This window comes from Chiloscyllium punctatum, chromosome 3 (assembly GCF_047496795.1).
Source record: "Chiloscyllium punctatum isolate Juve2018m chromosome 3, sChiPun1.3, whole genome shotgun sequence".
NCBI lineage: Eukaryota > Metazoa > Chordata > Chondrichthyes > Orectolobiformes > Hemiscylliidae > Chiloscyllium > Chiloscyllium punctatum.
In genome coordinates this window covers 118,219,907-118,291,589 of record NC_092741.1, presented here as the reverse complement: position 1 = coordinate 118,291,589, position 71,683 = coordinate 118,219,907, and the positions used below count along the sequence as shown (strand labels likewise).

The following is a 71,683-nucleotide window of genomic DNA, read 5'->3' as shown; positions in this document are numbered from 1 at the left end:
AGGGGGGAGGAGAGGGGGCAGGAAATAAAGGGTGCAGGAGAGAGGGGGCAGGAATGAGGGGGAGACAGGAGAGGGGGGAGGAAATAAAGGGTGCAGGAGAGAGGGGGTAGGAGAGAGGGGGAGCAGGAGACAGGGAGTAGGAGAGAGGGAGAGAGGAGATAGAGGGAGCAGGGAAGAGGGGTAAAGATAGAGAGAGGCAGGAGAGAGGGGGTCAGGAGAGTGGGGGGGCAGGTGAGAGGAGGGAGAGGAGAGTGGGAGGAGAGAGTGGGGAGCAGGAGAGAGAGTGGCAGGAGAGAGCGGGGAGGAGAGAAGGGGCAGGAGAGAGAGGGGGACAGGAGAGAGAGGGGGACAGGAGAGAGAGGGGGACAGGCGAGAGGGGGGCAGGAGAGAGATGGGGAGGAGAGAGGGGGTGCAGGAGAGGGGAGGAGGAGAGAGAGGGGGCAGGAGAGAGGGGGAGCAGGAGATGGGGGAGGAGAGAGGGGAAGAGAGAGAGGGGAAGAAGAGAGGGAGAGCGGGGGGGAAGGAGAGAGGGAGAGGAGAGAGAGGGCAGGAGAGAGAAGGGAGTAGGAGAGAGGGGGAGCAGGAGACAGGGAGTAGGAGAGAGGGAGAGAGGAGATAGAGGGAGCAGGGAAGAGGGGTAAAGATAGAGAGAGGCAGGAGAGAGGGGGTCAGGAGAGTGGGGTGGCAGGTGAGAGGAGGGAGAGGAGAGTGGGAGGAGAGAGTGGGGAGCAGGAGAGAGAGTGGCAGGAGAGAGGGGGGAGGAGAGAAGGGGCAGGAGAGAGAGGGGGACAGGAGAGAGGGGGGCAGGAGAGAGATGGGGAGGAGAGAGGGGGTGCAGGAGAGGGGAGGAGGAGAGAGAGGGGGCAGGAGAGAGGGGAAGAGAGAGAGGGGAAGAAGAGAGGGAGAGCAGGGGGGAAGGAGAGAGGGAGAGGAGAGAGAGGGCAGGAGAGAGAAGGGAGCAGGAGAGAAGGGGTGCAGGAGACAGGGTGCAGGAGAGAGGGAGGGAGGGGATAGAGGGAGCAGGAGAGAGGGGGCAGGAGAGAGGGAGCGAGGGGATAGAGGGGGCAGGAGAGAGCGGGAGGAGGGGGGGGAGAGAGGGGAGTCAGGAGAGGGGGGAGGAGATAGGGGGGCGGGAGAGAGGGGGGCAGGAGAGAGGGGGAGGAGAGAGAGGGGGAGCAGGAGACAGGGAGAAGGAGACAGAGGGGGCATGGGAGAGGGGGCAGGAAAAAGAGGGGGCAGGCGAGAGAAGGGGAGGAGAGAGGTCGGCAGGAGAGAGAGGTCGGCAGGGGAGAGGGGAGGAGATAGGGGGCGGGAGAGAGGGGTAGCAGGAGACTGGGTGCAGGAGAGAGGGAGGGAGGAGATGGGGGTGGGGAGAGGGAGCAGGAGAGAGAGAGGGCAGGAGAGAGAAGGGGAGGAGAGAGGTCAGCAGGAGAGAGAGGGGGCAGGAGAGAGATGGGGGAGGAGAGAGAAGGGGAGGAGAGAGAAGGGGAGGAGAGAGAGGGGGAGGAGAGAGGTGGACAGGAGATAGAGGAGGGCAGGAGAGAGATGGGGCAGGAGAGGGGGGGGAGAGAGGGCACAGGAGATAGAGGGGACAAGAGAGGGGGGGCAGGAGAGAGAGGGGGAGGAGAGAGAGGGGGAGCAGGAGACAGGGAAAAGGAGATAGAGGGAGCAGGGGTGAGGGGGCAGGAAAAAGAGGAGGCAGGAGAGAGAAGGGGAGGAGAGAGAAGGGGAGGAGAGAGGGGGGCAGGAGAGAGGGGGGAGGAGAGAGAAGGGGAGGAGAGAGGGGGGCAGGAGAGAGATGGGGGAGGAGAGAGAAGGGGAGGAGAGAGAAGGGGAGGAGAGAGGGGGGCAGGAGAGAGGGGGGCAGGAGAGAGGGGGGCAGGAGAGAGATGGGGAGCAGAGAGGGGGAGCAAGAGAGATAAGGGGCAGGAGAAAGAGGGGGGAGGAGAAAGAGGGGGGAGGATAGAGAAGGGGAGGAGAGAGAGGGGGCAGGAGAGAGGGGGGCAGGAGAGGGGGGGCAGGAGAGAGGGAGAGCAGGAGAGGGGGGGAGGAGAGAGGGGGAGGAGAGATGGGGGCAGGAGAGAGAGGGGTCATGAGAAAGAGGGGGGCAGGAGGGGGGGCAGGATAGAAAGGGGGGGCAGGAGAGTGGGGGGAGGAGAGAGACGGCAGGAGAGAGACGGAAGGAGAGAGGGGGCAGGAGAAAGGGGGGGCAGGAGAGGGGGTGAGGGGAGAGGGGTTGAGGAGAGAAGGGGCAAGATAGAGAGGGGTAGGAGAGAGGGGGTCAGGAGAGTGGGGGAGGCAGAGGAGAGGGGAGGAGAGAGCGGGGGCAGGAGAGAGAGGGGGCAGGAGAGAGGGGGCAGGAGAAAGGGGTGGGCAGGAGAGAGGGGGGAGAAGAGAGAGGGGGAGGAGATAGAGGGGCAGGAGAGAGGGGGGCAGGAGAGGGGGGGCAGGAGAGAGGGAGAGCAGGAGAGGGGGGGAGGAGAGAGGGGGAGGAGAGATGGGGGCAGGAGAGAGAGGGGTCATGAGAAAGAGGGGGGCAGGAGGGGGGGCAGGATAGAAAGGGGGGCAGGAGAGTGGGGGGAGGAGAGAGACGGCAGGAGAGAGACGGAAGGAGAGAGGGGGCAGGAGAAAGGGGTGGGCAGGAGAGAGGGGGGAGAAGAGAGAGGGGGAGGAGATAGAGGGGCAGGAGAGAGAGGGGAGGAGAGAGAGAGGCAGGAGAGAGAGAGGAGGAGAGAGAGAGGGGCAGGAGAGAGAAGGGGAGGAGAGGTGTGGCTGGAGAGGGGATGAGGAGAGAAAGGGGGCAGGAGGGGGATGGGGAGGAAAGTGGTGGGGCATCAGACAGAGGGGGCAGGAGAGAGAGAGGCAGGAGAGTGAGGGGGGCAGGAGAGTGGGGGAGGCAGAGGAGAGGGGGAGGAGAGAGGGGGCAGGAGAGAGGGGGTCAGGAGAGAGGGGTGGGCAGGAGAGAGGGGGAGGAGAGAGAGGGGCAGGAGAGAGAGGGGAGGAGAGAGGGGGCAGGAGAAAGAGGGGGACAGGAGAGACAGGGGGCAGGAGAGAGGGGTGGGCAGGAGAGAGGGGGAGGAGAGAGAGGGGCAGGAGAGATGGGGGAGGAGAGAGAGGGGCAGGAGAGGGAGGGGCAGGAGAAAGGGGGGAGGAGAGAAACGGGGCAGGAGAGAGATGGGGAGAGAAGTGGTGGGGCATCAGACAGAGGGGGCAGGAGAGAGAGAGGCAGGAGAGTGAGGGGTCAGGAGAGTGGGGGAGGCAGAGGAGAGGGGGAGGAGAGAGCGAGAGGGGCAAGAGAGAGGGGTTCAGGAGAGGGGAGGAGGTGTGAGAGAGGGCAGGAGAGAGAGGGGGAGGAGAGAGAGGGGGAGTAGAGAGGGGGTGTAGGAGAGGGGAGGACGAGAGAGAGGGGGCAGGAGAGAGAGGGGGAGCAGGAGAGAGGGGGAGCAGGAGACGGGGGAGAAGAGAGGGGAGGAGAGAGAGGGGAAGGAGAGAGGGAGAGCGGGGGGGAAGGGAGAGAGAGGGGAGGAGAGAGAGGGAGCAGGAGAAAGAGGGGGAGCAGGAGAGAGGGGGAGCAGGAGAGAGGGGGAGCAGGAGACGGGGGAGGAGAGAGGGGAGGAGAGAGAGGGGAAGGAGAGAGGGAGAGCGGGGGGGAAGAGAGAGGGAGAGGAGAGAGGGGGCAGGAGAGAGAGGGGGCAGGAGAGAGAGGGGAAGGAGAGAGGGGGCAGGAGAGAGGGGAGATAGGAGAGGGGGAGGAGAGGGGGGAGGAGATAGAGGGGGCAGGGGATAGGGGGCAGGAAAAAGAGGGGGCAGGAGAGAGAAGGGGAGGAGAGAGGTGGGCAGGAGAGAGGGGGGGGGCAGGAGAGAGAGGGCGAGGAGAGAGAAGGGGAGGAGAGAAAGGGGCAGGAGAGGGACGGGACAGAGGGAGCGGCACGAGGGAGAGGGGCAGGAGAGAGAGAGGGGGCAGGAGAGCGGGGGGAAGGAGAGAGGGGGGCAGGAGAGAGGGGGCAGGAGAGAGGGGGCAGGAGAGGGGGGGGCAGGAGAGAGGGGTGGGCAGGACAGGGTTGAGGGAGGAGAGAAGGGGGGAGGGGAGAGGGGGCAAGAGGGGGAGGAGGAGAGAGAGGGGGCAGGAGTGAGGGGGAGGAGATAGGTGGGGCAGCAGAGAGGGGGGAGGAGAGAGGGGGCAGGAGAGATAGGGGGCAGAAGAGGGGGATAGGAGAGAGAGGGGGCTGGAGGGGGGAGGAGAGAGAGGGGCAGGAGAGGGGGCAGTAGAGAGGGGGCAGGAGAATGGGGCAGGAGGAGGGGAGACAGGAGAGAGGGGGACAGGAGAGTGGGGTGGGCAGGAGAGAGGGGTGGGCAGGAGAGAGGGGTCTGGAGAGAGAGTGGGGAAGGAGGGAGAGGGGCAGGAGAGGGAGGGGCAGGAGAGGGAAGGGAAGGAGGGTGAGTGGGGCAGGAGTGAGAGCGGCAGGAGAGATGGGAGGAGGAGAGAGGGGGCAGGAGAGAGGGGAGGAGAGAGATGGGCAGGAGAGAGAGGGGTGGAGGGTGGGAGGAGGAGAGAGGGGCAGGAGAGAGAGGGGAGGATGGGGGCAAAAGAGGGGGTGTGAGGGGGGGAGTAGGGGGCAGGAGAGAGAGGGGCAGGAGAGAGGGGGTGGCAGGAGAGAGAGGGGCAGGAGAGAGGGGGTGGCAGGAGGGAGGTGGCAGGAGAGAGATCAAGGCAGGAGAGAGGTGGGGCAGGAAAGAGTCAGGGTAGGTGAGAGAGGGGGAGGAGAGAGGGTGGGCAGCAGAAGGGGGCAGGAGAGAGAGAGGGTGGCAGGAGAGAGAGGGGGCAGGAGGGAGGTGGCAGGAGAGAGAGAGGGGTAGGTGAGAAAGGGGGCAGTAGAGAGAGGGGGCAGCAGAAGGGGGCAGGAGGGTGGGGGGCAGGAGAGAGAGAGGGGCAGGAGAAGGAGGGGTCGGGAGAGAGAGGGGCAGGAGAGATGGGGGCAGGAGAGGGGGCAGGAGACGGGGTGCAGGAGAGATAGGGGGCAGGAGAGAGAGGGAGCAGGAGTGAGGGGGTGGAGGGTGGAGGCGTTGAGAAGGGTGCAGGAGAGAGGGGGGCAGGAGAGAGGGGCAGAAGAGAGGGGAAAGGAGAGAGGGGGAGGAGAGAGGGGAGGAGAGAGATGGGCAGGAGAGAGCGCGGGCAGGAGAGAGAGGGGAGGAGGGAGAGAGGGGAGGAGAGAGAGAGGGGAGGAGAGAGAGGAGAGGATGGGGGCAGGAGAGAGGGGGGCAGGAGAGAGACGGGCAGGAGAGGGGTGTAGGAGAGAGAGCGCAGCAGGAGAGAGAGGGGCAAGAGAGAGAGAGGGGAAGAAGAGAGAGGGGCAGGAGAGGGAAGTGCAGGAGAGAGAGGGGAAGGAGAGAGAGGGGCAGAAGAGAGAGGGGAAGGGGAGGCAGGTCAGAGAGGGTCAGGAGAGAGGGGGGCAGGAGAGAGAGGGGAAGGAGAGAGTGGGGGGCAGGAGAGAGGGGGCAGGAAAGAGTCGGGGTAGGAGAGAGAGGGGGAGGAGAGAGGGGGCAGGAGAAAGGGGGTGGCAGGAGAGAGAGGGGGCAGAAGCGAGGTGGCAGGAGAGAGATCAGGGCAGGAGAGAGGGGGCACAGGAGGGAGAGAGGGGGCAGGAGAGAGAGGGGCAGGAGTGAGAGGGGGCAGGAGAGAGGGGGGCAAGAGAGAGAGGGGGCAAGAGAGAGAGGGGGCAGGAAGGAGGGGGGCAGGAGAGAGAGGGGATGGAGAGGGAGGGCAGGAGAATGAGAGAGGGGCAGGAGAGAGGGGGCAGGAGAGGGGGAGACTGGAGAGAAAGGGGGCAGGAGAGAGAGGGGTCAGGAGGGGGCAGGAGAGAGGGGGGAGTAGAGAGGGGGCAGGAGAGAGATGGGGGCAGGAGAGGGGGCAGGACAAAGAGAGGGTGGAGCAGGAGAGGGGGGGGCAGGAGAGAGAGAGCGAGGGTGGAGGAGAGAGATGGGGGCAGGAGAGAGAGAGGGACAGGAGAGAGAGGGGGCAGAGGGAGGTGGCAGGAGAGAGAGAAAGAGATAGGGGCAGGAGAGAGAGGGGGCAGGAGAGAGAGGGGGTAGGAGAGAGAGGGGGCAGGAGAGGATGATAGGGGCAGGAGAGAGGGGGGCAGGAGAGAGAGGGGGCTGGAGAGAGAGAGAGGGGGCAGAGGGAGGTGGCAGGAGAGGATGATAGGGGCAGGAGAGAGGGGGGCAGGAGAGAGAGGGGGCAGGAGAGAGAGAGAGGGGCAGGAGAGAGAGGGGGCCGGAGAGAGAGGGGGCTGGAGAGGATAATAGGGGCAGGAGAGAGGGGGGCAGGAGAGAGAGGGGGTAGGAGAGAGTGGGGGCAGGAGGGAGGTGGCAGGAGAGAGAGAAAGAGAGAGAGGCAGGAGAGAGAGGGGGTAGGAGAGAGAAGGGCAGGAGAGAGAGGGGCAGCAGAGAGAGAGAGGCAGGAGAGAGGGGGCAGGAGAGAGGGGTTCAGGAGAGTGAGGGGCAGGAGAGATGGGGGCAGGAGAGAGGGTGCAGGAGAGAAAGGTGGCTGGAGAAAGAGGGGGCAGGAGAAAGAGAGGGGCAGGCAAGAGAGCAGGTGAGAGAGTGGGGCCGAAGAGAGAGGGGGGCAGGAGAGAGAGGGGGGCAGGAGTGAAAGGGGGCAGGAGAGAGAGAAGGGCAGGAGAGAGAGGGGCAGGAGAGAGAGGGGGCAGGAGGGAGGTGGCAGGAGAGAGAGAAAGAGAGAGGGGCAGGAGAGAGAGGGGGCAGGAGGGAGGTGGCAGGAGAGGGAGAGAGAGAGGGGCAGGAGAGAGAGGGGGCAGGAGAGAGAGGGGTCAGGAGGGAGGTGGCAGGGGGAGAGAGAGAGAGAGGGGCAGGAGAGAGAGGGGTAGGAGAGATGGGGGCAGGAGAGAAAGGTGGCAGGAGAGAGAGCGGGGAGAGAGGGGAAGCAGAGTGAGAGAGAGGGGCAGGAGAGAGAGGAGCAGGAGAGAGAGGGGGCAGGAGATGGTGGGGGGGCAAGAGAGAGGGGGCAGGAGGGAGGTGGCAGGAGAGAGAGAGGGGCAGGAGAGGGGGGACAGGTGAGAGAGGGGGCAGGAGAAAGAGAAAGGGGCAGGCGAGGGAGTGGGGCAGGAGAGAGTGTGGGGCAGGAGAGAGGGGCTGGAGAGTGAGAGAGAGTGGCAAGAGAGAGAGGAGCAGGAGAGTGGGGGGGCAGGAGAGAGAGAGGGTCAGGAGAGAGAGAGAGAGGAGCAAGAGAGAGGGGCAGGAGAGAGGAGCAGGAGAGAGAGGGGGCAGGAGAGAGAGGGGCAGGAGAGAGAGGGGGCAGGAGAGAGGGGGCAGGAGAGAGGGGGGGCAGGACAGAGAGAGAGGGGCAGGTGAGGGAGTGGGGCAGGAGAGAGAGGGACAAGAGAGAGAGGGGGGCAGGAGAGAGAGGGGGCAGGAGAGAGGTGGCAGGAGAGAGAGAGGGGCAGGAGAGAGGGGGGGCAGAAGGGTAGGTGGCAGTAGAGAGAGAGGGTCAGGAGAGAGAGAGGGGCAGGAGAGAGAGGGGACAGGAGAGAGAGAGGGGGCAGGAGAGAGAGAGGGGGCAGGAGAGAGAGAGAGAGGGGGGCAGGAGAGAGAGAGGGGGCAGGAGAGAGAGAGAGAGGGGGGCAGGAGAGAGAGGGGCAGGAGAGGGAAGGGGGCAGGAGAGCGAGAGAGAGGGGGGCAGGAGAGAGAGAGGGGCAGGAGAGAGAGAGGGGCAGCAGAGGGAAGGGGGCAGGAGAGGGAGAGGGGCAGGAGAGAGAGAGGGGCAGGAGAGAGAGAGAGAGGGGGGCAGGAGACAGAGGGGGGCAGGAGAGAGAGGGGGGCAGGAGAGGGAGGGGGGCAGGAGAGAGAGAGGGGCAGGAGAGAGAGAGAGAGGGGGGCAGGAGACGGAGGGGGGCAGGAGAGAGAGGGGGGCAGGAGAGGGAGGGGGGCAGGAGAGAGAGAGGGGCAGGAGAGAGAGAGGGGCAGGAGAGAGAGGGGACAGGAGAGAGAGAGAGAGGGGGGCAGGAGAGAGAGAGGGGCAGGAGAGAGAAGGGGGCAGGAGAGCGAGAGGGGATAAGATGGCTGGGGAGGGGGGAAGAGAGGGGGCTGGGGCAGGAGAGAGGAGGCATCCTTGTGTCTGACTCCAGGTTTGATCAGGAGGCTTTCTGAATCGTTCCCAAAGTTTACCCACTGAGAATAGCTGGAGCGATGAGGATTTCTCCTGAGGGCTGTACACTAACAGCTGGTCCCTACAGAAGAAAAGCAGGAAATCGATGTAGCGTACAAGGAAAAGGCTTCAGGGAAAATAATGAGTCAAACTGAGTATAGAATCATGGTGTTATAGAGGCATAGAGCACAGAAACCACACCTTCAGTCCAACCTGTCCATGCCGACCATAATCCTGAAGTAAACCTGTCTCACCTGTGCTTGGCCTATACTCCCCCCAAACATTTCTTATCCATAAACTTATCTGAGTGTCTTCTAAATGTGCTGAAAATGTGTTGCTGGAGAAGCGCAGCAGGTCAGGCAGCATCCAAGGAACAGGCGAATCGACGTTTCGGGCATCAGCCCTTCTTCAGGAATGTAACTGCACTTCCTCTGAAAGGCCATTCCACACATGAACCACTGTCTGTGTAAGAAAATTGCCCCTCGCGTCTTTTTAAAATCTTTCTCCTCTCACCTTAAAAATATGCCCCGTCGTCCTTAAATTGCCCCACCCGAGGGAAAAGACACCTGCCGCTCACCTTCACTGAACCCCCCCATGGTTTCATAAACATCAATAATGTCACCCCTCAACCTCCTCCACTCCAGTGAGAAAAGTCCAGGTCTCTCCTTATTCCCAGCAAAGTGCTCGTCAATCTCTTCTGAACTCTCTGCAGAGTAATAATATCCTCCTTATAACAGGGTGACCAGAACGCGACACAGTGCCCAAGAACAGGCCTCACCAACATCCCAACTCCGATACTCAATGGTCTAAGCAGGGAAGGCAAATGTGCAAATACCTCCTTAACCATCCTGATGCAGCTTCCAAGGAATTGTTACCTGAACCCCTTTGGTCTTAAGTACATAACTTATATACTTACAACTAATAGTGTGAAGAATCCTGTTTTATTCTTTTACACTGTGATACTGTAAACTTCAAAACTTTAATAACTGTTCTGGGATTAAATGAATCAACAATAACTCTTTCTGGGATGTACAAAGTTAAAAATCACACAACACCAGGTTATAGTCCAACAGGTTTATTTGGAAGCACTAGCTTTCAGAGCGCTGCTCCTTCATCAGGTGGTTGTCACAAAGCTAGTGTTTCCAATTAAACCTGTTGGACTATAACTTGGTATTGTGCGATTTTTAACTTTGTACACCGCAGTCCAACACCGGCATCTCCACATCTTTCTGGAATAAACTGTTTCCTAAGATGAAAGCAACAAGGAGAAACTCTTACAGAGAAATTAAAAGCAACATGCTAATTAATCATCAGTGGGAAGAAAGACTTGAGTACCAGAAACAAGCTGTTCCCTGGGAGAGAGGAGATAACCTGCTGCCCTGTGCCAAATGGGCAAATAAGCTTGCCCACAGAAGGAAAGTCCTCAAGTAAAGGGGTTAATTGCAGGAAAGTCGTGTTTTGAATGGACCCTTAATGTTGAATGTAACGAGGAACAGGGAAGCTACTCCTGATAAGAAAGCAAACTACTGTAATCACTGTTGTGGATGAACAGATGTAAAAGATCATCAATAATGTCAAAGTAGAAACCTCACAAGACACAAAATCCTTTAAGAATTCAACTTCAGGATTATTCTGTAGCAGAATTTCGAAGAATAACACAATATAATGATCGAACCCTAAATATCCAGAGACCAACACAATTGGTAGCTAAATTCCCAGGGGTGGCTTTGATAAGAAGTGACCATAAGTTGTTCTGAAGTCAAACCCATCAGCCTTGTACCCTCAAAGCTCTAGCCTGAGCCTGATTTAAGAAGGCAGATGATCAGGATTACGGTTGGTAAATGAGGATGGAAACAATCAAATCTTTTGAGATTTGGTCAGATCATTTAAATTTTTGTATTATTGAACCGTGCATTGAAACTATGCTGCAAAATCTTGGCACACAACCAACCTGAATGGGAGAACTTGGTTAAGGAATGTTTGATTAAGAATCTGCCAAAGTGGACAGAATATCAGGAAGCTTATGGCGTTCCTCTGAAGAGTAACCCACCCAGACCCATTTCCCTCTGGCTAATGCACCTAACACTATGGGGCAATTTAGCATGGCCAATTCACCCGACCTGCACATCTTTGGACTGTGGGAGGAAACTGGAGCACCCGGAGGAAACCCACACAGACACGGGGGGAATGTTGTTCCGAGGCTCATGCATCGGGTCATTTGTTAGAATCAGTTAGGGCGTCTTTGGGAGAGTATGCGCCCATAGCGTCGACAGGAATTTGTTGTCTTCATGTGGAGACTTGGTACATGAAGCATGCTTTAAAACAGAGAGATGATGAGATCAGAGAGTTGAAGTCAGAAAACGCAGTGACTCAGTGGTTAGCACTGCTGCCTCACAGCACAAGGGTCCCAGGTTCGATTCCAGCCTCGGGTGACTGACTGTGTGGAGTTTGCACATTCTCCCCGTGTCTGTGTGGGTTTCCTCCGGGTGCTCCGGTTTCCTCCCACAGTCCAAAGATGTGCAGGTCAGGTGAATTGGCCATGCTAAATTACCCCGTAGTGTTAGGTGCATTAGTCAGAGGGAAATGGGTCTGGGTGGGTTACTCTTTGGAGGGTCGGTGTGGACTTGTTGGGCCGAAGGGCCTGTTTCCACACTGTGGGGAATCTAAAAAACAATACGCAGAGTTACAACAGAAATTCAAGACCCCAGGTCTTGCCAGTCAGGAAAGGGCAGTTTTCCAATGGGAAAAGACAGAATTAAAGGGAAAGGTTAAATGCCTGGAGATAACCAATCAGGAGGAGAGAGTTTACTCCTCAAATGATCAGGGTCAGTTTGAGACAGTGAACTGAAATACTGAGAAGGGACAGAGGCAGGAGGTAAAACTCTCGACTGCATCACGGGCTGTTTGAGCAATAAGTGCAGAATGCAGACCATTCTAAACGCTGACAAGAGATTAATGCCTTGAGCTCACAGTTTTCCAGGCAGACAGGGTTTCACTGTACTTTGGGACTGGGGATCAGTCAAGGATGAGGTAATACATTCTTCAGATCAAGGCAGGGATTGTGATAATAATCCAACCACTGTGGACCTTGAGCGGGCCCAGCGCAGAGGAGAGTCAGCCCGTAATTACTTTCCCAGAGCTAGCACAGGAGCTGGAACAGGCAGCCGCTACTTTGGCAGAGGCGAGAGATGCACTCTGACCTTGGGTTGCTCTGGTTTAGGCAGAGCTGAGGCGATGGTGGAGTCGTATCGACCCAGCAGCAAAGATGGCGCTGGAAGATCGGTGTCTTCGATGGTGGCTGGGTCCGGTGTAGATGGCGGGCAGCTGTGGTGAAGGGAAGGTGGCACAGGGGTCATTGACAGTGGTGAGCTGGCCCAGGACATACAAACTCTCCCCAAGATATATCTTTCATTTCCTTATTCTTAAACTATTCGAAATGGTGCTGCTTCATGGTGCCAAATAAAGGCCTTTAGCTGTATTTTATTTTATTCTGAAATAACTGCACAGAGGCTGGTATCTTGTCACTAAGTCACCCGTTATTTACATGTGCACAGTACATTGGCTGTGACCAGCCAGATCAGAGTCAGTCCCTGAAATCAGGAGATTCTCTGAATCCCCTGTATGTATCTGTCAGCCAGAGCTCCCTGATTGACCCGATTAATAGTCATCATCAAGGATCTCACAGTCAATGAGATCCACCCTGTTTCAGTCACTGCATATTCTTACTGTAAAATACAGGTGACTGTAAAATCAGCATACTTGGAACGTTGTATGGGGGTGATGACTTGGACAATACCACTGGTATAACTGGATACAGGGAATCTACATCCAAATGTGGGGTGGTGTGGCCAGGATTATTATCACATTCCCTGCCTTGATCTGAAGAATGTATTACCTCATCCTTGACTGATCCCCAGTCCCAAAGTACAGTGAAACCCTGTCTGCCTGGAAAACTGTGAGCTCAAGGCATTAATCTCTTGTCAGCGTTTAGAATGGTCTGCATTCTGCACTTATTGCTCAAACAGCCCCTGATGCAGTAGAGAGTTTTACCTCGACCTTCAAGTTCCTGAGTTTTCATTTCTGATGCTGACCTTGCCTCTGTCCCTTCTCAGCATTTCAGTTCACTGTCTCAAATTGACCCAAGCCTATGGTTCAATTCCAGAGGCAGCTCAGCACTAAGGCAACCTCCTTCAGTAAATCCCAACAATCCCTTCCGGCAGCCTGAACAGGATTGCAAAATGGGAATGTGGCCCTAATCCCATCACACAATTCTGGGGATACTGCTAAAGACATGCCAATTTTCCACTAGGCCTCATGAACTGCTTGTCATCACTCATCATCAGAGAAGGTTGTGAAACGGAGGTGGGTGAAGCTTTTGCTTGCCTGCTGTAAATACTTTGATTTGAGATACCCTTGCTGATCCACAGAGCACTGGGAGACAGGAGAGGGAGGGGATCCCCAGGAGATGTGGAGAAGGTAATACTGTCAGCAGCAGGATGTAATCGAAGGGATTTTGGAGACAGACTGAATAAATGTGGACAAAGGGAAAGAGGAAATCCCCGACGGCGTTTGCTTCCTGCCTGTGGGCCCAGTTTATAACTGTTGGTGGGATCCAGCAAAGAAACAATCTTGATGATAGACAGCAGTGTTTGGTTGTGAACCCTAATAGCTGAGGATAACACAGACTGGCATGGTGCAGTCACAGGTTAGTAAAGAAAGCGTTTGATATGCTTACCTTTATTAGTCATTGTATTGAGAATGGGAGATGGAAGGTCATGTTGCAGCTGTACAGAATAGTGTTTTGGCCAATTTTGGAATATTAAGAATGGGGAAAACACAAAGAAAATGCCCCCTGTTAGAACACAAAGGCCTCCAAGTGATTTAACTGTCCTGAGGTATTCCTGATGAAGGGCTTTTGCCCGAAACGTCGACTTTACTGCTCCTCGGATGCTGCCTGAACTGCTGTGCTCTTCCAGCACCACTAATCCAGAATCTGGTTTCCAGCATCTGCAGTCATTGTTTTTACCTGAGGAATGAAGGACATGGTTTTGATCAAGGCAAAGGTCACTCTGCCCCCTGGGGGAAGGGGCAGAATTGTGTTTTAATTGTGAGGGAAGAGGACATTTTGTCAATGATTGTCCCCTCTGCCTAGTTATCCGATCGACATAACTGGCCATTACGTCTGGAAGGACCCATTCACATGTGTCCAATCATGGAGCAGGGGAGAGAGTGCCCCCTAGTGACAGGGTTGGGCCTCTTCACAATGAGTGTGTAGTGTCAAATGGGATTGAGTGGGAATAGCTCTCTTTGAGGGTGAGGTCGGAGGTCACCTTGATGAAATCCTACAAGATATAAACTGTCCTTAATGCAGTCAATGGGTTTGCCATTAAATGGGCACAGTGCAAAGACAATTATTTTAAACGTATTTATAGGTCACACACAGAAAGCATCAAGGACCACCTGCTTCACATTCAAATTGGTCAGATACAGTGAGAACATCTGGTAGAATTTGACTGGGATGCAGAACATATTCTGAGTTCAGATGTTATGACCAAATGTGATCAGGCCTGCATCTGACAGATGCTCTGGCCTGGGGGGGGCAGGGACCCCTTGAGATTCAATCGCCAAATCTGTAAAGTACAAGAATTACAGATTAACCCTCTGACCTGGCCTTTGGCCATGCTGCTCAGAGTCTTATTTATCGTATAGAATGCATTCACCACCCACAAACATGATTGTGGATGCATGATAGGGGAAATGGTGATATATATATATAAAAAAAATATAGCCCAGATCCTAAACCCCAGTGACAATATTCTTTCTGAAAACAAGCAGGAGAGGTAGCCAAAGTAATTGACAGTCCGCTTCGGCAGGACATTTTGTGCACAATAACCTCTACTCGCCTAATTCCTCTATTTGCTGAAAATGTATTGCTGGAAAAGCGCAGCAGGTCAGGCAGCATCCAAGGAGCAGGAGAATCGACGTTTCGGGCATCAGCCCTTCTTCAGGAATGAGGAAAGTGTGTCCAGCAGGCTAAGATAAAAGGTAGGGAGGAGGGACTTGGGGGAGGGGTGTTGGAAATGCGATAGGTGGAGGGAGGTCAAGGTGAGGATGATAGGCCGGAGTGGGGTGGGGGCAGAGAGGTCAGGAAGAAGGTTGCAGGTTAGGAAGGCGATGCTGAGTTCGAGGGATTTGACTGAGACAAGGTGGGGGGAGGAGAAATGAGGAAACTGGAGAAATCTGAGTTCATCCCTTGTGGTTGGAGGGTTCCTAGGCGGAAGATGAGGCGCTCTTCCTCCAGCCGTCGTGTTGCCATGGTCTGGCGATGGAGGAGTCCAAGGACCTGCATGTCCTTGGTGGAGTGGGAGGGGGAGTTGAAGTGTTGAGCTACGGGGTGGTTGGGTTGGTTGGTCCGGGTGTCCCAGAGGTGTTCTCTGAAACGTTCCGCAAGTAGGCGGCCTGTCTCCCCAATATAGAGGAGGCCACATCAGGTGAAGCCAGATGGCTCCTGGTGAGTGACAATTGATTATAGTGCATTGACTAAAGCCACTCGTTGCATCGTATCTCCCGTAGATGAGAGTTCTCAGACTAGGATGAAACAGGCACCTCGGGCAAGGTACTTGACTGACCTGTAATTAGTAATAAACCTGAAGTAATGGTCCATTCCTTTAAAGCAGAAAGTCAGGATAAATTTGCATTTACCTTTCAAAGACAACAGTACATTCAGACTTGTTTGCCATAATTCCCCAGCCATATTCCATCAAAGATTAGCAAAGCAATTCGAACACCTTTTTCAATCCTAACTACCTCGTCCAGTATGTAGATGATTTGTTGCTATAGATGGGGACCAAACATAAACACCTGCTTCTGCTACATGAGCTTTCAACTCTCTTCACAGATCGATCATTGAGAATTAACTCTAAGAAAGCACAGGTCATCAAACAGAAACTCTGTTATATGGGGTGCAGTGATGTTGGAGACAGACAGGAAACGGATTGATGCTGTCTGTAATCTGCCTATACAACCATTCTTCATATTAGTGGGTCACTGTGGGAATCACATTGGCACCTTTGCTATGAAAGCAGCTCTATTGTCAGACCTGTTGAAAAAGGCAGTTCTGTGGGAATGTCTGGGACAATATACACAAGCCAGTAGAACAAGGTTTCTCATTTTGTGAAAAACATTTGTGTGCTTTTTCTGGGCAGTCCAACATTTTGCATACAGAATTGGCCTTAATCCTCTTACCATTCGAACAGAACACCCCCCTATTTAGTTACTGCTGGATGGATGTCTTAAAGATAGTAATATTCAAACAGAATAGCTTAATCATTACATATGTTACAAGACTTGTGTATTACAGTTGAAAATCTATGTAAAACCATTTTTAGCTGACAATTTACTGAAACGACATTGCACACCCCTATGCTCAGTTGAAACAAATGACCCTGAAGGACCATATGGAGGGGGAGAGGGAGGGCCAATTTAAAATTGTTATCGATGGCTCCTCCATGGCAGAAGATAGAACCAGGAATAGAAAGTGGAAACTGTGACTGAGTTAGCACATGATGCTCTCTTTTTAAAATTACCAAGCAGCAAACTGCAGAACTATCAGTGGTGACGGACATAGTGAATCACCCTGAAGAACTGCCGATCCCATCAGACCTTCACTCTGATAGCATTTACCTTTGTAATAGCCTGACCGATTTTCTTCTGAGAAGTGAGAGGTTCTGTGTCAGCAGATGTGCTTTTGGTACAGGACAGAAATATATCTCAGAACAGGAAAGAGATAGAGGTCATTAAAGTTAAATCCCAACATAGATCATCTCCAGAAGGATACGTCAATGCAGATGAGCGAGGGGTCCAAGAGGGCAAGCCTTTGGCAAGGCCCAGTAGCGACTGAGAGTTCAAAACAATGTCTATCATCAACACCATGTGCTCCTTCACAGCAGGGAAAATGATGCTGGAAATGTATTTCAATACCAGAAGGCTGCTGGAGGAATTGACAATATATACTGTGACCTCACCTAATCCCAGAACTCCAACTGTTACCAACATTGATAACTCCTGATAACAAAGGTACAGTTGATATTGTAGACCCCACACCAGTGCCACAAGAGCAAACAATATGTGGGGCATGGTGGTTCAGTGGTCAGCACTGCTGCCTCACAGAGCCAGGGACCCGGGTTCGATTCCAGCCTTGCGACTGTCTGTGTGGAGTTTGCACACTCTCCCTGTGTCTGTGTGGGTTTCTTCCCACAGTCCAAAGATGTGTAGGTTAGGGTGGATTGGCCATACTAAATTGTCCACAGTATCCATGGATGTGTAGGTTAGGTGGATTAGCCATAGAAAATATAGGGTACAGGGTTAGGAGAGTGGGTCTTGGAGGGTTGCTGTTCAGACTCGATGGGCCGAACGGCCTGCTTCCACACTGTAGGGATTCAATGAATCAGTTAGATCCAAACAACAATTATCATCATCTCAACCATATTGGGAACTAAACATAATAAGGATAAGATTAAGGTGAAATCTTAATGGAACAGAAACAAATCAAACAAACAGGGTGGTTAGCAGGGATATAATGGACCACCTCACTGGGGACTATAGCGATTTATTTGTATAAACTATAAATAAGAGCAGAAATCACCTTGATCTTTTGGTTTTGAACAGTCAGTGTGATCTTTTGTGATCCCGATCTGCAGTCAGTGTAATTTTCAGTGATCTGATCCTCTGTGATCCAATCCTCAGTCAGTACGATCCTCAGCTTGATCTTCAATCATCCTGATCCTTAGTCATTTCAATCCTCAGTCATTCTGATCCCTGAGTATCTCAATCTTCAGTCATCCCAATTTTCAATTACCTTAATCTTCAGCCATCTCAATCCTCAGTCACTTCGACCTTCTGTCATCCCATTCTTCAGTCTTCCCAATCCTCAGAAATGAGTCTTTCAGCATCAAGATCCTCAACCATTGAAAGAATTTAACCAGGATTTAATTTGTTAGACCAGTTAGTTTAATACCTGTCATTGGGAAGCTGTTAGAATCCATTATTAAGGTGTTAGTAATGGGATATTTGGAATGTCAAACTGAAATCCATCAGAGCTAGTGTGGTTTTAACAAAGGGCAAATTGTGTTTGACTAATTTGCTAGATTTCTTTGTAGATGTAACAAGCAAAGTGGATGATGGTGGTTCTGTAGATGAAGTATATTTGTCGAGTCATAGACTCTGACATCACGGAGGCAGACTCTTCACTGCAGTTCGTCCATGCTGACCAAGTTTCCCAAAGTAAAGTTGCCTCACTTGCCTGCATTTGGCTCTTATCCCTCTCAACCTTTCCTATTCATGTGCCTGTCCAAATGTTGTAACTACCTGCGTCCAGTACTTCCTCTGGGAGTTCATTCCACATACAAACCATACTCTATGCGAAGAGTTACCCCTCAGCTGCCTTTTAAATCTTTCTCCTCTCGCCTTAAAAATATGCCCCCCCAGCTTTGAACTTTCCCACCCTAGAGAAAAGACCAATGCCATGCATCTTATCGATACCCCTCATGATTTTATAAGCCTCTATTGAGGTCACCTGTCGGCCTCCAACACTCCAGTTGGTGGACGATGGTGGATGCTGGGACATCGAGTGAATTTAAGGAGGACATGAACAGATTTTTAATTAATAATGGGTTAAAAGATTATGGAGAGTTATTTTGATTTGATTTATTATTGTCACAGCTGCCGAGATACAGTGAAAAGTATTGTTTTGCGTGCTAACTAGATAAACTCATACCATACCTAAGTACATCAGAGTAATAGAACAGAATGCAGAATATGGTGTTACAGCTACAGAGAAACTGCAGAGAAGGATCAACTGTAATGTATGAGAGGTCTGTTCCAAAGGATAGACCGGATCTAAGATTTGAAGTTCTAAATTGGAGGAAGGCTAATTTTGACGGTGTTAGGCAAGATCTTTCAAAAGCTGATTGGGCACAGATGTTCGCAGGTAAAGGGACGGCTGGAAAATAGGAAGCCTTCAGAAATGAGATAACAAGAATCCAGAGATAATCTATTCCTGTTACGGTGAAAGGAAAGGCTGGTAGGTTTAGGGAATGCTGGAAGACTAAAGAAATTGAGGGTTTGGTTAAGAAATAGAAGGAAGCACATGTCAGGTAGAGACAGCAGAGATCGAGTGCATCCTTAGTCTTGGTCAGAGCAGTTGCCATACCACGCTGTGACATATGTAGTTAGGATACTTTCTATGGTGCATCTTTAAAAACTGGTATGAGTCAATGCGGACATGCCGAATTTCCACAGCCTTCTTTTGGCATTGAGTTTTTCTTGCGTGTAACATCAATGTGGATGGACCAGGATTGATCTTTGGTGATATTTACACCCAGGAACTTGAAGCTCTCGACCACCTCCACCTCAGCACCATTAATACAGACAGAGCAGATCATCCACTCCACTTCCTTAAGTTAACAACCAGTTCCTTTGTTTTGCTGACATTGAGGGAAAGAATGTTATCTTGACACCATGCCACTAACCTGTCTATCTCTTTCCTGGAATCTGGCTCATTGTTATTTGAGAACTGACCACTATGGTGGTGTCATCAGCAAATTTGTAAATGGAGTTAGAGCAGAATTTGGCCACACAGTCATGAGTGTATAAGGAGTGTAGTAAAGGGCAGAGCCTTGTGGGGCAATGGTGTGGAGGATTATTATGGAGGAAGGGTTGACCTAACTCTACCCTTACCAATTGTGGTGTGCGGGTCAGGAAGTTGGGGATCCAGTTGCAGGGAGAGGAGCAGAGTCCTCCGAATTGGAGTTTTGTTGGAGATTATGGTGTTAAAGGAGGAGCTAAATTTGATTAACAGGGATCTGACAAATTTGTGCCTGTTATCCAGGTGTTCCAGGGATGAGGGTAAGGCCAGGGAGGTGGCAGCTGCTGTGGACCTGTTGTGACGGTAGGCGAATTGTAACAGATTAAGGCAGGTCAGGAAATTGGAGTCGAGGCCAAGCTGAGATCAGCCATGATCACATCAAATGGCAGAGTAGGCTGGAGGGGCTGAATTACCTACACTTGCTTCTCGATCTTATGTTCTAGGATTTGGACAAGTATTAATTAACAAAATTATCTTCCGTGTCCTGGCGATTGATCAGTTATTGTGTAAAGATAGTAAACGCTTCATTAGGATTTCCAAATTGATTAGAGTCACCATCAGGCCTGATGAATTATATTGAATGTTCAAACGCTCTTCCCCAGGACCCACACAGAAAGGCTCCAAGTTACTTTTCTGACAGATAATAAATCACTCGCTCTGATTCCCGAGCCAGACTGGCAGAGTGTGCTTTCAAACACTTCCTGAGAAATTAACAGCAAAATGCTTCCATGTGAGAAAGAGCTTGCATTTATCCAGCTGCTTTCACAAAGTTTACAAGCAACAAAGTATTTTTTGAAGTCAGCTGACTAATGTCGGAAGTGCGGCTGTGGGCTGCAGTAGAATGCAGGCTACAAACAGCAATCTTATCAGATGTTAAGCACTTTGATGTGCAATATGAGATTGTGACTACTTGTAAGGAGTCCAAACCTGGGGCTTGGGAATGTAGGTAGTCATCGAGAAATCCAATAGGAAACTCAATAACAACTTGTCTTGATATAGCACCTTTAACATAGTAAAGCATTCCAAAATGATTCATGGGAAAATTATCAATCAAGATTTGACACCAAAGCACATAAAGATATATTAGGACAGATTTTGATTTAATTTGATTTATTATTGTCACATGTACCTGAGTACAGTGAAACGTTTTGTTTTGTGTGCAGTACCGGCAGATCATACCGTACAAAGTGTATTGGGGTAATGGAACAGAGTGAAAAATACAATGTTTCAGCTGCAGAGGAGGTGCACAGAGAGCAAGAACAACACTGAATGTAAAATTTGAGAGATCCATTTAGAAATCTCATAACACTGGGGAAGAAGCTGTTCTTGAACTGATGTGTGTTTAAGCTTTTATATCTTCTGCCCTGATGGAAGAGGTTGGCAGAGATTATAACAGGGGTGGGAGGGGTCTTTGATGATGTTGGCTGTCTTTCTGAGGCAGGGAGAAGTGTAGATGGAGTCAGTGGATGGCAGGTTGGCTTGTGTGATGGACTGGGCTGTGTTCACAACTCTCTGTATGGTCCTGGGCAGAGCAGTTACCAAACCAAGTCGTGATGCACCCGGATAGATGGCCCAATGATTGATCAAATGTTTTAAGGAACAAGTTCAAGAAGAAAAGTGAAGGTAGAGAGGCAGAGAGGTTTACAGAGGTAATTCCAGAGGCAGGCGCCTGCCTCAGCAACTAATGGCCCGCCTTCCAATGGTGGAGGGATTAAGATCAGAAACAGTCGAGAGGCCAGAACTGAAGGAGCACAGAGTGCTCAGAGTGTTACAGGACTGGAGGAGATCACAGAGATGGTGGTGGGAATGTTAGACAAGATCAGAATGTCAGGAGAAACATCTTTATCCAGAGAGTGGACAATTCACTAACAATTGGAGCGGTTGAGGCAAATAATATTGAATAATTTAAGGAGCAGTTGAAAAAAGTCATAACAATAAAAGCTCAGAAGAGCGTAGTGATAGCATGAGGTAAATAGAACATAGAACATAGAACAATACAGTGCAGAACAGGCCCTTCGGCCCTCGATGTTGCGCTGACCTGTGAACTATTTTCAGCTCGTCCCCCTACACTATCCCATCATCATCCATGTGCTTATCCAAGGATTGTTTAAGTCTCCCTAATGTGGCTGAGTTGGCAGGCAGGGTATTCCACACCCTTATCACTCTCTGAGTAAATAACCTGCCTCTGACATTTGTCTTAAATCTATCACCCCTCAATTTGTAGCTATGCCCCCTTGTACAAACTGATGTCATCATCCTAGGAAAAAGACTTTCACTGTCTACCCTATCTTATCCTCTGATCATCTTGAATATCTCTATCATATCCCCTCTTAGCCTTCTTCTTTCCAATGAGAACAGACCCAAGTCTCTCAGCCTTTCCTCATAAGACCTTCCCTCCAGACCAGGCAACATCCTGGTAAATCTCCTCTACACCTTTTCCAATGCTTCCACATCCTTCCCAAAATATGGGGACTAGAACTGTACACAATATTCCAAGTGTGGCCACACCAGCGTTTTGTATAGTTGCAGCATGATATTGCGGCTCCGGAACTCAATCCCTCTATCAGTGAAACCCAACACACCATATGCCTTCTTAACAGCACTATCCACCTGGGTGGCAACTTTCAGGGATCTATGTACATGGACTCCAAGATCCCTCTGCACATCCACACTACCAAGAATCTTTCCATTGACCCAGTACTCTGCCTTCCTATTATTCTTCCCAAAGTGCATCACCTCACATTTGCTGCCTCTCAGCCCAATTCTGCAGTTTATCCAAGTTCCCCTGCAACCTGTAACATTCTTCCAAACTGCCCACTACTCCACCGATTTTAGTGTCGTCTGCAAATTTACTAATCCATCCACCTATGCCTGCATCCAAGTAATTTATAAAATGACAAACAGCAGTGGTCCCAAAACAGATCCTGTGGCAGACCTCTAGTAACCATACTCCAGGCTGAATATTTTCCATCAACCATCACTCACTGCCTTCTTTCAGAAAGCCAGTTTCTAATCCAAACTGCTAAATCACCCTCAATTCCATGCCTCTGCATTTTCTCCAACAGCCTGCCATGTGGGACCTTATCAAAGGCTTTACTGAAGTCCATGTACACCATGACAACTGTCCTACCCTCATCTACATCCTTGGTCACCTTCTCAAAAAAATCCAATGAAGTTTGAGAGACATGACCTGCCCTTGACCGAACCATGTTGACTATCTGCAATCAAATTGTTGCTTGCTAGATGATTACAAATCCTCTCTCATAATCCTTTCCAAAACCTTTCCTACAACAGACGTAAGGCTCACTGGTCTATAATTACCTGGGTCATCTCTACTGCCCTTCTTGACCAAGGGCACAACATATGTAATCCTCCAGTCCTCTGGTACTAAACCTGTAGACAATGATGACTCAAATATCAAAGCCAAAGACTTTGATATCTCCTCTCTAGCTTCCCAGAGAATCCTCGGAGAAATCCCATCCAGCCCAGGGGACTTGTCTACTTTCACTCCTTCGAGAATTGATAACACCTGTTCGTAACTAACCTCGATCCTTTCTAGTCTAATATCTTGCACCTCATTCTTCTCCTCTACAATATTCTCCTTTTCCTGAGTGAAAACCGATGAGAAATGTTCGTTTAGCACCTCTCCGATCTCCACAGGGTCCACATTCAACTTCCCACTTCTGTCTCTGACTGGCCCTATTCCTACCCTAGTCATCCTTTTATTCCTCACATACCTATAGAAAGCTTTAGGGTTCTCCTTTATTCTATTTGCTAAAGACTGCTCGTGTCCTCTCTTTGCTCTTCTTAACTCTCTCTTTAAATCCTTCCTAGCTGATCTGTAACTCTCCATTGCCTCATTTGAACCATCTTGCCTCATCAACACATAAGCCTCCTCCTTCTTCATAACAAGTGATGCAATTTCTATAGTAAACCACGGTTCCCTTACCGTATCACTTCCTCCCTGCCTGACAGGGACATACCTCTCAAGGACACGCAATATCTGTTCCTTAAACCAGCTCCACATTTCCGTTGTCTGCATCCCCTGCATTTTGCTACCCCATTCTATGCATCCTAATTCTTGCCTAATCACATTATAATTGCCCTTGCCCCATCGATAACCCTTGACCTGTGGCACATACCTGTCCCTTTCCATCACTAAACTAAACCTAACTGAATTATGGTCGCTCTCTCCAAAGCCCTCACCCACCACTAACTCAAACAGCTGGCCTGGTGGATGTACATAAAGAGGGCAGCAAGTGGGTCATGTGGACTATTAGGGTCAAATGGTTTGTTTTTGTGCTGTGACATCCATATTGTTCTGTGTAAGATGCTATGGGAACTCTCTGCTCCTCTTCAAAGCAAGAACAAGAGGTTGGCGCCTCCATTCAAGCTGCCTGTGTGAAGCAGCACCCCCAACCCCAATACTGACACTGGGAGTGTCTGCTCAGTGATGAGCACTGGAGTGATGGTTTGTCGTTCTCTAGCATCAGGTCTGGCAGAGATCTGAAAGCAGACTCCTCCACCTAACCTGTCGGGCTGGCATTAGTACAATATTGTTGAGATCTAAAGAGATCAGGAGAAACCAAGAATGTTGAAGAAGGAACAAAGATTGAAACTTTGAAATAAAAACAGAAAGTGCTGGAGAAACTCAGCAGATCCGGCTGCATCTGTGGAAACAGAAACAGAGTTAACTTTTTGAGTCCAGTATAACTCTTCTTCGGGAGGTTGAAGCTTGTTACTTAACATCAAAGGACACAAATCTACAAATCCAACTTTCTGAATGCAGTGGACAATTAATCCAACTCCAGGCTGCATTTCTCTGCACCAGGATATCGGATTCCTAAAACTTACCTTTAGCTGCGCAAAATGCTGTCTGGATCATGGCAGACTGGATAGAGAGTTGTGGTTTAACCCGACCCATAGACTGATCTGGGTTAACATTACATTCTTCTTGGTTCCCTGGCCAGTATTTATCCCTCAACATCGAGTTACACAGACCGTCCAGTACAGATGTAGGTCTGTGTTGGGGTTTGTGCTTCATTAGCCATCACAAACCATCTCACCCTGTCATCAATCCTATCAAACCTTTTCTCTGTGCTATGTTTAGGGAGCTTCTCCTTAATCACATCTTCATAGCTCACTCCCACCACACTGCCCCGTAACCGTTCTCCTAGGAAAGAGGCTTCTCTTGATTTCCTCCATTGGTTTTATCAGTGACAATCATATATGCATACCGTCTAATATCCCTAAAACACATAATCTGCTCATTTCATCCATTACTATCTGTTACAGCTTGGTCTACCCAAACTGGCTTCTTACATGATAACAGGTAGAAATTGGCTATAAGGTGCTTTGGGACACCCTGAGGCAATGAAACATCGAATCCTTCTTCACTGTTTCATAGAATCCCTACAGTGTGAAAGCAGGCCATTTGGCCCATCAAGTCCACATTAACCCTCCAAAGAGCATTCCACCCAGGCCCAACCCCCCCTACCCTATCCCTATAACTCTGCATTTTCCCATGGCTAATCCACCCCTAGACACTATGGTAATTTAGCATGGCCACTCCACCTACTTTGTCCATCTTTGGATTATGGGAGGAAACTGGAGCACGTGGCGAGAATGTGCAAACTCCACACGGACCGTCACCCGAGGGTGGAATCGAACCCGGGTCTCTGGCGCCGTGAGGCAGCAGTGCTAACCACTGAGCCTCTGTGCTGCCCCGTGTTGTATAAATTATCCTGAATCTCCTGGACATCCAAAGAAATGTGACACGTGATTCCTCTTTTGCTTTCCTTTATTGGTCAGAGTAATGAGTACAGGAGTTGGGAGGTCACATTGCAGCTGTACAGGACAGTGATTAGGCCACTGTTGGAATATTGCGTGCAATTCTGGTCTCCTTCTTATTGGAAAGATGTTGTGAAGCTTGAAAGGGTTCAGAAAAGACTTACAAGGATGTTGCCAGGGTTGGAGGATTTGAGCTACAGGGAGAGGCTGAACAGGCTGGGGCCGTTTTCCCCGGAGTGTCGGAGGCTGAGGGGTGACCTTATAGAGATTTATAAAATTATGAGGGGCACGGAGAGGATAAATAGGCAAAGTCTTTTCCCTGGAGTGGGGGAGTCCAGAACTAGAGGGCATAGGTTTAGGGTGAGAGGGGAAAGATATAAATGAAACCTAAGGGGCAACTTTTTCACACAGAGGATGGTACGTGTATGGAATGAGCTGCCAGAGGAAGTGGTGGAGGCTGGTAAAATTGCAACATTTAAGAGGCATTTGGATGGGTATATGAATAGGAAGGGTTTGGAGGGATATGGGCCAGGTGCTGGCAGGTGGGACTAGATTGGGTTGGGATATCTGGTCGGCATGGACGGGTTGGACCGAAGGGTCTGTTTCTGTGCTGTACATTTCTATGACTCTATGACTCTATAAGTCAGACCGATGCGATTGAAATGTTTTGATTTTCCTTCTGGTCACATGAGCCCATTCCCTTTCACTGTCATTTCCAAATCCTAGCCCTTCACTTCCTAACACTTCACCTGTCTCTCTCTTCAGCCTCACTGAGGCTTTCCAATGAGTTCAGGGTGTGTGTTTTGACCTTGCTTGAAGTCTGTAGGAACGTCAATCTATCAATTCCAGCTGCAAACCACTCCCATCCAGTGATTCCAATGAAAAGCAACATAGGGCAGGTTATATGAAGAGGTCCTGGTGGGTCATTATCACATTACCATCTCAATGAGATCTGTGCAAGCACATAAACATTTTGAGTATCTCAATAAAATTAGGTACTAAATACAAAAGAACAAAGGAAATTTATAGCCCTGGAACAGGCCCTCCAAGCCTGAGCCGATCCAAATCTACTGTCTCAACCTGTTACCCAATTCCTAAGCATCTGGATCCCTCTGCTCCCCACCTACTCTTGCATCTGTCCAGACACATCTTAAATGAATCTACCATGCCTGCCTCGACTACGTCTGCTGGCAACGTGTTCCAGCCACCTACCACCTTCTGTGTAAAGGTGTAAGTTAGGAACGGATGGGTGGAACCTTGTTCTGTTACAGCTAGCCAAGATGCAGAGCAGTCCATGCAGCGGCACAGTGAAAAACTCTCCTCCTGTTCTCACTGGCAGAACTGTAGCTGACTTACAAACACTCTCAGATGGTAGGGTCCGATTGGCCAGAGTGAAAAGTCATATAAGTATCTAATCCTTTCAGATGCAGACACTCAGCGCTGGATGTTGTTGTGATCTGTGTTAATCCGCCTGTGAAGCAGTCGACTGGCTTAGAATTGAGTCCCACTCTTGGTCTCTTGGTCCCACTCATCATTAAGGAGAAAAGTATCGAGTGCAGTATATCAGGCCCTATGATTGTGCTTGATGTCAACAGACTGTTCAGGATGAGCCAGCTTTGGCCTGATTTAAACTATCAATTGACGTGTTATGTAAACAGTGATCCTGTTAGCAATGACCAAGAAACCAGTCCTCACCAACACGTGTATCCTTTCCAAAGTCATATTAAAAAAAACAGTTTCTGTGAAAAAGTCACTTGGCAGATTGCATTAAATCACCAGAACTTGGTAGCCAGCAGCAAGACGGAGCTCTGATGGTGAGTCAGTCTTGCCCTGTCAGATCCTTGCAGGGTCTGTCACTCTCCACAATGGTGAACCTTTATTACTGAACACTGGTTTGGCCTCGCCTAAAGTACTGCATCCAGGGTGGGCGCCACTTTCTAGGAACGATGTGAAGGTGTATTGTGTGGCACTATCACCGTGACAGACCACAAACAGATCAAACAATTCAAACCTCGGCATCCACAAACCACCATAGTCCATCAGGAGCACCCGAATTGTACTCCAACCGTGTTCTGTAACCTCATAGCCTGACATATCACTCACTCTCCCATTACCAGTAGGCCAGGAGATCAACCTGGTACAATGAAGAATGCAGAAAAAATATGCCAGGACCACACCAGGCATTTCTAAACGTCAGGTGTCGACCTGGTGAAGCTACCAAACGGGACTATTTGGTGTGCCAAACAGCATTAGTAGCAAGTGATAGTCAGAGTCAAGCAATCCCAGAACCAATGGATCAGATCTAAGCTCTTCAGTCCTGCCATATCCAGTCGTAAATGGTGGAGAACAATTAAACAAATCACTGGAGGAAGAGGCTCCACAAACATCCCCATCCTCAATGACGGTGGAGCCCAACACATCAGCGTAAAAGACGAGACTGAACCATTCCCAACAATCTTCAGCCAGAAGTGCTAAGTAGATGATCCATCTCAGCCTCCTCCAGTGGTCCCCAGCATTAGCAGATACCAGTCTTCAGCCCATTCACTTCACTCCACATGATAACAAGAAACTGTTGGAGGCACTGAATACTGCAAAGGCTGTGGGCCCTGATAACATTCTGGCAATAGCACTGAGGACTTGTGCTCCAGAACTTGCCAATCCACCAGCCAGGAGAAAGTGAGGACTGCAGATGCTGGAGATCAGAGCTTAAAAATGTGTTGCTGGAAAAGCGCGGCAGGTCAGGCAGCATCAAAGGAGCAGGAGAATCGATGTTTCGGGCATGATTCCTGAAGAAGGGCTTATGCCCGAAACGTCGATTCTCCTTCTCCTTTGATGCTGCCTGACCTGCTGCGCTTTTCCAGCAACACATTTTTAAAATCCACCAGCCAGACTGATTCAGTAGTTACAGCACTGCCATCTACCCCAACAATGTGGAAAATTGCCCAGCTATGTCCTACATGCATAAAAAGCAGGACAAATCCAACCTTGGCAATTACCGCACCATCAGTCTACTCTCGATAATCAGTGAAGTGATGAAAGGTCTCATTAACACTGCTATCAAGCAATACCTGCTCAGCGACACCCAGTTTGGGTTCCACCAGGGTCACTCAGCTCCTGACCTCATTACAGCCTTGGTCCAAACATGGAGAAAAGAGCTCAGAGGGTAGGGGAGAGTGACAGCCCTTGACATCAAGGCTGCATTCGACCGAGTGTGGCATCAAGGAGCCCCAGCAAAACTGGAATCAATGGGAATCCGGGGGTTAACTCGCTGCTGGTTAGAGTCATACCTGGTACATGGGAAGATGGTTGTGGTTGTAGGAGGTCAGTCATCTCAGCTCCAGGACACCTCTGCAGGAGCTCCTCAGGGTAATGTCCCCAGGCCCAACCAGCTTCAGCTGCTTCCTCAGTGACCCTCCTTCCATTGTGAGGTCAGAAGCACACATATCCAGCACCACTTGTGGCTCCTCAGGACATTGATCTCTCCACCTCCTGATGCAACCTGGCTTGCTGTGTTCTTCCAGCCTCCTGCTTGTCATCCTCGGATATTGGAGCAGTCCATGTTCAAATGCAATAAGATCTTTACAATACCTAGATTTCAGCTGACAAGTGGCAAGTAACATTTGCACTACACAATGACCATTTCCACTAATCTAACAATCACCCCAATGTTGTTATCATCATTGCGTCTTCTACTATCAACATCCTAAGGGTTAACATTGATCTGAAACTGAAATAGATTTGACTCATGATCACAGTGGCTACAAAGGGCAAGTCAGATCCTAGGAATACTGTGGTGGATAAATCATCTCCTGACACCCCCGCCCCAAAAGCCTGCCCATTATCTACAAGCCATAAGCTAGGAATGTGATGGAATACTCCCCACTCACCTGGATGGGTGCAGCTCCAACAACACTCAAGAAACTTGACACCATCCAGGACAAAGCCGTCCATTTGATTGGCACCATATCCACTCCCTCCACCCCTGATGTTCAGTTGTAGCAGTGTGTACCATCTACAAGATACGCTGCAGAAATTCACCAAGGATCCTTAGACAGCACTTTCCAAACCCACAACCGCTTCCATCTAGAAAGGCAAGAGTATGGGAATACCACCAGTCCCTCACCAAGCCATTCGACATACTGATTTGGAAATATATCACTGTTCCTTCAGTGCCACCAGGCCAGCATCCTGAACTGCCCTTTTAAACAGCACTGTGGGTCTCCCTACAGCACATGGACTGAATCATAGAACATACAGATGTACAGCACGGAAACAGACCCTTCGGTCCAACTCGTCATTACCAACCAGATATCCCAACCCAATCTAGTCCCACCCACCAGCACCCGGCCCATATCCCTCCAAACCCTTCCTATTCATATACCCATCCAAATGCCTCCTAAATGTTATAATTGTACCAACTTCTACCACTTCCTCTGGCAGCTCATTCCATACACGTACCACCTTCTGCGTGAAAAAGTTGCCCCGTAGGTCTCTTTTATATCTTTCCCCTCTCACCCTAAAACCTATGCCCTCTAGTTCTGGACTCCCGACCACAGGGAAAAGACTTTGCTTATTTACCCTATCCATACCCCTCATAATTTTGTAAACCTCTATAAGGTCACCCCTCAGCCTCCGACGCTCCAGGGAAAACAGCCCCAGCCTGTTCAGCCTCTCCCTGTAGCTCAAATCCTCCAACCTTGGCAACATCCTTGTAAATCTTTTCTGAACCCTTTCAAGTTTCACAACATCTTTCCGATAGGAAGGAGACCAGAATTGCACGCAATATTCCAACAGTGACCTAACCAATGTCCTGTACAGCCGCAACATGACCTCCCAATTCCTGTACTCATTACTTTGATCAATAAAGGAAAGCATACCAAATGCTGCCTTCACTATCCTATCTACCTGCAACTCCACTTTCAAGGAGCTATGAACCTGCACTCCAAGGTCTCTTTGTTCAGCAACACTGCAAAGGACTTTACCATTAAGTGTATGAGTCCTGCTAAGATTTGCTTTCCCAAAATGCAGCACCTCACATTTATGTGAATTAAACTCCATCTGCCACTTCTCAGCCCATTGGCCCATCTGGTCCAGATCCTGTTGTAATCTGAGGTAACCCTCTTCGCTGTCCACTACACCTCCAATTTTGGTGTCATCTGCAAACTTACTAACTGTACCTCTTATGCTCACATCCAATTAATTTATATAAATGACAAAAAGTAGAGGGCCCAGCACCGATCCTTGTGGCACTCCACTGGTCACAGACCTCCAGTCTGAAAAACAACCCTCCACCACCACCCTCTGTCTTCTACCTCTGAGCCAGTTCTGTATCCAAATGGCTAGTTTTCCCTATATTCCGTGAGATCTAACCTTGCAAATCAGTCTCTCATGGGAAACCTTGTCGAACGCCTTACTGAAGTCCATATAGATCACATCTACCACTCTGCCCTCATCAATCCTCTTTGGTACTTCTTCAAAAAACCCAATCAAGTTTGTGAGACATGATTTCCCACACACAAAGCCATGTTGACTATCCCCAATCAGTCCTTGCCTTTCCAAATACATGTACATCCTGTCCCTCAGGATTCCCTCCAACAACTTGCCCACCACCGAGGTCAGGCTGACTGGTCTCTTGCCTGACTGCAGCAGTTTCAGAAGCCAGCTCACTACCATCCAGGGATGGACGATAAATACTGGTCCAGCCAGTGACACCCTCCTCCCGCCAATGAATAAGGAAGTCATGAGAGGGTGTGCAGAAAGCATGCAGGAGCATGAGTCCAGATACATGTCCAGACGAGATGCAATGTGGCCTCCTGAGATGACTGGTGTGCTGGTCTATACAGAGCAGTGTCAAGTCACACAGCACTCAGCCAGAGCCTGAATCAGAAGCAGCAACAACTGCATTGTGACCATTACTTTCAACTCCGTGCTGCCCAGAGCAGCACTAAAGACAAACCAAAGTAGGTTAATGTTTACTCCATGTGTGGCTCAAACCTCGAATGAGAAACAGAGGGGGTGCTTTTTTGTGAAAGTGTGCTGTCAGGATCATAAGGTATGTGTGTGTGAGAGTAAGAGAGAGAGATGTCTGTGTGTGTCATAGAGAGTAAGAGAGAGAGATGTCTGTGTGTGTCATAGAGAGTAAGAGAGATGTCTGTGTGTGTCATAGAGAGTAAGAGAGAGAGATGTCTGTGTGTGTCATAGAGAGTAAGAGAGAGAGATGTCTGTGTGTGTCATAGAGAGTAAGAGAGAGAGATGTGTGTGTAAGAGAGAATGTGTGTGTGAGAGAGAGAAGTGTGTTTGAGTGACAGAGAAAGAGAGTGCGTGTGAGTGACAGAGAGAGAGTGTGTGGGTGACAGAGTGTGTGTGAGTAAGACAGAATGTGTGTGTGTGAGTGACAGAGTGTGTGTGTCAGAGAGTGTGTGAGCGAGAGGTGTGTGTGAGAGAGGTGTGTATGTCAGAGAGTGGGTGTGAGTAAGAGAGAATGTGTGTGAGAGAGGTATGTGTGAGTGACAGAGAGAGAGTGTGTGTGAGTGACAGAGGGAGTGTGTGTGAGTGACAGAGTGTGTGTGAGTGACAGAGAGAGTGCGTGAGTGACAGAGAGAGAGTGTGTGTGAGTGACAGAGGGAGTGTGTGTGAGTGACAGAGTGTGTGTGAGTGACAGAGTGCGTGAGTGACAGAGAGAGTGTGTGTGAGTAAGAGAGAATGTGTGTGTGTGAGTGACAAGAGTGTGTGTGAGTAAGAGAATGTGTGTGTGAGAGAGTGTGTGTGAGTGACAGTGTGTGTGAGTGAGTAAGAGAATGTGTGTGTGTGTGAGTGACAGAGAGAGAGAATGTGTGTGTGAGTGACAGTGTGTGTGAGTGAGTAAGAGAATGTGTGTGTGTGTGAGTGACAGAGAGAGAATGTGTGTGTGTGTGAGTGAGTAAGAGAATGTGTGAGTGAGTGAGTGTGTGTATTTTTAACCATTTCAGCCTACTCCCTAAAGAGCAGTAGCACAGCGAGTAAACCTGACTGAGAATCCCAACCTGGAGCCAGCCAGGGGACACCAATTCCCTGACTGTTCAGACAGAGCCCTCTCAGCGCCGGCGGCTGGGTCACAGATGCCATGAAGGGGGGGGGAGGCTGCAGTGGCTGGTGTCTTTCCAGTTTATTGGCTTTGACAGACTCGTGGTTTCTACTTACCTGAAGACGTCAGGAGCTGCTGCCACATCCTCGCCTCTGCCTGCTCTCTGATGCGGAAGGAACAAGCTGACTTTTATTATAGGCCAGAGTCAGCAAGCGATAGCTCCGGAGAACAGAGTGCAGTGAAACCGGCCACTCCGGACAATACAGCCCCCAACTCCAGAAAACAAACAGGGGAGCCCAGAGACTTCCAGAGAACGGACTGTCATTAACACCGGCTTCTCAGAGAACTACACCGCCACTCCGGTGAACACTCACAGCGACAGCGACAACTCTACAGAGCACACTGAATGACTTCGGGAACTCTCCCAGCCTGGGGTAATTGGGGACTGCATCCCAGCCTGGGGTAATTGGGGACTGTATCCCAGCCTGGGGTAATTGGGGACTGTATCCCAGCCTGGGGTAATTGGGGACTGCATCCCAGCCTGGGGTAATTGGGGACTGTATCCCAGCCTGGGGTAATTGGGGACTGCATCCCAGCCTGGGGTAATTGGGGACTGTATCCCAGCCTGGGGTAATTGGGGACTGCATCCCAGCCTGGGATAATTGGGGACTGTATCCCAGCCTGGGGTAATTGGGGACTGCATCCCAGCCTGGGATAATTGGGGACTGTATCCCAGCCTGGGGTAATTGGGGACTGCATCCCAGCCTGGGATAATTGGGGACTGCATCCCAGCCTGGGGTAATTGGGGACTGTATCCCAGCCTAGACTAACATAGGGGACTGTATCCCAGCCTGGGGTAATATCGGGGACTGTATCCCAGCCTGGGGTAATTGGGGACTGTATCCCAGCCTAGACTAACATAGGGGACTGAATCCCAGCCTGGGGTAATTGGGGACTGTATCCCAGCCTAGACTAACATAGGGGACTGTATCCCAGCCTGGGGTAATTGGGGACTGTATCCCAGCCTGGGGTAACATAGAGGACTGTATCCCAGCCTGGGGTAACATAGAGGACTGTATCCCAGCCTGGGGTAATTGAGGACTGTATCCCAGCCTGGGGTAATTGAGGACTGTATCCCAGCCTGGGATAATTGGGGACTGTATCCCAGCCTGGGGTAATATCAGGGACTGTATCCCAGCCTGGGGTAACATAGGGGACTGTATCACAGCCTGGGGTAATTGGGGACTGTATCACAGCCTAGACTAACATAGGGGACTGTATCCCAGCCTGGGGTAACATTGGGTTGTACACCTGTTACAATAACATTGGGGACTGTAGCCTAGCCTACGGTAACATTGGGTGTACATACCACCCTAGAGTAACAGTGGGGACTGTAGGCCAGCCTAGCTCTGTGCTACCACAAAGCCAGCCGCTCAGTTCCTGCCCTGTGTTTCTAGTTGTCAGCCGGGGAGATGTTCCAAGCTCTAGGCAGTTCTAACCGTTGCCTCCGCTTGATGCACAGCAACAAGTCCAGCTGTTACTTTGCTCTGCTGGCTCTCGCCTACCTGCTGTACCTGAGCTTCGGTGCCCTGATCTTCTCCTCAGTTGAGTTGCCTTACGAGGACCGCCTCCGGCGGGAACTGAGGGAGCTGAAGGACCAGTTTCTGCAGGATAACCCATGTCTGACCCCGGACAGCCTGGAGCATTTCCTGGACCAGGTCCTAGAAGCCAACAATTACGGGGTGTCTGTGTTAAACAACAGCACTGGCAAGTGGAACTGGGACTTCACCTCTTCCCTCTTCTTCGCTGCCACTGTCCTCACAACTACAGGTAAAGCAGGGGCAGGTCCCAACTCCTCATTGCTTTGTTCAGCTCTCGTACACTGCACTTAAAATTAAACCTAACTTTGTTTGCTGTTTACCTACCTTGTCAAATCAATAGGATTTGATGATGGCATTGTATATGTTCTGTGTGTATCTCTATAGAATATACATGTGCAATGTGTCTATAATGAGTGCATGTCTGTATGTGCCTGCACCAAATTCAAGGTTGACAGTGCATTACTAAATGGGTAGGAAGTGCTGTCCTACAAGCACGGATGTTAGAATCTGTTGTGTGCTGTCCTCTGATATGGGTGCAACAATTCCTGACATGCCACAACAGAGTTTAGATTAGATTAGATTCCCCTACAGTGTGGAAACAGGCCCTTCGGCCCAACCAGTCCACACCGACCCCCCCCCCCCCCCAAAGAGTAACCCAGCCAGTCCCATTTCCCTCTGACTAATGCACCTAACACTATGGGCAATTTAGCACGGCCAATTCACCTGACCTGCACATCTTTGGACTGTGGGAGAAAACTGGAGCACTCGGAGGAAACCCACATAGTCACGGGGAGAATGTGCAAACTCCACACAGACAGTCGCCTGAGACTGGAATCAAACCCGGGTCCTTGGCGCTGTAAGGCAGCAGTGCTAACCACTGAGTCACTGTGAATTAGTTGAATCTGGTGTGGAAGCTTTCAAAGATGATGGTTTGAGGTCCAATGGACTGTCATGTGGGTGAGTGTGGGCTCACAATGGAAAAAAAATCAACATGCATTTGTTAAATGTAGATCACATTGATCAAACTCACTGGAGTCTTTTGATAAGGTTGCAGGAAGAGTTGACGAAATGGCATGTTTGACGTGAGGTACGTGGACTCTCACAAGATATTTCAGAAACCACCACAGAACAGCCTCGTCAGCAAAGCTGAAGGCGCTGTCAAGTATAATGTTATCAGAGTGACAGGAAGCAGAGGCATGGTGAATGGTTGTTTGTCAGACTTGGTTGGTTTCTAGTGGGGTTCCCCTGGGGATGGTGTGAACCACTGCCTTTCTCAATCTATAATCATGAGCCAGGCTTGAGCACAAGGGGCACCATTTCAAAGTATATAATGGCACTAAACTTGGGAAGCACTGTGAATTACAAGCAGAAGAATAATCCACTGGTGACAGAGAGGAGGCTGTGGGTTACTGGTGGGATGGCGAGATGAAATTTACTCCAGGGGGCTGTGATTACCTCTTCTCAAATGTTCTCCTGAAATCAATGTAAAACATCAGGTACAATTCTGAAGGGGGCTACAGGAACAGGTGGATAAAACAAAGAAGTGTGAATGCTGGGGATCTGAGACAAAAAGCAGAAATTGTTGGTGAATCTCAGCAGCTGTGGAGAGAAGATCTGTACTGTACCCTTGGCTGAGGGAGTGGTCAAGTGAGACCTCCACCCGGGCATTCTGCAGCGGAAATTTAGTGACAGAACAGTTCACTTTACAGAGCTAGGGAGCTCATAGAGGAGCCTGTTCCTCATTCATTCATTCATAGGAGTTGCTGGCTCGCCAAAAGCTCAGCTAATCCATCCTGGATCAACTGCACAAGGTGGGAGGCAGCTGCTGCTCTGAACTACCATAGTCTATGACTGACCTCCAGCAACCCAAATCAGCTTCTTTTGTGCATTGTTTACAGTCATACCCCACAAAAAAGACAATAGTTATGGTTGCTGGAGAACTAAAATGAGAGAACATTTAGAATCATAGACTTGCACATCACAGAAACAGACCCTTCGTCCAAGTTGTCAATGCCGACCAGATATCCTAAACTAATCTAGTCCCATTTGTCAGCACTTGGCCCATATCCCTCTAAACCTTTCCTATTCATATATCTATCCAGATGCCTTTTAAATGCTGTAATTGTACCAGCCTTTATCACTTCCTCTGGCAGCTCTTTCCATACTCTCCCCATCCTCCGCATAAAAAAAGATCCATTTTAAAATTTCTCCCCTCTCACCTTAAACCTATGCCCTCTCGTTTTGGTCTTACCTATCCTGGGAAAAAGACCCTGGCTATTCACCCTATCCATGCCCCTCGTGATTTTAAAAACTTGTATCAGATCACCCTTCAGCCTCTGAGGCTCCAGGGAAAACAGCCCCAGCCTATTCAACTTCTCCCTGCAGCTCAAACCCTCTGGTCCCGGCAATATCCTTGTAAAGTTCTGCTGCACCTTTTCAAGTTTAACAATATCTTTCCAATAGCAGAGGGACCAGAAATAAATTCGAAGAAAACATGTATTTCTTTAGGTCCAAAGAACATCTTAAGGTGCTTTGCAGTCAGTGAATTAGTTTTGAAGTGCAGTCACTATTATAATGTACAAAAAGTGACAGCCAATTTGTACGCAGCAAGCTCCCACAAACAGCAATGTGATTCATGACGAGATAATCTTCATTAGTGGGGTTGATTGGAGGTTAAGTATTGATCCCCAAAGACACCAGAGTTAACTCCCCTGCTCTTCTTTGAAGCAGTGCTGCGGTATCTCTTACACCGACCTGTGAGGGCAAAATGGCACCTTGGGTTAACACGCAATCCAAAAGACAACGTCTCTGAGAGTTCAGCGATAGTTCACACTGTACGGGAGGGGAGGTGACACTGAGACACCCAGAAACCTTTTATCCAACATAAAACTGAAAGTATCAACCCCCTCCCTTGCCACCCCTCTTGCTGAATAGATGAGACCATCAGTTTTTCACCTCAGCGACCTGTCATTGTGTGGGGGCCTCAGTAAGGAGGCTGCTGTTCACCCAGTATCTCCTCCCAGCTCACCACACGACTATGTAATCAATGCAATGAGCTAAGGATATCCACGTCTTGTTATTCTCAAAGCTATGGAAAAAAAACAGCAACTTGCATTTATATAGTACTTTCCTGTAACAATATCAGACCAGGATTAGATGTCGTGTCACACAAGGAGATATTAGAATTAGGGATGGGAAGCTTAGTTTAGACTCGAGGTAGGTTTTAAAGAACCCTCTTCAAGGGCAAAAGAGAGTTGTTGAGAGTTAGACTGGGCTAGACCCTTGGCTGCTGAATACACAGTTGCCAATATCGTAAAGCAATGACATTTGGGGTTATAGAGTGCAGCTATCTCAGAGGATAAGGGGGCTGGAGGAGATCATTGATAACCATGTTGAAAATTGTAAAATGTAGCTGTTGTCAGAACAAGACCGAATGTAGGTCAGCGATGGTGGATATAGGCAGCTGAGCTTTGAATGAGCCAAAGTTTACAGGGTCGGGAGTGCAGTGCTGGAAAAGCACAGCAGGTCAGGCAGCAGCCGAGGAGCGGGAGAATCGACGTTTCAGGCATAAGCCCTTCAGGACAATCCTGATGAAGGGCTTATGCCCGAACATTGATTGTGCAGCTTCTTGGATACCGCCTGACCTGCTGTGCTTTTCCAGCATCACCCTGTTCGACTCTGACATTTCATCATCTGCAGTCCTCCCTTTCTCTGTATAAAGGATTGGGATTGGTGATGGTCAGGTTTGCTCATGGAAATGTGCCGCATTGAAATAAGCCAAAAGCTCCACGTAGTACAGAAGATGACTCAGCAGTTTGTGGGTGAGGCCAGGAATTTTGGTTCAGACTCTTCCCTCTCTCCCTTTTGAGTGATGTCACCAGGATGGTTTCACCTTCCTAGAAAATCCCGGACAGCCCCCAATTGTGAGAAACAAAGCTCACACACTTCAATAATTTCAGTCCGAGACAAGATCTGAATCAATAGTGTCATTTATTTTACACTTGCAAGTGGGTGTGATGTCCCGTGTCTAAGAGGCAGAAGACATACACACACTAGGTTCAATTCATACATAATATTTATATGATTTAATGTCCATTGTTTTACATTGCTCCCTCCCCTGCTTACATCATCCACTTCCCTAAGACCGGCCTCCATTACCCCTGTTTGCCTCTTGCCTTATCCGGCCTTGTCTGTGATAAAATGCTTATTTCTGGTCTCACAAGGCTGTTTGACCTTACCCTGTTATAGGTCATTGTTAGGCATATCCCTTCTTCATCATTATCTACCCCCTTCATCTGTGCCTTTCCCGAGGCCGTTCTGATCCCTATGACCCTTTTAATTGGGGTTTGTTCCTGTGTTTTCATAAAAGTGGGAAGCAGATGTTTATACCTACTGTTTGTACAGGCGTATCTTGCTTAACTTCATCCTCTCACAACATCTTATCTATTTGCCCACCATACCTACTATTGTTCATTGGCACATTTCATTCTGACATACAATTTTAGCTAATACAAAAACAATTCTACATTTCCTCTACATCGTTTCCATTCTTGTTGACTCAGCTCTTGACTAAAACAATTACCCACTGGTGTGAGTTCACCTCCTTTGTAAAATGGAATTGCAGAAGTAACACTAATCCACCTATATCCCACACTCCCCAGACCCTGGCCTGACTCTGCACTCTCGCTCACTGCTGGCCTGGTCACTGCAGGTTTTACACAGCGTGAAGCCAAACCAGACTGTGCAGAGACTGAGTGATGTCAGTGACAGTGACCCAAAGGGATCGGGATGATCAAAGGAAGCTGGAGCACTTCACAGGTTTCAGCTCGACTCCTCCCCAATCACTAGAGTAAAAATGAATCTGCTTATTTGCAGCATCTTCCACTTTAAGAACTTCAATAACATCTTTGGATGTGAAATGCTTTCGGACATCCCAAATATAAAGATTTCCTTGCACTCCAATTTCAGGGCATCGTTAAAGCTGACCCTGTCAAACTTAATGAATAGTTGGATTGTTTAAATTAGTAAATACCACCAGGAAAATTGGTATGTGTATTCAGTGTTAAATAAATACCTGCTGTATTAAATAACCAAACACAGATAAAGAGGCAGATAGCCCACTTAGTGGGGCATGAACATGTAACATGAGGGAGGTCTTTGTCCAAGTGGAGGACCCAGCCCTAATCCTGAGATTGTAGTTGGGGCGGCACGGTGGCACGGTGGCTCAGTGGCTAGCACTGCTGCCTCACAGCGCCAGGGTCCAAGGTTCAATTCTAGCCTCGGATGGCTGTCTGTGTGGAGTTTGCACATTCTCCCCGTGTATGTGTGGGTTTCCTCTAGTGAATTAGCCAAGCTAAATTGTCCCATATTAGTCAGAGGGAAATGGGTCTGGTTGGGTTACTCTTCGGAGGGTCAGTGTGGACTTGTTGGGCCGAAGGGCCTGTTTCCACACTGGAGGGAATCTAAACCTTGTCACTATCTCATTCTGATAAAGACTGTTTCCCTTTGCAGGCACACCCCACTGAATCTCAGCATTTGCCTATCTTTATTGCTGTTTAAAGCACATTTGTTTAAAGGTTGGATACATACATTTTAAGGTTTCTATACAGAGATTACTGATAAGAGTTCCACAGGCTTCTTAAGCTTTGATATATCTTTGCCCAGGACAATTCAGATAAAGTGATATTGCTTCTTCAGGTAGGTACAGGTGAGGCAGTTGGATTTCTGTACAAACAGCAAGGTTTTCAGTGATCAGACAATCAGTAGACCCTCACCTACCATACCAGCAACTGCTGTTTCCAGCCTTGGCTCATCTAAACCTGCTGCTGACTCCTTCCTACTAGAGAGCTGATAGCCAATCAGAGGCTGACAGCTCCTCATTTGGGTAGTTGTCATGGGTGGGGTCACCGGTGCAGGCACTGAGTCACTTTGACTAAGAGCCTCCCTCAATCAGATGTTTGGACATTCTGCATAGTGACTGCTGCTGCATGCTAGCAACTGTGGGATGAGGCGTTGAGATAGAGGTTTCACAGAGAGGGAGGGCTGTAGGGACTGGAGGGGATTAGAGAGAAAGGGAGAGTTGTAGGGACTGGAGGAGGTTACAGAGAGAGGGAGGGTCGTAGGGACTGGAGGAGGTTACAGAGAGAGGGAGGGTCGTAGGGACTGGAGGAGGTTAGAGGGAGGGTTGCAGGGACTGGAGGAGGTTACAGAGAGAGGGAGGGTCACAGGGACTAGAGGAGGGTACAGAGAGAGGGAGGGTCGCAGGGACTAGAGGAGGGTACAGAGAGAGGGAGGGTCACAGGGACTAGAGGAGGGTACAGAGAGAGGGAGGGTCGCAGGGACTAGAGGAGGGTACAGAGAGAGGGAGGGCCACAGGGACTAGAGGAGGTTACAGAGAGAGGGAGGGTCACAGGGACTAGAGGAGGGCATAGAGAGAGGGAGGGCCGCAGGGACTAGAGGAGGGTACAGAGAGAGGGAGGGCCGCAGGGACTAGAGGAGGGTACAGAGAGAGGGAGGGTCACAGGGACTAGAGGAGGGTACAGAGAGAGGGAGGGTCACAGGGACTAGAGGAGGGTACAGAGAGAGGGAGGGCCGCAGGGACTAGAGGAGGTTACAGAGAGAGGGAGGGTCACAGGGACTAGAGGAGGGTACAGAGAGAGGGAGGGTCACAGGGACTAGAGGAGGGTACAGAAAGAGGGAGGGCCGCAGGGACTAGAGGAGGTTACAGAGAGAGAGGGCTGTAAGGGCTGGAGGAGGTTAGAGGGAGGGTTGTAGGGGCTGGAGGACGTTACAGAGGGTCAGTACTGAGGAGTGCCATACTGTCGGAGGGTCAGTACTGAGGGAGTGCGGCACTGTCAGAGGGTCAGTACGGAGGGAGTGATGCACTGTCGGAGGGTCAGTACTGAGGAGTGCCATACTGTCGGAGGGTCAGTACTGAGGGACTGCCGTAATGTTGGAGGTTACAGAGGGAGAGAGGGTTGTAGGGCCTGGAGGAGTTTACAGAGAGGGGAGGGGATTTAGGCACTGAAGGAGGTTATAGAGATGGGGAGGGATTTAGAGGCTGCAGGAGGTTACCGAGAGAGGGAGGGTGGGGAAATGTGGCGATGCTGTGAGGAGGTATTCTGAGTTCTGTTAGAGCAGGAAGCCTGATCTTTGAACTTGCTCAGAGCTCCACTGAGCCCATTGTTGTCTGAGAATCTGGGAGCCCAGAGCTCCAAACTTTGTGTGGTCCCAGAGCCCACGGTGGAAAATCTTTTTGTAGAAAAGGGGAGCGACAAGATTCACCAGGGAAACAAGGATGAGCCCTTGTCAGTGTGGAAGCAGTGGAGCGATGTTGGCGGGGAACAGGTTGTGAATTAGAATTGAAGGGACAGTGTGTCAGGGGAGCTGAGGTCTGAGGATTGCAATGTGAGTGGCAGAGTGCTTGGCTGTTCTCGATAGTTTCTGTGGAATTATCAAAGAGCAGGGTTGAGGGAGGACGAACAGACTGCGCCCTTCAGCCTGTGAACTGAATATTACTGTCTGTCCTCCATCCTGCTCACAGAAACCAGAAACAAACTCCCAAGGGACATCTACAATATTGTTTGGAAACCATTTTGAAATGGAGCTGTTTGTGTTTCTCTCAGGTCAAGCTGCCCTTTCAGTGACCCTGTAAGTGCCCCGGCTGTCTGCCTGCCTCACGCTCTCTTCTGTTAATCTCTCCCGCTCACCTTCACTCTGGCCCTCACTCTCCATCTGACTCTTGGGTGCTGCCAGCCAGTCCCATCCTCATGGGAAGGTGGGGAACACTGCTGATCCATTCTCCGGCACCTCTCTCCCCTCTCCACCCTTTCTGGAGGGAAATTGGGATCCTGCTCTGCGGACCCTCTGGTCATGCCACGATGGCCCTGACACAGTGTGACACTGGGCCAAAGGCCGTGGTATGTGACAATAGGAGGTGTGTGTGTGTGTGTAGATGTGCAATTCGGAGCACAGAAATAGTTGATGGCAGTTCGCTGCTGAATGTGAGACAGAGACAGAGAGAGCAGGATTATTCAAGACAGGCTCATGGGCAAAAGAAAAGAAACATGAAACCCAGACAGTATGGGTCGAAACTGCTTTACATGTCACACCCTAAATCTTCACCATTCCACTGACGACAGCTTTTCAATCTCAGTTTTAAAAAAAACCAATTCTGACGTTCACAGGATACCTGTGTCACTTTCCAAATACCTGAGTATCTTGAGTCAGAATGGTGTAGGTTCAAATCCCTCTCCAAAGATTGGATCACAAATACCATGATGACTTCAGTGCTGTGGGAGTGCCGCACTGTCGGAGGGTTAGTATTGAGGGAGTGCCGCACTGTCAGAGGGTCAGTACTGAGGGAGTGCCGCACTGTCAGAGGGTCAGTATTGAGGGAGTGCCGCACTGTTGGAGGGTCAGTACTAACTGTACTGTCAGCAGTTCCCTCTTTTCTGTGAGATTAGATTACTTACAGTGTGGAAACAGGCTCTTCGGCCCAACAAGTCCACACCGACCCTGCTGAAGCACAACCCACCCAGACCCGTTCCCCTACATTTACCCCTTCACCTAACACTACGGGCAATTTAGCATGGCCAATTCACCTGACCTGCACATTTTTGGACTGAGGGGGGAAACCGGAGCACCCGGAGGAAACCCACGCAGACACTGGGAGAATGTGAAAACTCCACACAGACAGTCACCCGAGGCTGGAATCGAACCTAGGACCCTGGTGTTGTGAGGTAGCAGTGCTAACCACTGAGCCACCGTGCTGCCCACATGTTACATCAGAGGCTCCGTCAGCCCCTTCAAGTGGATGAAAAAGATCACATGGCCATTGTTTGGTGCGGGGCAATTCACCTTGGTGTCCTGACTAATATTTATCCTTCAATACAAATCTGTAAAGAACCACATTATCGTTGCTTTTGTCAGAGCTTGTGGTGTGTAAATTGGGTTCCACATTTTCTTCCTCACTGCAGGGACTACGTTTTGTTTTTAAATTACTTCGTTGGCTGTCATGACTTGGAGGTGTTGGTGTTGGACTGAGATGGACAAAGTTAAAAAGCACACAACACCAGGTTATAGTCCGACAAGTTTATTTGAAAGTATTGGTGCTTCCAAATAAACGTGTTGTTCTATAACCTGGTGTTGTGTGCTTTTTAACTTCATTGGCTGTGATGTGCCTTAGGATGTTCTGAGGTGGGATCAGGCACTACTTTATCAATGCAAGTTCTGCAGTCCTGCTTGTTCAATTTAGAAATCTGTTTAGGTGAACTTAATCCCAAAAGGGGGGTGCTGGGCCCAAGTCAGTGATTTGTTTCAGTTTGACAGCAGCCTGTGGTATTGACCTATTTTCAGCAACACCCCTGCCGGGGGAGAACTATTCATTCATTCACATCTTGTTGGAGCTGCTGCAGTCATTCCTCCTGTGAGAGCAATGGGGGGGCATCCGCGAATTAATAACCTCGACAGCACTACATGACAGGTTGTCAGAATGAGAAGCATTGGGCTGAGAGGATACTGATTGAAAGAGGTCCTTATATCTTCAGAGACAGGGAATTAGTTTTAACCTTGTTTGGCAGCAACTCTCTCCCCTCCCCCGTCCCCTAGTTCTTCAACCCTGTTATGTTCCAAACAGAGAGAAAGGGACAGACACTGCTCAGAATTTCCTTCCAATCCTCCAGTAGGGAGCTTCACTTGATGAGTGCTGGACACCCCACAGAGGAGCAGAGCCAAGATACCTTTCCCAGCTCTCAGGACTGACTGAGTTCAAGCGGCAGCCATATTGAATTGAATTTAATTCTGTTCCAATCTCAGAGACTGGGGAAAGTTTGCTTTTATTTAACATGCTAATATGTCCAAGGGGTTTGGGGAGGCGGGGGGGGGGGGGGGGGGGGGGCGGGGTGGATCCAGAATGATTCCTTACTAAACTCTCTGCTTTTTCTAACTGAGTCAAATGGCTCTCGCCATTTTGTGCACGACAGCCTGCAGACCTGAGTGACCCAGTGAAGTGGGTAAAGGGATAAATATTGGTCAAAATGCAAGGACAAACTGTCCAACCTTTGTTGAATGGTGTCAGGGAGGTTTCAACATGTCATCCAGGCTGACTGTCCTCTTGCAGTACCAAGGGAGCACCGCGCTGTCAGAGGTGCCGTGTTTTGGGGTAAGATGCTAAACTGAGGCCCTGTTTGCTACCACGGGATGGAAATGATCCCACAGCCACTATTTTGAGGAAGAGCAGAGGAGTCCTTGCTGTGTCCTGAATTCTGAACACAAAGAAGGTTATCTATTCATTGTCTCAGTGCAATTGGTGGGATCTCACTGTGGCCAAATTGGCTGCTGGCTTTCCTATTCCAGTAGTTCACTGGCTGCAGGTTACTCTGTGACACTGTTCTGTGAGGTACAAGTCCTAAATTGTTTTGGAACACACAGGGCCCTCTATTCCAATGAAAACAACAGAATGAACATTATTTTTGAACTAAGTATTAACTGAGCACTAAATCCCAGCTCCAAACAGATCAACAGCCCATGTCACAGTAATATAACACAGTAGAGTCTAAAATAATTCATTCTTAACAGAAAACCAAATAACTGCGGCTGCAGGAAGTCAGAAACAAAATCAGAAATTGCAGGAAAAACTCAGCAGGTCAGGCAGCATCTGTGGAGAGAAAGCAGAGTTAATGTTTCGCTTGCAGTGACCCTTCTTCAGAATTAATTCTTATTAATTAATTCTTAATAATTAATTCTTACACAACTCTTCAGGCATCTTAGCTTTCCAACTCTGTCTCACTCATGGTAGGGTGGTTTCGGATAAAAACAGACTGGGGGCTCCTTTCATTATCTACAGCCACCATCTGATAATCGCATCATCCTGTGACTAGTCACAGTCAATAGTCACTCTCTGTCAGTGTGTTGCTAATAGACTTGTCAGGAGCTGAGGAAGTCCTCTGTGATGGAAAGCTTAGGATTCTGGAAGTTCAAAGTTCAAAGTCCTCCCAAACATGGACCATATCCCATGTTTTACCTCATACATTCAAATAACTTGGAATCCCCTTTCAGAAATCCATGGAACTAACATTTGAATGAATCAATATGAACTTCTGCCAGCATATCCCTGGACAGTTTGTCCCACAGACTGGCCACTCACTTACTGGAACACTTCTAGAATGGTCATCTCCAGTAACCTAGACATCCTGTCGTACCACAAACTGGGGAATCTCGTTATGCTCTAAGTCACTGGGAGTATGACTCTTCCTCCACTAGCTGGAGTCTGGTCCCAAGTCATGTTAATCCCCAGGACTCCATTTACAATATTTCTATCCTGGCTCCTGCCTGAATCAAGCAGGAATGAGGGAATGTCCTGTGGGAAATTGCAGATGAAATGGACAATTTCCTAACCGTTGCAATCTTTTAGTCTAGAATAGATAGATATATTTGATTTTGTAACTGTAATAAATTCCTGTTGTATAAATGCCTCAATAAAATAAGGATTTCGCAGACACGCTCCACAGCCACCAACTGTGAGATTTACAAAAGGTCAATTTCACATTCATGCCAATCGTGTCCACCATGTTGGCACAGTGGCTCAGTGGTTAGCACTGCTGCCTCACAGCGCCAGATATCTGGGTTCGATTCCAGCTTTGAGTGACTGCGTAGAGTTTGCACATTCTCCCTGTGTCTGTGTGGTTTCCTCCCACAATCCAAAGATGTGCAGGTTAGGTGGATTGGCCATAGTGATCAGGGATGTGTAGGTTAGGTGCATTAGTCAGGGGTAAATGTCGAGTAATAGGTTCAGGGAATGGGTCTGGGCGAATTACTCTTCGGAGGGTCGGTGTGGACTTGTTGGGCCAAAAGGCCTGTTTCCACACTGTAGGGGTTCTGTGATTCAGCCCTTCCCAGACATTGCCAATTGGCTCGGTGTAATCCAGGGCTAATCTTCTTGGCGCCACTGCATGGGAGAAGACTGTTCGGGACAATTAGAGAAAAGGATCATGATTTTTAAGAAATTTTCTTTGATTTGCTTCATTGTTTATTAGAAGTATTAGGGAGGGTTTTTCATTCATTTATGGGATGTAAGCAATTATTGCCTATCTCGAGCTGCCCAGTCAAATGTCAACCATAGTGCATTTGGTCTGGAGTCACATGTCTGCCAGACCAGGTAAGGGAGGAAATCTGTCATCCTTAAACAACATCAGTGAAAAATGGGATTTTACATCAGTCACCATTAGGGTGGCTTTTTATTCCAAATGTTTATATTCTTCCATGGTGTGCTTTGAGCCCCTGCACCCAGAACTTTAACTTGGGACTCTGGATTGCTTATCTATTTGCATTATCATCAGACCATCACCGCCTCATCACAATTAAGACTAACCCAATCAGATGTTGGAGAACTTGTCCACTTTCCAAATGTTTAAACACTTCCAAGGTTGCTGGTTTAGATAACCAGTGAGGAGAGAATGTGGAAATGGGGAATTTGGAGACAGAAAGATCAAACCTCCAGGAATCCGACTAAATAGCTACCCTCTAGTCCCATTCCCTAACTGACCACTTCCTGCTGCTGTATAAAATCATTTCTCTTGTAATGGGCAGTGTGACATGCCTGAAAACTAGACTGGGAAATGAATGCACTGCTCATACAAGAATTCCATTGTACAAGACTAGTCAGTGTACAAGATTAGTTAGGCTAGTTTGCCTGATCCCTGAGTCCTACTGCTTTTTCCTACTGGCTGTCCCATGCAGAGCAGCAAGAAATTCATTCAGGGAAACTCCAGTACTTTGACTCTAGTGCGGGATTTATTGGGAATCAGGAGAGCCAGACGACATCTGTGTCTAACCTCCTCTCACCCTGCAGCCCTCAGGGATCTCCCCCCCCTCTGCTAAGTCTGGCTTCCTCAACATTCTCAGTATTCAGTCTTCAGCTGCCAAATCCCTAAGGTCTGGAATTTTTCCCTAGACCTGTCTGTGTGTCACTCCTGCTTTCCAATGGTCCTAATGGAAACTAATCTCTTTCATCAAGCATGAGGACACTTGTTTATGGTGCTCAAATTCAGTTTTTGTCTGATAACAATTCTGTATTGTGCTTGGGAGCATTTTTTGCCCTGTTAAAGGTGTTATACAAATAAAATTATTTGTTGCCTTCCTGTCAGTACCTGTTTTGAAATTATAAACTCATGAACATTCCTTTTCATCACCATTTGACTATTGCAGATCTCCTATGATATTCCTCCAGTTAAAACAGGGAGGGGGTTTGAACCCTGGTATTAGGTCAAATTGTCCTCTATGTTATTAGCCATGATCTCAATAATGGGGCAGCAGATGTGATGGGCTGATTGGCCTGCTTCTGGTCTTATGCTGTTGTCTATCAGCCATATCTGTCAGTCAGAATGTTGTGGGTTCCTGTCTGGTATCTAGACTGACACATCACTGCAGTACTCAGGTGCTAGCTCTTGAATGAGACATTACATTGGAACCTTCAAATCAATGTTTTTAAAAAAAAACTCATAACAGTATTTGCAAACTCCAAGTCCATTCTCCCTGGTGTTCTGGGCTGAAACTTATTTCTCAACCAATATCATTAAAATAGACGATCTCATCATTATCGCTCTGTGGGATCTTACTTTGCATAACTTGCAAATTTCAGCTGGATGTCATTATTTTGAAGATGACCAAGGGAGTCCCCCTGATATCCTGCCAATATTTATCCCTCCACCAGTAAGCATAAAGAAGGCGGGATGACTCCTGCTCATCCTTCAGACTGTCTGGGGGAGAGAGAGCAATGTGTTGTATATTCCATGTATCTACAGTCCATGGTAGGGGTCACAGGTTTGGGAGGAGCTGTCTAAGGAACCTTGAGTTACTATAGTGCGTCTTGTTGATGAAATACACTGATACCAGTCCACATCGTGATGGAGGGAGGGGATTTTAAAGGTGGTGGATATGTTGAATGTTTGTAGATGTGGTGTCAATCCAGCGGGGAGAAAGTGAGGACTGCAGATGTTGGAGATCAGAGCTGAAAAATGTGTTGCTGGAAAAGCGCAGCAGGTCAGGCAGCATCCAAGGAGCAGGAGAATCGACATTTCGGGCATAAGTCTGAAGAAGGGCTTATGTCTGAAACATCGATTCTCCTGCTCCTTGGATGCTGCCTGACCCTGCTGCGCTTTTCCAGCAACACATTTTTCAGCTGTCAATCCAGCGGACTGCTTTGTTCTGGAAGGTGTCGAGCTTCTTGAGTGAAGTTGGAGCTGCACCTATCCAGGCAAAAGTGAAATATTCCTTCACACTCCTCCTTTGAGCCATGTAGGCGTTGGATGGGCTATGGGATGTGAGAAGATGAGTAACTCGCTGCAGGATTCCTAATCTCTGACCTGTTATTGTGGCCACTGTGTTTGTACGAAATGTCCAGCAGAGTTTCTGGTCACTGATAAGCCCCTGGGTGTTGGTAATGTGCGATTCAGTCATGATGACACCATTGAATATCAAGTGGCTGTGGTTGGATTGTCTTGTTGGAGATGGTCATTGCCTGGTACATGTGTGGTACAAGTATTACTGTCATTCATCAGCCCAAGCCTGAATATCGTCCAGGTCTTGCTGCATTTGGACATGAGCTACTTCAGTATTATTTAACCCTTTAAGCCCTGGGATCATTCTGATTTAACCCTTTAAATGCTATTCAATTCGAGTTGTCGTCTTGTCATCTTCTAACCACTGCCCCACACTGTCAGGAATGTTCTAGAGTAGACACAGTACATTCAGCCCATCAAGTCTCTCCCAGCCATCGTGCTGATCAGGTTGTTGCAGACTGGACTGTATAAAGTTATGCTGTTAGTCATCAGCAACTTCTCATTTCCCAAGTCACATTACGGAGGGTTACAGAGGCACTGATGATGATAATTGCACCTCATTAAGTGCCATTTCTGCCTCTAGATAAAGCTATCGAGAACTACACTTTACTGAATTGTTACTTAGCAATTTCTGATTTCATTTTAACATTTACATTACATTGGAGCACAGAAACATTGAGCACACGTGGAGGCTATTCCCACCTATTTCCTACATTAGTACAAATGACCACCCTTCACAAAGTATATCTTGCAGCACAGTGCTTTGGAAATCCTGAGGGTGCTCAAAGGTATTACGTAACTGCTAGTGCTTTGCTGGTCAGAGATATGGTTCACTCACTCTGGGCTGGGCAGTCAACCCCAATAATACTGGAAAAAGAAAAAGAAAAACTCAGCAAGTCTTGCAGCACATGATGGAGAGAAATCAGAGTAAACTTTCCAGGTCCAGTGACTCCTCTCTTCAGAACTCCAATGATGTTTCTTCACTCAATAAAGAAGGTGGTAGAAAGAAGGCAGAACAACTCCTGCTCATCCCTCAGACTGTCTGAGGGAGAAAGGGCAATGTGTTGTATATTATCTACTTCAGATCTTTGCAGAGATTACACTAATTTCTATGTAGGTAACAGCTTTATTTGCAATGTTTTAACATGTCTGCTCCATGCTTCAAGTCTATCTTTCAATTCTTTCTCCAGTTTGTTAACTCCTGTCTGAGCTCATACCTACACCTCACCCAGTCAGCAAAGGCAGCATCAATAGTAAACAGACAAGGATAATCAAACACAGAACAGCTGAACCATAGAGAGAGCAAGCTTTGATCTGGCCTCGTTCCCAATCTTTAACCAGGTTAATTCAAGGATTTTATACAAAACTGTTCAGAAAGCACACACCGATATTTGTACACATATAAACACAAATGTAATTGCACGTGCACACAAACACACTCATAGGGGACATAATGTTCAAGTACACACCTATTTAAATGGTCACTGATGAACTCATACATGTGTAAATATTTAAGTACATAAAAATATTCCTGGTGCGTCATGTAAATTGTAAATTCATTTTTACCTCCACCTTCTTTACACCATCAGCCGATGGCGAATAAATCATTCCTCATTGTTTAAATAACTTGTGGCTGGGTTAGTGCCAGAAAGGTCCAACATTTCTTTCTGAAAATCCAGTCACACCTGTCCCAGTTGCCAAGTACATCAGCCATTGCCTTTGAGGGCGTGGCAGCTTTCCTCTGTGAAGAAGCTGTTCCTACAGCACAGAAACAGACCCTTCGGTCCAACCAGTCCACGCCAACCATGTTCCCAAACCAAACTAGTCCCATCTGTCTGTGTTTGGCCTATATTCCTCCAAACCTTTGCTGTTCAAGTATTTATCCAAACGTTTTTTAAACATTGTTACCGTACCCACATCCCCCACTTTGTATGGAAATTCATTCCAAGTGCGAGCCACTCTCTGTGGAAACAAAGTTGCCCCTCGTGTCTTTTTAAAACCTTTCTACTCTCACCTTAAAAATATCTCCCTTAGTTTTGAATTCACCAGTGCTAGGGAAATCACCCTTGTCTTTCACTCTGTATTCACTGACACTTCCCTTCTGAAGGCCATCAACATTAGCATTCCCCCATCTATTCACCGACCACTCCCCCAGAAGCTAGTGGGCAACTCCCAAGTCACATCCTTTCTCTCTTTGTTGAGTTAGGAATACTCAATAGGCACGCTGTGCACAGCAAGATCCCACGCACAGCAAGTGAACAAATACACAGATTTTAAATTCTTCCGGTGATGTTGGCCGATTGAGTTGAGGTGGGGGTGGGGGGGGGTGGGTAATATTTGCTCGGAGCACCAAGGGCGCAGGGATTATGGAAACACAAAAGGCAGTGTTTACCCTTTGCTGCCTTTTGAGGAGAGGTCATCGGGGGTGGCCAAGGAGAATATAGGTGCCCATTTCCCCACCCCTCCCATTTCAAGCCTTCTGCAGAGACCACATTCTGCCCTTCCCCCACACTGCTCACCCCACAATCACTTTCAACCCTCTGTATAAGATAGGTATGATCCAAACAGATCATAGATCAAACAGGTCATTGATCCTCTAGAATGAGAGTGTGGCACCTACTCCTCCCTTCCTTAACTCGCAGTTACCTTTTTCCAATCCCAATACCTCCTTCTCCACAAATCCCCCTCCCCCAAACCTAATCCTCTTCTTTTTTCCCTCAGTCCCCCCTCCCCTAATTCCCCTTTCTCCTAATTTCCTACTCCCCTTTCAATGGTTTGGGTTCCCAATTGGGACTGAATCACCCTTAGGGTCTCATCTCATGGGCCATCGAATGACCCATGACTCTTTGCCATTGGTCAGCTGACAGGTCCACCCTTTCGACACGCTACCTTTCGCTGGCCAATCAGAAAGTGAACAGACTCTGTAAACCAATGCCCTGTCAAATGACCTTTTTTTTATTGTAGCTCGCGGTTGTTTTTAATCACAGATGAGTTGACACCCTTTCCAATCTCCCTCTGCTGTGTCCCAACGTTTCCTGTTTAACTCTTGAACATACCAGACCAATCCTGCAATATTCCTAGCCTCCGGTAATAGGGTCTGCTTTAATATTTCATTAAATTGGGAACCCTCATTTCATCCGTGTCTGTCACACTCTTTACCCTCTCCACCTCTCTATCTCTTTTACACTTTCCTTTACCCTGTCCTCCTCTGTCTCTTTCACACTCTCCCCTTTGCCCTCCCCTCCTCTGGATTACTCTCACTCTCTTCTTCATGCTCTCCTGCTCTGTTTCTCATTTCTCCCGGGATCAAGTTATTTCCACTGACCTACCCTGAGGTCAAATGAACCATTTTACCCACACGGTACTTATTTAGTTCATCATCAGGTACATTTAAAGCTGAAAGTGATTACTATGAAAGGAACGGGCCGTTTTCTGTTCTGCTGCTGAGACTTTTCAAGTTTATAGCCAATGGTTGAGTACTTCTGTGTATCTAACCTTCAATCAGATTTGACACACTGTAATTGGCCATCCATTAAAAAAGAGCTTGCATGTACATTGTTCCTTGGCCAAGCTTGAGTTGACCCAATGCTCTTCAAAGTCGATGAATTATTTATAAAACGGTAGTCTGTCCAATAGGTCAGCACACCCATAGTCTTTGAAGCTGAAAATAGCAACATATAAAACATGACTGGCACCAGCTGCTCAGACTGTGAATTAAATAGGGTCAAGAAGAGAATTTACATAGCACCTTTCATTACAGCAGGATACCTTTTACAGCCAATGAAGTCCTTTATGGTGTGTAGTCACTGTTGTGAAGTTGGAAACGAAGGGCCCAATTTACACCCAGAAAGCTCCCACAAACAGCAAAGAGAGAATCAGTTTCTAAGGGGAGGGATAAAGTTGGTCTATACAAGCTCTTGACGAATTTGGCTGTCCACTGAAGCTGCTCAATGTGATCTCCTCTGTATGAAACACGATTGGTGTCAGAGCATTGGAACCCTTTGAGATTCACCGGATTCCCAGCACACCAGAACGGACAGGCTGCTATTCGGTTTTGCTCACCTGAAGTCCAGGACAATGATGGACCAAGTCCTCAGAGTTTTGTGACACACCGATGATATAGTATTAGCATTATATACTGGCAAGCACAACAGCAAATGGGCAGATTCCCTCAAATGTAAAGAGTTTGGTTTAACCATCAGCCTCAGGAATGTTGTCATATCCCCGTCTATCAGCATTGACAATGTGACACCAGATGATGCAACAGCTTCACATACCTAGGTTCCACAATCACTGGCAATCTGTCATTTGATGCTGAAATCAACCCACTTCGCCAAGCCTGTGCACTCAATGGATTCCTTGACAATAGTGAAGCCTGGGCAACATAGGCTAGATCAGAGAAAAAGCTGAACAGGTTCCACATTCGTTGTCTCGGACAGATCTGCTTGGCATCTTTTGGCATTGCAAAGTCTCTAAGTCTGATTCTGGAGTGCATAAATTCCATCTGCATGTACTCATTACAAAGCAAGCAACATACCTGTTGGCTCAGTGACATCCTTCAGGTGGATAAGATATCACACCATAAGATGTCACACACAAAGAATCTTTATACAAAATGAACTGTTCACAGGTGGTTACCCTGGCATCCCTCCTTCTGTTACAGCGACACCTACAATTGGGATATGAACACTGGGAACACTGACACTGAACGCAGGAAAGCAGCTGTTGATGACTGCCACCTCTGAAAGCTGACTGTTTGGAAGGGCATTAGAAAAGGCGAGCTGAAAGAAAAAAAAACACAGCTGGCCAAGAAGAGGTCTAGAGAAAAGAGAGGCCAACAAATAGTACATTTTGCAACCCATTGCTGCAGAGGTTACTACGTCAGAGTTGGAGGGGAGCGGACGGTGGGGTGGAGTCTCCTAAGCCGTGCTAGATAATGCCTCACACAGTTGATCACCACGACACGAACCAGTTTATTACAAGATGGAACACTGCCAGTATAACATTGCCTTGCTCTGATAGATTTGTTTCCGTCTGCCTCAGAGGCTATATGAGACCACCGTCAAAGACAGTACCTCAGACAACACATGACTCCCTGGGCTTTGAACAGAACAATCAGCTTGGAGTCCACATCAGTCAGTCTGTATATTAACTCCAGCTTGATCTTCACAGTGAGTACTGCAGGAGGTTTGCTAATAGAGTCATCGTGTCGTATAGCATGGAAACAGACCCTTCGGTCCAACTCGTCCACGCCAGCCATGTCCCTCAACTAAACTAGTCCCACTTTCCTGCATTTGGCCCATTATCCCTCCAAACCTTTGGTATTCATGTACTTATCCAAATGTCTTTTCAACATTGTAACTGTACCCCCATCCACCACGCCTTCTGACAGTTCAGTCCACACACAAACCACCATGTGTAAAATTGTTGTCCCTCATGTCCTTTTCAAAACTTTTTCCTCTCACCTTAAAAAATATGCCCCTAGTTTAGAACTCCCCAATCCGAGGGAAGAGACCTTTGTAGATTCATATTATCTACACCCTTCGTGATTTTATAAACCAGAGTAAGGTCACCACAATCTGCTCTGCTCCAGTGAAAGAGTCAAGCTGACTGGACAGAAACAAAAGTCCTGAAATATACCTTTACATAGCACCTTTCACATTAGTAAACCATCCCCAGGTGATTTGCAGGAGAGTTATCAATTGCCATTTAACAGTGAGACAAACAAATGGACTTTTGGGCAGGTGACCAAACCTTTGGACGAAGAGGGAGATTTTGAAAGAAGGGTGAGGGGTTTCCAGAGTTTTAGGGCCCAAGATGCTTGAGAGCAAGGTTTCCACCAGTGGAACAATTCAACTCGGGATTGACAAAAGGCCAAATTTCTCGGAGCACAAGAGATTTTGGAAGTCTATGGAACTGGAGCAGGTTAGAGATAGACGAAGATTACAGAGAGAGAGAGAGAGAGGCTGTGAGGGGAACTGAAAACATGGGAGATGAGAGTTGTTACTGGATTTTGGTATGAACAAGTAGTGGTTATTTCTGTGTTTTGGTACGTTCACAAAGATGACATTATTGGCTCTAAGTTGTAATTGTAATAAATTTAAGTACTGATAAGATGGAGGGCTCATTTTATTCTGATGGGAATTTTCTTGGACAGGAATGTGGAGTGCTGGAGTGGTAAAGGTACAGTTGTATATCGAGCACAGACAGTGTGCGTTGGTGTACTGTTGGAGTGGGATTGATTCCTTAATGGGGCCCAGGTCACTCAGATCAACTTAGATAATTGTCCAGCCCCCTGATGTCATCTCCAGCACTTGCCACCCCAACTCCTCTACCCTTGGGGTCGAAGGTCACGGGGTTCAAAAAAACCTGAGCATTGTTCAGCAGGAGTGCCACAATGTCAGACATCTCCCATGTGAAGAGTTGAACCCAGCTTCGCTCTTCTTCCTGACCCGGCATTTCAAAGGACAGCAGAGGAATTCCTTACAAGGTGTTCTGGTCAATGGTTGCCCCTTGACCAATGTGACACATTATCTGGACAATATCAGGTTGCTGATTGTGGGATCTTGCTGAGCACAAGTCCACTCTTGCATAACAGAAAAAGATAGTGCTTAATTTGCTATCGATACATTGGGGTATCCTGTGGTTGTGAATGGTATTACAGGAGGCAGCCTCGAATGACAGTCAAAGATCACGCAAAGGTCAGAACAAGTGACAAGACCTGAAGGGGGTGATTTTCAAGGGGTGATGGGGGTGGCCTGGTACAGCATCATATCTCCTGCGTGTTGAAAGAGCTCAGTTTGCACAAACATGGCCATCCGACAGCAGAATGGTTGTCCTGGTTACCATGGTGGCCAGTCCACTGGTCTAACCCTTCCTCATCAGCAGCAAACCACCCCCCTGATCCCCCACAATCAAATGTTGGCCCCCCTTCATCCTCCGTTTCCAGGCCTTTGGACTCGCAGCAAGTGTTTCCTGGGTGTAAACAGCACTGCCAGGAATGCCCTTTCTTTGCCTATTTTCCTGGGTTACCAATAGCTGTAGTGGTCAGGATACTGGGACAGTAAGGGTCTTGGAATCTCAACCTTGAGGTGCTGGAGAGAAGGGCAGTGTTGGAAAGTGCTGGAGGGGGAAGGCCTGAGGTTGGAGTTTGGAAATCCTGACTAGCATCTCGGGATTGAGTAGTGGGGCAAGGGGAGATTGTGCAGGCCTGGGTAATAGTTGACAGTTGTGTAAAAGGAGCAGGTGTGACGATGCAGTAAGTTTAAGAGATTATTTTGTCCGGGTTTCTTTTAAGAGGGAGAGTGAACGAGAGGTCACTAGTCAAGACAATTTGAGTAAAAGGCTTGGGAAGTGTTTTTAATAGTCTGAATGGGTCTGGCCAGCTCTCACAGATTAGGATTTCCGGGTGTTGGTTTTTCAACAGCATCAGAGCTACTGGGGTCTCAACAGAGTTGGGAGCTTCAGTGAATTGCTCCTTGCTGCTACTTTCTCTGAGTTTCCTCTTGATGTGTTTTCGCCTCCTGAATGGGAGAACTGCTTGTGAGAATCTATATCGGGGTGCGCTTATGGGACGTAACTATATTGGAACAGCTAATTTTAGTAATAGTTACTGTATCTATTACTCTGTTAAGTTTTCCAATAGGGCTAAGTTATGCTAAATTCATCTTTCTTTGGTTGTATTTAACTATAGTACTTAAATAAATTGTGTTTTGCTCAAAGCTGATTAGTTTGACCAGTTTCATTGCATCTGGAACACAGCACTTTACATTTGCCTTTAACATAAGAAAATGTTAGGGTCTCGGCTACCACCTTGAAGTATTTTGAGAGGGTCTGGTCTACTTCATAACACAGTAGATGCCCCATTCCCATCTGGTGGGTGCAGCTGCCCTCTGATTGGATGACCACCTGGAGTTATGGACATGTTCTTTTGTTGTTGCAGGTTACGGTCACACGGTGCCTCTCTCCGATGGTGGCAAGGCTTTCTGCATCATTTACTCGCTGCTGGGGATTCCCTTTACACTGCTGGTCCTCACCTCCATTGTGCAGCGGCTCATGGTCCATGTGAGCAGGCGGCCAGTCCAGTACATCCACACTCGCTGGGGTTACACCGAGCAAACTGTCGCCCTGGTCCACGCCGTGATCCTGGGGCTAATCGTCACCTCCTGCTTCTTCTTCATCCCGGCGGCCATCTTCTCTTCCCTGGAAGAGGACTGGAACTTTCTGGAATCCATTTACTTTTGCTTCATCTCCCTCAGCACCATTGGCCTGGGAGACTATGTTCCTGGGGAGGTGCGCCATCAGCAGTTCCGTGAGTTGTACAAGCTGGGAATAACTGGTGAGTATGGGCAGCTGACATATTGTGGATAGCTGGTCCCACCCAGAGTCTGCAAAGAGACCTTAAAGTTCTGGTGGTATCAATAATTAACACCCAGACCTTCTCTCCACAAAACCTGAGTTCAATGCTGATGGGTTTCAATCAGTCATCATTGCTACAGGCACCAGAGTGCTGCACTGTCAGAGGATCAGTGCTGAGGGAGTGCTGTACTGTCAGAGGATCAGTGCTGAGGGAATGCCTCGCTGTCGGAGGGTCAGTACTGAGGGAGTGCCACATTGTCAGACGGTCAGTACTGATGGAGTGCCACATTGTCAGACGGTCAGTACTGATGGAGTGCCACATTGTCAGACGGTCAGTACTGATGGAGTGCCACACTGAGGGAGGGTCAGTACTGAGGGAGTGCTGCACTGTCAGAGGATCAGTGCTGAGGGAATGCCTCGCTGTCGGAGGGTCAGTACTGAGGGAGTGCCACATTGTCAGACGGTCAGTACTGATGGAGTGCCACATTGTCAGACGGTCAGTACTGATGGAGTGCCACATTGTCAGACGGTCAGTACTGATGGAGTGCCACATTGTCAGACGGTCAGTACTGATGGAGTGCCACACTGAGGGAGGGTCAGTACTGAGGGAGTGCTGCGTTTTTGGAAGTACTGTCTTTCTGATCTGGCATTCAGCCAAAGTTCCATTTGCTCTTTGAAGTTTAAGTGAAATATCTAATCAGAGAGAGTTGGTCATTAATAAAGATGGAATGTGAGGGCATTAAAGGGAGATACACAGCTCATCCTGCACGTTTCAGATTATGAATGATCAACCTGATTCACCTAATCTCTGTTGTTTCTGGGCAACCCTGTACATTTCCTGCTTTCAACCTCATTGTCTGAGCAAACAAAGTGAAAATGACAGCAAAGTTCAGGTAGCTAGAGCCTATCAATCACCCTGGGGTTCAGGAGTTTCAGCTCTGGATGTTTGTGCTCTTAGAGGTTAAAAACAACGACTGCAGATGCTGGAAAGCAAATACTGGATTAGTGGTGCTGGAAGAGCACAGCAGTTCAGGCAGCATCCAACGAGCAGCGAAATCGACGTTTCGGGCAATTTTCGGGCTGTGCTCTTCCAGCACCACTAATCCAGTGTTTGTGCTCTTAGCCAAGCCTCCGTCCTGTTGTCTGGGCTCTGAGCCAATTCCCATTGGATTGTTGAAATTCCTGAGCCCTTGTCCAATTGACAGCTCCCAATCAGTTTCACAATGTTTGTTTACACAGTGCCTTGTTGTCCAGGGTATGAGACTTCCAAGTGTCTGAATGATTGCCAATCTTGTTGTCCCTCCCAGAAGGAAGTTTTAATCATCGGGAAGTTATGAATGAATCGCATTTTTAAAGCTTTTTTTTAATGCATCCAAAGACCACTACAGGTTCATTGCTTCTACACAGTGTACCGTGGATGAATGCAAATATAAGTGGAGGAGGAAGGATCAGAGGTTCTGCTGATGAGGCTGGAGGAATAGCTGAAGGCTCCTGTGGAGTGTGTAAATTGAGTGTAACCAATTAAGGCTGAGTGGCCTGTTTCAGTGCTGTCCATCGATGTAATGCTAGTCTAATGGCACGAGTGTGATCCAACAAATGGCTGGTACTGAACTTCTTGTAAGATGTGCTCATCCAAGGGAAAACTGCTTTGTGTTAAGGGCTTGGATGGAGAGGAATTTGTGAAGTGTGTACAAGACAATTTTCTGATTCAGTATGTGGATGGACTGACTAGAGAAGGTGCAAAACCTGGTTTCCAACATCTGCAGTCATTGTTTTTACCAAGGTGCAAAACCTGGCCTACTCTTGGGAAATAAGGCAGGGCAGGTGACTGAGGTGTCAGTGGGGGAGCGACCATAATTCTATTAGATTTAAAATAGTGATGGAAAAGGATAGACTGGATCGATAGGCCAAAGTTCAAAATTGGAAGAAGGCGAATTTTGATGGTATTAGGCAAGAACTTTCAAAAGCTGATTGGGGGCAGATGTTCGCAGGATGGCAGGGAAGTGGGAAGCCTTCAGAAATGAGATAACGATAGTCCAGCGTCAGTATATTCCTGTCAGGGTGAAAGGAAAGGCTGGTAGGTGCAGGGAATGCTGGATGACTAAAGAATTTGAGGTTTTGGTCAAGTCAAAAAGGAAGCATATGTCAGGTATAGACAGGATAGATCAAGTGAATCCCTTAAAGAATATAAAGGCAGTAGGAGTATACTTAAAAGGGAAATCAGGAGGGCAAAACGGGGACATGAAACAGCTTTGACAAATCGGGTTAAGGAGAATCCAAAGGGATTCTCCAAATACATTAAGGACAAAATGGTAACTAAGGAGAGAATAGGGCTCTTTAAAGATCAGTAAGGCAGCCTTTGTGTGGAACCACAGGAGATGGGGGAGCTGCTAAATGAGTATTTTGCGTAGTGTTTACTGTGGAAAAGGACATGGAAGCTAGAGAACATGGGGAAATAGATAGTGACAACTTGAAAAATGTCCATATTATAGGAGAGGAAGGGCTGGACATCGTAAAATATATAATGGTGGATAAATTCCCAACACCTGATCAGGTGTACCCCTGAACCTTGTGGGAAGCTAGAGAAGTGATTGCTGGGCCCCTTGCTGAGATATTTGTATCATTAATAGTCACAGGTGAGGTGCTGGAAGACTGGCTAACATGGTGCCACTATTTAAGTGGTAAGGCAAAGTCAGGTGACTATTGACCGGTGAGCCTTACCTCGGTGGTGGGCAAATTGTTGGAGGGAATCCTGAGGGACAGGATGTACATGTATTTGGAAAGGCAAGGACTGATTAGGGATAGTCAACATGGCTTTGTGCGTGGGAAATCATGTCTCACAAACTTGATTGACTTTTTTGAAGAAGTAACAAAGAAGATTGATGAGGGCGGAGTGGTAGATGTGATTTATATGGGCTTCAGTAAGGCGTTTGACAAGGTTCCCCATGGGAGACTGATTCGCAAGTTTAGGTCTCACGGAATATAGGGAAAACTAGCCATTTGGATACTGAACTGGCTCAAAGGTAGAAGACAGAGGGTGGTGGTGGAGGGTTGTTTTTCAGACTGGAGGTCTGTGACCAGTGGAGAACCACAAGGATCGGTGCTGGGCCCTCTACTTTTCATCATTTATTTAAATGATTTGGATATGAACATAGGAGGTATAGTTAGTGAGTTTGCAGATGACACCAAAATTGGAGGTGTGGTGGACAGTGAAAAAGGTTACCTCAGATTACAACAGGATCTTGATCAGATGGGCCAATGGGCTGAAAAGTGGCAGATGGAGTTTAATTTACATAAATATGAAGTGCTGTATTTTGGAATCACAAATCTTAGCAGGACTTATACAGTTAATGATAAGGTCCTTGGGAGTGTAGCTAAACAAAGAGACCTTGGAGTGCAGGTCCATAGCTCCTTGAAAGTGGAGTGGTAGGTAAGTAGGATAGTGAAGAAGGTGTTTGGTATTGTCTTTATTGGTCAGTGCATTGAATATTGAAGTTGGGAGGTCATGTTGTGGCTGTTCAGGACATTGTTTAGGCCAATTTTGAAATATTGCGTGCAATTCTGGTCTCCTTCCTATTGAAAGGATGTTGTGAAACTTGAAATGGTTCAGAAAAGATTTACCAGCATGTTGCCAGGGTTGGAGGATTTGAGCTATAGGGAGAGGATGAATAGGCTGGGGCTAATCTCCCTGGAGTGTCGGAGGCTGAGGGGTGACCTTATAGTAGTTCATAAAATCATGAGGGGAATGGATAGGGTAAATAGATAAGGTCCTTTTCAACAACCTGCCCACCACCGAGGTCAGGCTCACTGGTCGATAGTTACCTGACTTTGCCTTACCACTTAAATAGTGGTACCATGTTAGCCAGTCTTCTGGCACCTCACCTGTGACTATTAATGATACAAATATCTCAGCAAGGGGCCCAGCAATCACTTCCTAGCTTCCCACAAGGTTCAGGGGTACGCCTGATCAGGTGTTGGGAATTTATCCACCATTATATATTTTAAGATGTCCAGCCCTTCCTCCTCAGAACTCGAGGGCATAGATTGAAGGTGAGAGGGGAAAGATATAAAAGAGACCTAAGGGGCAAATGTTTCACGCAGAGGGTGGTACATATATGGAATGAGCTGCCAGAGGATGTGGTGGAGGCTGGTACAATTGCAACATTTAAGAGGCATTTGGATGGGTATATGAATAGGAAGGGTTTGGAGGGATATGGGCCAAGTGCTGGCAGGTGGGACTAGATTAGGTTAGGATATCTGGTTGGCATGGACAATTTGGACTGAAGGGTCTGCTTCCATGCTGTACATCTCTATGACTCTATAAATGGGCCTAGATTAATTTAAAAATCACACAACACCAGGTTATAGTCCAACAGGTTTAATTGGAAGCACACTAGCTTTCGGAGCGACGCCCCTTCAGCAGGTGATAGTGTGATTTTTAACTTTGTACACCCCAGTCCAACACCGGCATCTCCAAACCTAGAGTAATTTAGGATGTCTGGTAGGTGTGGACGAGTTAGAGCGAAGGGTCTGTTTTCATTGCTGTACAGCTCTGTGCCTCTAAGTGGAGAGTACTCTGTTACACTCCTGACTCGTACCTTGTACATACTGGACGAGTGCTGAGCCTCCAGATACAAGAGGCAGCCCCCACTCAATATCCCGTCTGAGACCCAGAGGCTGTAACTGACAGTGTGTGATGAGCATTTCAGGGGAAAGAAAGTGCTGGCGAATGAACAATTTTATTTCGAGCCATGCTTCAATCATCCATACCTAATTGTATCTAAAAATAACTAATCTGCCTTTCTCTCTCTCTCTCTCTCTCTCCAGTGTACCTCATGATTGGCCTCACGGCTGTGCTTGTTGTCCTGGAAACCTTCTGTGAGCTGCAGAAGCTCAAGGAATTTAAAAGGATCTTCTACTTGAAGAAAGACAAGCTGGAGGATGAACAGAACATTCTAGACCACGATCAGCTCTCGTTTCCCTCGGTTACGGACTCTGTGCCTATTACCAGGGAACAGCAGAAACTCAACGAGGCCTTTTCTCCAGGCCCAGTGGCCAGCTATCAGTTTACAGAGGAGCCTGTGAACCGGTGACCCTCGGCTCTCACCTCCTCCCCTTCCAAAACACCATTGGCCAATCCTTCCATCATGTCATGAAGCAAATCTGTATGTAATTAGTGTAGGATCTAAAGCAACTCACCAGCCTTTTTTAAAAAAAAGGGCAAGAAGCACAAATCAGGTTAAGGAAAAGAAACCAGGGTAAGGAAAGTGTGTTTTCAGGTCACCTTTGAGTAAAAAGCACTGTGATAGTTGCCAAGAATGTCTACATCGGTTTCCCTCAGGCGAAGTAGTTATACAAGATTAACCACTAGGGCATTCTGCCCCCATTAGAAGGAGATGCAATTATTAATGATTTGGCAAAATACTTATTTTACTTGTAATATTCGTTGTGAGGGAGGGAAAATAAGCTGACAGTGTTCAAACAGCCTCCTTCACACTGGGAGGTGGGATCCGATATTCGGAAATGACCTAGGCCTGTTTCTATGGTGCCTGCGCCTCATTAGAAAAGGAGACTGGGCCTGTTATCCCCTCTTTCCTGATCCGTTACACAGATTTGTCTCATCTATGTCTCAACAGCATTTACCCTGCTCATTTCGATACCCCCTCAGGTCCTTATCTCCATAAACAAAATCTCTCGATTGCAGACTTGAAAGCTCCAATCAGCCCCTAGAATCTACACTCTTTTTGGGGAGAGACTCCCCCTCCCCTTTGAGTGATGAGGTGCTTCCTGACATGATTGCAGGCCTGACCTAGCTCTAACTTTAATGTTAGGTCCCATTGTCCTTCATTCCCCCTGAGGGAAAAAAATATCATCTTTCTGTCTCTGCCAACAAATCCTTCCAATATTTTAAAAACAAACTAGTCTTCTAAATCTTTTGGAGTTGGACAAAAGTGATACCTCATCTTTGCCACCTGACCTTATAATATATCCTTTTTACTTCTGATGTCTTTCTGGTCAATTTGAGTTGCACATTATCCACGATTGGTCTATCCTTCCTGAGTGCAGTATCCAAGTCTGAACACCATACACCAGGCAGAATCCGCCCAGAGTTCCCCATCCTTTACCGATGTTGTCCTGTATGAGGTCACAGCCAACATCCCACCCCCCTATTTGTCTTTTCGATTGACTTTATGAACTGTTCACCTTGTGAGCCACTGAAGAAAGCCAGCCCCAGTCCGTTTCCCGTTGGTCCTTCTAACTGCTATACTCTGGGGAAAAAAAAGGTGCTGGATGTTTACCCTTGAATACTCAACCTTTTTGCTTTTAAATTTTTTTAAAATATAAATTTAAATGATGTTTAACAGGGGAAATGATGTCGGTGTACAAGAAAAACAAACTATTTGACTGGATTCCTCAAAATAACTGTCAAACACCTTCATTTATCATTTTGGTATTAAGGAATAATGTTTGTGTCTAATGTCGAAATTCTACCTCGTGTGAAGATGTGAAAAACAAAACACATGCTGAAAGGAATCAGTTAAGCTCTTTTTGCTTGATATTTTCAAGCAGTTCTTCATAGAGAGCTCTGTTTCGAGTGCTGTCCATTTTGAATGGGGCCTGGTTCTGGGTGTCTAACAGGCTCCTGTTGGCATGGCAACCAAAGTGCTGCAATAAATTGGACCCCAGTTGCTGTCTGAGCTGGGAGACATTGTAAAGCCATTGGAGACATTGGAGACATGTTCGCTCTTCCCAGTTTCACAGGGGTGGAACTGAAGTGACAATGTTGGGTTGGATTATGCATGGGGCACGGCCCAAGGGGAGCAAACTTAATCTCAGTTGCCACATCCAACCACTTTGCAGTTGACAAGGCTGGGTTTACCCAGGAACTGGCTGATCAGGGTCCTGGCTGCTGTCTCCCATTCAGAAACACTCAACCCCATGTAGAAAGCCATTGCCAGATTGAGACAGGAAGGGTTGAGGCTGGGTGAAGATCATGAAACCAGCTCGATTCAAGGACTAGAGGCTAAACTAAGGTGGCAGAGCCACGGATTTTATGATACAGATCTTTTTATCAATAACAACAGAGAATGCTGGAGAAACTCAACAGGTCTGGAAGCATGTCTAGACAGATAAACAGTCAATGTTTCAAGTCTGGTATGACTCTTCCTCAGAACTGCAAGGTGAAAGAAAATAGTTTTTAAAATACTTTTGTCACAAGTAGAGGAGGAGCAAAAGGGTTTTTAAATAGCACAGAAAGAAAAGAAAGGGGGTAAGTTAGTGTGTAAAGCAGAGTGTTGGTCCTTTTTACTAAGTGCAAAGTAAACAATACGCAAGGATAAAGAGACAAAGTCTTTTCCCTGGGGTCAGGGAGTCCAGAACCAAAGGCATGGGTTTAGGGTGGGAGGGGAAAGATATAAAAGAGACCTAAGGGGCAACTTTTTCATGCAGAGGGTGGTACGTGTATGGAATGAGCTGCCAGAGGAAGTGGTAGAGGCTGGTACAATTGCAACATTTAAGAGGCGTTTGGATGTGTATATGAATAGGAAGGGTTTGGAGGGATATGGTCTGGGTGCTGGCAGGTGGGACAAGATTGGGTTGGGATATCTGGTCGGCATGGGCGTGTTGGACCGAAGGGTCTGTCTCCATGCTGTACATCTCTATGACTCTGTGACAAACATGACACACCTATGATGAAGTAGTGAGGGGAGAGAAGAGCATTTTATTCCTCTTCTTCATTATTCTCACAATGAGTTTCTGAAGTTAGTGAATTCAATATTGAGACCTTGAGGCTGTTATATTGAAACACACTGAAAGCTTGAGGAACCACACCTCAGTTTCTGCCTAGGCACTCTGCCTAACGAGTTTCACCAGCATTTTCTGTGTTTGTTTCAGTTTTCCAGCATCCACAGTATTTTGCCTGTATTTGAATCTTTTTATTAGTGCCATTTCAAAAGCTTTACCTCAGTCCAAGATGTGCATGGCAAGCGTGTAATAATTGCTTTAAAAACCAACTCCACTTGAACAGTATCCCACTCGTTTGAAAATTCTGGAGTCCATTTTATTTATAAGTAAATTAATTTTTTTTTAAAAAAACTGCTGGAAATTCTCCACAGCTCAGGCAACATCTGTGGAGACAGTTAATGTTTTAGTTGAACAATCTTGAGAAACATTTTCTGTTTGTATTTGGGATTTCCAGCCTCTGCAGTATTTTATTCAGTTAATTTTGTTTGTGTTGTGTTTTGTAAGTGAGAAACTCCGAGGGGGGTTGCCCCTTGCCCTGGAAGGGAAGGAGTTCAGAATGCAGGGAGAATTTGTCAGACGTGGCGAGTGTAGAGAATCCCTCTCTAGGTGCAATGATGTAAACACCAGGCAAGGAAGAAAGTTAAAGGTAGACAGACACAACCAATTAGTCAGGGCTTTAAACAGAGGATAAGCTTTCTCCAGGTTCGGAAGGAATATATAGGAAAGGATAATTAGGTGTTTCTATGTTGAAGTCAAACAAAGTGGCCCACTGATGTAGGGTAGTGTTGCATGTCTGTTATTTTTATATTGTATGTAACATTGTGTGTACCAATGGTGTCCCAGCATCTATATTGCTCTATTTGTTGACTTGTGAAATAAAACAGCTTAACAATTCACACCTGCTGCCTTCAGATCTGTCTCTTTCAAAAGCTTTGGAGAGGATCTTGCATACAGAGTGAAAGGCATTGATATAATTTTAATCGGAAGTGACTATGATTGCTGTAACCCAAGGTTCCTCGATGATGAAAGGAGATCTTCGATGGTATGAGTGTGAATGGCTGGAAGCTGCAAGCTAAACTATCCTCTGCTGACCAATGGCATTAACCCACTTGAGAAAGATTTGCATTTATATACCGCCTCATAATCTCAGCATGGTCCAAAGGGCTTTGCTTACAATTCACTACTTTTTAGAAATTCATTCATGATCCAGGTGTCACTGGCTGGTCAGCATTTATTGCCCATCCCTAGTTGCCCTCAAGAAGGTGGTGGTGAGCTACCTTCTTGAACTGCTGCAGTCTATTTGCTGTATGGTAGTCCCACAATGCCCTTAGGGAGGGAATTCATGGATTTTGACCCAGCCACAGTGATGAGTAGCTAGGAGGGGTACCATAGGTAATGATGTTCCCATATATCTGCCGGATTTGTCCTTCCAGATGGAAATAGTTGTGGGTTTGGCAGATGCTGTATTTATAATGTTATAACACCTCTCTCCACTCCCAGTGTAAATATGGAATGGGCTTTAACTGTTGAAATCCCCTCTGCGGCACTGGTGTGAGGAGACAATGGGCTTTAACTGTTATGAGGCCATCTTCCCTCCCAGAGATGGGGTTTCACTTGACAATTATTGTATGTGGGACAATGAGCTACAAACATGTTGGATTTTGTTCTCACTAACACCTGCATTGTACTTCCAGAAGCTTCTGTTTGAGTATCAGCTAATCAGAATTCACAAACAAGATCAAAGGACTGGCTTTAGTTTCTTGTTATCTCAGTGTTGACCAGGATTTGGAGAAATTATTTGCTGGTAATGTGAGTGGATTTGTAATTCCAGATGCCCAGGCTAATATTCCAGGGACATGGGGTTTGATTCCCACCATGGCAAATAGTGAAATTTGAATTCAGTCAATAACTGAAATTAACAGCCGGTCTTATGATAGCCAAGTAAAGATTATCATAAAAGCCCACCTGGTTCAATAATATCCTTCAAGGAGGGAAATCTGCCATCTTCACCTGGTCTGGCCTATATGTGACTCCAGAGCCCTAGCAATATGGTGGACTCTCAACTGGTTTCTGAAATGGCCGCGTGAGCCACTCAGTTGTATCAATCGCTATGAAGTCCCAATAAAGGAATGAAATCAAATGGACCACCTGACATTGACCTAGACGTCAGAAATAACAATGGGAAAAATAGTCCCACAGGCCCACCTTCCTAAGTCCTCCTTACTAACTTCTGAGAGTTACTGCCAAAGTTGTGAGGGCTGTCTCAACAGCCCGACATGGTCTTACTCTTGGAATCATACCTTAGAGACGTCGTCCCTGACACCATCACCAACCCTGGATATGACCTGTCCCACGGGCAGCACAGACCCAGCAGAGGTGGTGGCACTGTGGCTTGGGATTCCTCAACATTGACTCCAGACACAATGAAGTGTCAAGGCATCAGGTTAAACATGGGCAGGGAAACCTGCTACTGATGACCACATACCGTCTGCTATCAGCTGATGTATCAGTGCTCCTCCATATTGAACAACACTTTGAGGAAGCACTGAGGGTGATCGAGCAAGTTGCATCTAAAAGGACGTAGCTGCTACAGTGGGTCTGCAGCTGGTTATGAGGGATCCAAAAAGAGGGAAAAACATACTCGACCTCATCCTTAAATCTGCCAGCTGCAGATACATGTGTCCATAATAGGATCCGTAAGAGTGACCACCACATTGTCCTTGTGGAGACAAAGTCCCACCTTCACATTGAGAGTGCGCTCCACTGTGCTTTGTAGCTCTATCACCGTGCTGAATGGAAGAGACTTTGAACAGATCCAGCAACTCAAGACTGAGTATCCATGCAGTGCTATGGGCCATCAGCAGCAGCAGAACTGTACTCCAGCACAATCTGTAACCTCATGGCCTTGTATATCCCCCATTCACCCACAACCATCAAGCCAGGAGATCAGCGCTGGTTCAATGGAGAGTGCAGGAGAGCATGGTTGAGAGTGTGGTGCTGGAAAAGCAGCATTCCTGATCAAGGGCTTATGCCCGAAATGTCGATTTCTCCTGCTCCCCAGGATGCTGTCTGACCTGTTGTGCTTTTCCAGCACCACACTCTCGACTGATCTCCAGCATCTGCTGTCCTCACTTTCTCCTAGAGCAGGAGGGCATGCCAGGAGCAGCATCAGGCAAACCTAAAATGAGGTGTCAACCTGGTGAAGCTACCAAACAGGACTACTTGCATGCCAAACGGCCCAAGCAGCAAGTGATAGACGGAGCTCAGTGATCCCACAATCAACAGATCAGATCCACGCTGTGAAGTCCTGCCACATCCAGTCGTGAATGCTGGTGGACAATTAAACAACTCACTGGAGGGGGAGGGTCCACAAATATCCCCATCCTCAATGATGGAAGAGTTGAGCACCTCAGTATGATAAATAAGCCTGAAGCATTCAGAAAAATCTTCAACCAGAGGTGCTGAGTGGATGATTCAAATTGGCCTCCTCCAGTGGACTCCACTATTAAAGATACCAGCCAATTCAATTCATTCCATGTGATTCCAACTGGTAGGGGCACTACATTCTGTAAAGGCTATGGGCCCTGACAAAATATTCCAGCAATGGCATTGAAGACTTTTGCTTTCGAACTTGCCAATCCCCTCGCCAATTTGTTCTAGTGCAGTTACAAAACTGGCATCTACTCAACAATGTGGAAATTACCGCGATATGTCCTGTACACAAAAATCAGGACAAATCCAACCCGACAATTACTGCTCCATCTGTCTACTCTCGATCATCAGTGAAGTGATGCCAGGTCTCATTAATAGTGCTATCAAGCAGCACCTACTAAGCAACAATCTGCTCAGCGATGCCCAGTTTGGGTTCCACCGGGGTCACTCAGCTCCTGACCTCATTACAGCCTGGGCCCAAAAGAGCTGAATTCCTGAGGTGAGGTGAGAGTGACAGCCCTTTGACAGCAAGGCTGCGTTCAACTGAGTGTGACATCAAGGAGTCCTAGCCAAACCGGAATCAATGGGTATTGGGGTGCAAACTCTCCAGTGGTTTGAACCATACATGGCACAAATGCAGATTATTGGAGGCCAGTCACCTCAGTTTCAGGACATCTCTGCAGGAGCTCCTCAGGGTAGTGTTCCAGGCTCAACCATCTTCAGCTGCTTTGTCAATGACCTTCCCTCCATCATGAGGTCAGAAGTGGGGATGTTTGCTGATAATTGTACAATGTTCAGCACCGTTTGTGACTGCTCAGATATGAAGAAATCTGTGATCAAATGCAGCAAATCCTGGACAACAGGACAACAGGACAATCCTGGACTCCCCAAGGCCTGTCCACCATCGCCAAGGCACAAGTCAGGAGGGTGACAGGATACTCCCCACTTGCCTGCATGGGTGCAGCACCAACAACACTCAAGAAGCTTGACACTATCCAGGACAAAGCAACCCCCTTGACTAGCACCATATCCACAAACATCCACTCCCTCCAACAACAACACTCATTCGCAGCAATGTGTACTACTTACAAGGTGTACCGCAGAAACTAACCAAAGATCCTGAGACTGCACCTTCCAAACATGCGACCACTTCCATCTAGAAGGACAGGGGCAGCAGATACATGGCAACACCACTCCTTGCAAGTTCCCCTCCAAGTCATTCACCCTCCTGACTTGGAACTATATCACCATTTTCTCAATGTCATTCACTCCTGGATCTCTCCCCCCTAACATTGCTGTAGGTGCCTGTACCCCACAGAATGCAGTGACTGAAGATGACAGACCGCCATCACCTTTATCCATAGCAATAAATGTTGGCCGAGTGACCTCCACATTCCTTGAACAAAGGGAATGCCAGGACATCAGGTTTAATTTGCGTCACCCTGTTATTAAGGAAGAGTGGGCAGTGGAGGGATGAACTGACAGGCTTACAGAGATTGTATATCATTTCCATTCGGGACTGTTTAGTCTGAGCAGCGGGCTCAGGGGATGGGGCTCATACAGAACAGAATGAACGGTACAGAGCAGATGGGCTGAACGGCCAGTTTCTGTGCTGTAGATACTGTGTCACTTGAACTGTGGAGATGGTAGAGGAGAGGATCGTGTTGCTCCATTATCTTACACCTCCCACTTCTTAGCAAGGTGACACAGGGAGCAGCCATGAATCATAGTTTTGAAGAGGAGTGGTGAATATTCAGTCAGTGGTGAAGTCCAGGCTGAAAAAACAAATCTATGACAGATCAAGCTGGAATAAAATACCTTGTTCAGCTCTTAAAACTGAGGAGACTGAACACTGAATCTCTTGAAGAGTTGAAAGTGGGTAATCGTTTGGGTATGCCATGCTAGTCAGCCTCCCATGTTCTGCCACCTGTCATATATCAGCTATGATCCAACAGTGGAGCGGATTCAATGAGCCAAACAGCCAATTTCTGCTCCTGTATCTTATGGTCTTATGATCCCAGCTGATGTTATTTCTGGACAAGAGAGATCCAGACACTCATCTGACTTGATCGTTTTTTTTTTGTTTATTTACAAAAATAGAGGTTGCTGGAAAAACTCCACAGGTCTGGCAACATGTCATAGAGTCATAGAGATGTAAAGCACAGAAACAGACCCTTCGGTCCAACCCGTCCATGTCAACCACATATCCCAACCCAATCTAGTCCCACCTGCCAGCACTCATGGCCAGTTCTCCCTGTATTCCATGAGATCTAACCTTGCTAACTGGTGTCCCATGGGGAACCTTGTCGAACGCCTTACTGAAGTCCATATAGATCACATCTACTGCTCTGCCCTCATCAATCCTCTTTGTTACTTTTTCAAAAAACTCAATCAAGTTTGTGAGACATGATTTCCCATGCACAAAGCCATGTTGACCATCGCTAATCAGTCCTTGCCTTTCCAAATATGTGGAGAGAAAACAGAGTTAATGTTTCAGTCCCAGTGACATTTCTTCAGCACTCAAACTGGTCCCTGGACTCGAAACGTTAACTCCATTTTCTCTCCACAGATGCTGCCAGACCTGCTGGGTTTTTCCAGCAATTTCTGTTTTTGATTCCTATTTCCAGTGTCCGCAGTGCTTTCAGCTTCTTGTTAATATTAGTTTTTAGCATCTCTCACAGAAACACAAGGACAGAATGCTGCAGATTTGGGCTTTACAATAAAACAGAAAATTATTATGCAAAATGAACAAAGAGAAAAGAAGTCAAACAATTTAGATACAACGGGCTGTTAAAGATTTCAAAATTCACAGTAAAAATATTAATCCTATTAATCCCCAAAGTACCTCTTTCTCAGATCACACCAGAGATCATTCCCTTCTCTCTCACTTTCTATGGGGCTAAGTGTTGCTACAACTTCAACTCTCAATCCAGAGAATCTACAGCCCCTTCTGGAGCTTAACTTTACTCAGCGACAAACTACCAAATACGTCTGGTCTGGAATTTTTACTAAGTTCCTGACACTAAGGTTTAACAATTCTAAACCACCTTTGTACTCCCTCAGGAGCAACCGTTCAATGTATCCAGCTTCAAGTCGGAATCCTGCAGAACTCCCAAATGAACCAGTGACTGGCGTTTTGTCTTAATGGCCAAGAGAAGTAACCATTCCCTGACCTTCTAAAGTGGTACCTAATACACACCCAGTAACGTTGTCTGCTTATAACATTTTCCCAGTTTAAACAAAACCCCTTTACGCTTCAGGAGGGCTTTCTCTCACACTGTGCATGAGATCATCATGGCGCCAGGCAAACAGAAATACCCACCCCCTCCACCCCACACCCTCTCCCCCTTCCCCATTCACACACCCCCTTAAATACCCACCCCCTCCACCCCACACCCTCTCCCCCTTCCCCATTCACACACCCCCTTAAATACCCACCCCCTCCACCCCACACCCTCTCCCCCTTCCCCATTCACACACCCCCTTAAATACCCACCCCCTCCACCCCACACCCTCTCCCCCTTCCCCATTCACACACCCCCTTAAATACCCACCCCCTCCACCCCACACCCTCTCCCCCTTCCCCATTCACACACCCCCTTAAATCGCCACCCCTCAGACCTCCCCAACTCCCACCTCCTACCTCCCCTCCTTAACTCTCCCCATCCTACTCCTCAACACTCCACCTCCCCCTCAACACTCCACCTCCCCCTCAACACTCCACCTCCCCCTGAACACTCCACCTACCCTTCTCCCCCTCAACATTCCACCTACCCTTCTCCCCCTCAACACTCCACCTTCCCACCCCCCCCTCAAAACTCCACCTTCCCACCTCCCCCTCAACGCTCCAGCTCCCCACCTCCCCCTCAACACTCCACCCCCCTTCTCCCCCTCAACTCTCCACCTCCCCACCTCCCCCTCAACACTCCACCCCCCTTCTCCCCCTCAACACTCCACCTTCCCACCTCCCCCTCAAAACTCCACCTTCCCACCTCCCCCTCAACGCTCCACCTCCCCACCTCCCCTCAACACTCCACCTCCCCACCTCCCCCTCAACACTCCACCCCCCTTCTCCCCCTCAACACTCCTCCTCCCTACCTCCCCCTCAACACTCCACCTACCCTTCTCCCCCTCAACACTCCACCTCCCTACCTCCCCCTCAACACTCCACCTTCCCACCTCCCCCTCAACACTCCACCCCCTCTTCTCCCCCTCAACACTCCACCTCCCCACCTCCCCCTCAACACTCCACCTTCCCACCTCCCCCTCAACACTCCACCTCCCCACCTCCCCCTCAACACTCCACCCCCTCTTCTCCCCCTCAACTCTCCACCTCCCCACCTCCCCACCTCCCCCTCAACACTCCACCCCCTCTTCTCCCCCTCAACTCTCCACCTCTCCACCTCCCCCTCAACACTCCACCTCCCCCTCAACACTCCACCTTCCCACCTCCCCCTCAACACTCCACCTCCCTTCTCCCCCTCAACTCTCCACCTCTCCACCTCCCCCTCAACGCTCCAGCTCCCCACGTCCCCCTCAACACTCCACCCC

General features: G+C 48.2%; 1 protein-coding gene across 1 annotated transcript; it reads left to right on the top strand.

Annotated features, from left to right (window-relative positions):
* The first annotated feature begins 31,410 nt into the window (after positions 1–31,410).
* LOC140464307 (potassium channel subfamily K member 1-like) lies at positions 31,411–64,596 on the top strand. The gene is made up of 3 exons (XM_072559232.1): positions 31,411–33,489; positions 55,542–55,937; positions 60,785–64,596. The coding sequence occupies exons 1-3, from the start codon at positions 33,132–33,134 to the stop codon at positions 61,048–61,050; spliced, it is 1,020 nt and encodes a 339-aa protein (XP_072415333.1). The 5' UTR covers positions 31,411–33,131; the 3' UTR covers positions 61,051–64,596.
* Positions 64,597–71,683: the final 7,087 nt, after the last annotated feature.

Excerpts from the sequence above, each read along its gene's own strand:
- LOC140464307 (XM_072559232.1), top strand. The coding sequence starts at position 33,132 with ATGTTCCAAGCTCTAGGCAGTTCTAACCGTTGCCTCCGCTTGATGCAC. Across the intron at positions 33,490-55,541 it reads CACTGTCCTCACAACTACAG|GTTACGGTCACACGGTGCCT; the intron begins GTAAAGCAGGGG and ends TTGTTGTTGCAG. Across the intron at positions 55,938-60,784 it reads GTACAAGCTGGGAATAACTG|TGTACCTCATGATTGGCCTC; the intron begins GTGAGTATGGGC and ends CTCTCTCTCCAG.